This window comes from Amblyraja radiata, chromosome 33 (assembly GCF_010909765.2).
Source record: "Amblyraja radiata isolate CabotCenter1 chromosome 33, sAmbRad1.1.pri, whole genome shotgun sequence".
Lineage (NCBI taxonomy): Eukaryota > Metazoa > Chordata > Chondrichthyes > Rajiformes > Rajidae > Amblyraja > Amblyraja radiata.
The window spans coordinates 14,248,691-14,320,779 of record NC_045988.1 but is presented as its reverse complement, the minus strand read 5'-3'; the positions used below and the strand labels follow the sequence as shown (position 1 = coordinate 14,320,779).

General features: G+C 39.6%; 1 protein-coding gene across 1 annotated transcript; it reads left to right on the top strand.

Annotated features, from left to right (window-relative positions):
- Window positions 1-48,610: 48,610 nt before the first annotated feature.
- Window positions 48,611-63,689, top strand: LOC116991175. The gene is made up of 11 exons (XM_033049544.1): window positions 48,611-48,634; window positions 49,069-49,207; window positions 53,453-53,626; window positions 54,275-54,401; window positions 55,976-56,184; window positions 57,789-57,951; window positions 59,165-59,241; window positions 60,508-60,668; window positions 61,872-61,989; window positions 63,233-63,405; window positions 63,639-63,689. Exons 1-11 carry the CDS (start codon window positions 48,611-48,613, stop codon window positions 63,687-63,689), a joined length of 1,416 nt encoding a protein of 471 aa, XP_032905435.1.
- The last annotated feature ends 8,400 nt before the right edge of the window (window positions 63,690-72,089 follow it).

Below are 72,089 nucleotides of genomic sequence, written 5' to 3'. Positions count from 1 at the left end.
GCTGAGTTACTCCAGATTTTTATGTGTCGATCTTCATTTTAAAAGTCCATTTGGTTCATCACCATCCTATGATGAAGGAATTCTTCCATCCATAACTCTATGTTAATCCACGGCAATGTGATTGACTGTTAACTATTCTGTACAAGGCACACATCTCCGGTCATTAGTTCATCAGGGATGAGCAATAAATCCCACCCTAACTGTAGAAGCCACCAATGGATTAAGTAGCTCTGACTTGTTACTGTTCATCTTGTATTTCAGGTTCAAAGTTGGCTTCCCAATTTCCTTGTCCAATTGGAACATTTAACAACCGAAGTGCGATTGGTGTGGTCACAGATTGTCTTCCCTGTCCAGCTGGAAAGTATTGTGATCAAGGAGGCCTGACCGGACCAACAGGAGACTGCTGGCAAGGGTGTGAGATGGAAATGTTCATGTTTTCATAATTTGTGTATCAGTAGTTAGTATTTATGGGCTTGGAGAATGCCAAGTTGTTTCACAGGGGGGTTCAAATCAGCAAATAAAATGTTTCTGCTACTCAGAAGCATTCAAAACTTTGCTTTAGACTTTGGACTTCAGAAACACAGCACGGAAACAGATCCTTTAGCCCACCAAGTCTACGCTGACCTGCAATCACCCCATGTACTAGCACTTTCCTGCACACTAGGGACAATTTACAATTTTACCTTAGCTAATTAATCTACAAACCAGTACGTCTCTGGAGTGTGGGAGGAAACTAGGACAGGTGACATTTAAGGTTGGGACCCTTCTTCGGACCATGTCTCAGGTCTAAAGAAGGGTCCCAAATCAAAACATTTCCTGTCCATTCCTTCCACTGATGCAGCCTGACCCACAAAATTCCTCCTTATCTGAGAAAATGTTAAATACACTCAAAAATGGGAAAAATTAAAGCTAATACAAATCTTAACATGTAATGACAACCTATTCTTAACTTCTTGCTCACTACTGTGAAGTCTCTATTAAAATAATCAGGATCAGGTTTCCTGAACTGGGTAGATCTTGATGCAGGTTCAATGAGCAGACTCCCTATTGTAAGAGCTGGGGAATCTGAGCCAATTGGTGATATTCCAATGAGTGACGGACTCACCAAATGGAATCTGTGGACCTCTTTGGGGAATCTGCATTTGATTACCCACTGAGTTACTCCAGCATTTAGTGTCTATCCATGCACTAATTGCCTGTATCTGCTTGGGTAAATGCCAAATATTTGTAGCGGAGTTGGCTGCATTTCCCATCAAGAAACAAATCACAATTTCTTCTATTTCCATTGCAATTGCACTTATATTGTATTATGGTCGGCACGTTATGTAGCCTTAACTGGTACAATCTCACATTCCTTAGTGAGGGTGAAATTAATGAAGGGTGGTGAATGACGCCAATGTTGGCAGTAGCTTCAGATGTAAGCTAATTTCTTTGCTTGGGTTTCATATGTTGCAGTCACTGTTTAGAATCAATTCAACCTGTTTTTGAAAGAAGAAGTAAATGATGCTGTAAACTTGTGAGAATCGATTTTGTTTCCGAATTCTAGATATTATTGCATTCAAAGATCTTCATCTCCAGGTCCAACTGATGGAATTACAGGTCAAAGATGCCCCAAAGGTTCATATTGTCCTAAAGGTACTAAGAATGTGCTACCCTGCCCAATTGGACACTTCGGACCAATGCAAGGTAGCTAATCCCTTACTGTATTTCTTTTTTTTCCTTTTTTTTTGTAAGCTCAATGTTGGTTATTCTGGATGTAAAAATCTTTTCCCCATTTTTAGGTAGTGGGTCAGAAAGTAATTGCCTCCCTTGCCCACCGGGACTATTCTGTAACTCCTCTGGGCTAGAGTCTGCAACTGGAAAATGCAGTGCTGGTTACTACTGCACAGGAAAATCAAATACAGCAATGCCCATTGATCACATGACAGGTAAACAACAGCACTTACACCCATGGTTACAATTAATCCAGTCAACCTCTCTTTTACATTTCAAGATATTAGTGGAACTAACATGGTGGATGGAGGTAACCATTTGTACTAGTTGTGGAGGGTTGAATCTAAAATCTGGAGAGCAGTTAGGAAATATTTCTCCATGCAGAAGGAAATAAACCTGAAGCTCTTATGCATCTAAGGGAGATTAGTTTAACTTGCAATAATGTTCAACATAGACTTTGTGGGCTATGGTGCCAGTTCCCGTGCTGTACTGTTCAATGTTCCATAAAAATCAATTGATTTGTGGTTAATTCTCAATGGTAGTCTCGTTATTGTTAACCGCAGATATTAAGGAACATCAAGAGTAGTGCGGCTCATGGAGATTTGTCATGAATAGACCAAGTTTCCACTGGCCACTTCTGCCCCACAGGCAGTACTTGGAGCTACCCTGTGCAGCTGGGTGGCACCCACACTATTGTGACTGTGAACAATATCACAGGAGACACTGAGCCTGGTAGATATAAAAGTTTTATTCATCACGACAAGCAGATATTCACTTTGGGACTTTCTCAGTAGACTCTTTCTGAACTCAAATACATCATGTTTTTATATTAATCAGCAGGTGATTCAATACAATTCGAACAGATACAACAAAATCATTTACTTTAATATTTTAGCTCAAACGGTTCCATTATGCTTGCATTTACAATGGTAGTACACTGTACAAGTGTACAGTTGAATGTTCAGCCACCTTTACTGGAACAAATGAATATACAGGGATGGCCTAAAGGTTTCCAGAGAACCCAGACATCCAAATTTACTGTTGTGAGGGCTAATTCTCTGGGTACTCAATAGTATCCCAATTGTTGATAGAGCAAATATGCCTATCACCATGTTTTCATCTACCAAGTGATAACATAAGTGTGGTCTGGAAGCCTCTTTGATTTATATTGCAACAATGCAAAGTAACTTAAAACCGAAGTTGGCTGCTGCCTGATTTGATGGAGGCCAATTAACAGAAATTAAAATGGAATCAGTGTAGGGATTGTGTAAATGGTTGCTTAATTGTCATTGCAGACTCACTGGGCTGAAGAGCTTCCACCTTCATTCAATAAAATACACTTTCAAGCATTTGTAAAGCTAGACAAGTTGCCTTGTTTTGTAAGTAAACACAATCCATTGAAGTTAATGGAGGATCAAACGATTGATGTTTAAAAACAGATAGGTAACTAAATCATAAGCATGTGGAACTCTCAACAGTGTGGTCCTGCAGCAAATGTGTTTAATTATTTTGATTTAGATTTCAACATTTCTGCATGTCATCATTAATGAGTGTCCGGAGAGAGTGACAGAGTGACAAACATTGTAAATGAACGTTAGTATGAAATAATGGGAAGTCTGAAATAAAAAAATAATACTTTGCGCTGCCGAATAACCTTTCTTGAGTGCTCCTGAGTATTATAATTACTCACATTTCCAACCATCTATTGAAAACAAAACGTCAATCTGCGTGACTGCGAGAGAATTGTGAAGATTGATAATACATTGTTTTGTAACCAACTTACTCAGGTGGCGTGTGTGAACCTGGGACTTATTGCCCGCCTGGTGCAGCATACCCTGTACCATGTGATCTTGGGAAATTCTGCAGTGGCTTTGCTCTGCCAGCTCCTTCTGGCCCTTGTCGAGATGGATACTTTTGTGATGGAAGTGTTTCCGAGCCTGATCCACCAGAGAACATTTGCCCACCAGGATATTATTGCCCTGCGGGTTCAAAGGCTGCTTCACCATGTCCGCCAGGAACCTATTCTAGTACGGCTGGTAAGACTTATAACGTATTGCTGCTATTCTCTTTGCATAATAGCAAGGCAAAACATTTTACTATTGGGAAAGATTGTATGCCACTGTGCACCTTTATCTGTTTTCCACTCTTTCCTTTGTCGGTTCTTTATTTTGATTCATTTTATGTTCCATTCTTTCTAGTTCAAGAGTGAATTTCAATATTTTCCATTTCCTCATATTCTTTCAATTAGGCCTTAAAAACAAGGCAAGTTTAGAATAAGGTTTACAAATTAATAACTTTTTTATATGTTTACTGCCAAGAGTAATCATGGGAACGTCATCATTCTAACTATTATCACAACATCTTACTACGCACAGATGGTGCTCATCTGCTCTGTCATGATGAGCAACCTCATACAAAAGGGAAAAATGGAATGATATGCATTGCATAAGCCTTATCTAAAGGAGCAAGTGTGAGTTGAGGAATTTTGGATATTGTCTCTTGCATCACAAGATGTCAGTAGCTTTGCTGTATGCTAAATATTCCCAGGTTTTTGTTATTTAGTATCTCCTTGCCTCTACCACATTTATCACATCAAGGAGGCCGTCAACAAGCCTGTCGGAAGACCATCTCCTTTTCTTTCCAATCCCTAACTGTTCTATCGTGGATGTTAGTCTTCACCACCATTGAGTAAATTTTCTGAAATCAAATATCTTGTCGTGGGAGAATGGACTTTATGGGCAAGCCTGCTCATGGTGGAGGCTTACATTCTGAGCACACATTCTAAGTATTAAATGCCACCCTCGCCAATATCACCAACATGAAATTAAAGCAAAGAATCAACAGGATTTACTGGTCCCACACAAGTTCTAACAATATCTATTCTTTTGGATGCAGGTAACCCAGATGTGTCGCACTGTCATTTATGTTCTCCTGGATTTTACTGTCCTGGATTTGCAAATGTTAATGCTACTAAAGAGTGTCAAGCTGGATATTACTGTCCGAGTGGCCAATCAGAACCAGCTTCAGCAGGTACAAAATGCCAAATGTTAAAGGCTGTTTATTTCCCCCCCCCCCCCCCCCCGCCTTTTGCTTGGGCATAAACAAATGGAAAATCCATCCTTCTAGTTGTGGTGAAAACAATCACTCACACCATCCATTCTTTTATTTTGATCTTTGAAAATGGGAGAACGTGAATCAAACTTTCATCCCAATTGTGCAAAGCATTATTCCATCAGTCTGAAGAAGACTCCCGACCCAAAACATCATCTGTCTATTTCCCACCACAAATGAAGTCTGACCCACTGAGTTCCTCCAGCACTTTGCTTTTTGTACAAAGTATAAATTGTTTAATTTGTTGTCACGTGTACCGAGGTACAGTGAAAAGTTTTTTGTTTCATGCTAATCAGTCAGCAGAAAGAGTATACACGACTACAATCTGCACAGAAGGTCATAGATGTTCTTTACCTCACCAGCTGAAGCCTTTTTAAAATGTTTTCCTCCTCTGCATAAGCAGGTAATCAACAACAAGATGAAAATGCTAACGGAGAACATTTAAATATGGCCAAAGTTTACTTAAGTCAGTTTTAAAAATTAGCACACCAAGCAGGTTTAAATTGCCAATCTTAAAAATGGAACATGAGTTTTCTCAGCAAATAATAATCATTTCAAAAAATTGCAGATGCTGGAAATCTAAAATTAAAAATGGAAACGTCTTCTCTGTTTATCTCTGCATAGTCTGACGTGCTGAGTGTGTTCAGCATTTTCTATTTTTACTACTGTCTCCCTTGATGTGCCACTTTGCTTACGCCTCGAATTTCACCAAATGATGAAATGAGAAAAAGAGTACAAATGATCTTGAATGTTCTCTCTCGCTCAGTAAATACTGCTGAAAGTTATATCATTCATAGATACATAGAAAATAGGTGCAGGAGTAGGCCATTCGGCCCTTTGAGCCTGCACCGCCATTCGATATGATCATGGCTGATCATCCAACTCAGTATCCCATCCCTGCCTTCTCTCCATACCCCCCTGATCCCTTTAGCCACAAGGGCCACATCTAACTCCCTCTTAAATATAGCCAATGAGCCAATAGCCATATAGTCAGTTTTTATGTTCCCTGCCAGTTTTCATTGCAATAATATGTTTTTAGAGGCAGAGGCGGACTGGGTCTAAAAATATTGGTTGCCAGGAGACAAAGGGGGCCCACCCACAACTACAATGCTATAATTTAACAGGGGCCCACTTGCCATCACTTGCTATCACTTCATCAGGGGCCCACTTGCCATCGGGCAAGCTGACACCCTAGCCAGTCCGCCACTGTTTAGAGGTACGACATAGAATCAGGCCCTTCGGCCCACTGACTCCACACCAAATAATGATCACCCATACACCAGTTCTATCCTGCTCGCTGAAGGAACAATTTAAGGAAGCCAATTAACCTACATACCTGCACATCTTTGGAATGTGGAAGGAAACTGGAGCACCCGAAGAAAACCCACGTGGTCACAGAGAAAAATGCACAAACTCCATACTGTCAGGATCGAACCCGGGCCTGTTATGGCAGAAATTCTACCGGTGTGCCACTGTGCTGCCTTGTGACACATTGCTATGTGTGAAGTGACTACAATGTGCCTGCAACTATATTTCATTGGTATAAAGCAACTTAAGTCATCCTGTCATAAAGAGAGCGATGTCAATATCTTTCTTTCATCTCCAGCTGACATCCAACTCATCTCATTGTTGTCTTTCTCTTTCGATTTTTTTGATTTCTATCTCCCCTGATTTTCTGTCATCACTAGAGACTGCAGATGCTGTTTTATACCAGAGAAAGTTTTCACAAAATGCTGGAGTAACTCGGCGGATCAGGTAGCATCTCTGGTAAACATGGGGAGGTGACATTTTGAGTCTGGACCCTTCTTCAGACTGAATGTAGGGGAGATGGGAAAGAAAGCTGGAGAAGTGAAGGGGCAGGACAGATCATGGCCGGTAATAAGTACACACGGGCGAGGGTTTTTTGATCTGACAAAAGCCAGAGATGAAGACAGGTTTAAACACAAAAAAGACAGTTGAAAAAAAATATTTGATAAATAATAATATTTGATAAGAGCTGAGATAAAAAGGAAAGTCTTTCCCCTGATTTTACATTTGTTTCCTCTGCTTTTTACATTTTTCTCTAACCTTTACTTCCTTTTTCTTCTGAAAATTCAATCCTTTTGTCCTATTTACCTTCGCAACTTTAGTTGCGTGCATCCAGCACTTTGATCTCAGTCAAGTATGTAGTGGTAATATTAGACATTATTTCCACACGATTGCCCCTGCCCCTCTGCTGATCCTAACTCTAGTATAATAATCTGTGGGGAATATTGACATCTGGCTGGCTGAAAATGCACTGCATTTCAAACCCAAATTATGATTGTCCCATGGTCAAGTCGTAAACCACTCTCCTGCTACCTACTGTGTCTGTATCAGGAAAAGACATTTGGCAATATATTTTAACTGATTACAAGAAATGTTCAACATTTAAATGAAGTTTAAAGTGGAAATCTACTTGGATGTTCTCCACAGGAATACATTTGTTCAGCTGACTAAACAGGAAATAAATATGATTTCACCCAACTTTCATCCAATTCATCATCTATCTTACAGGGTTAATTTGTCTAATTGATCACCACTGTCCCTCTGGCAGTTCAAAACCCAAACCGTGTGCTCCTGGAGAGTATCAGGATCAGATTGGACAGATATATTGCAAGCCATGCCCACTTGGAAAGTAAGTTGCGACAAATTAAAAATATCAGTTTAAATATTGTCTGGGAGAATTTTTTTTAAAATACTGATGGGCTTTCAGAAAGATCAATTCAGTTTAGTTTATTGCCACGTGTACCGAGGTACAGTGAGAAGCTTTGGTGCATGCTAACCAGTCAGCAGAAAGACAATACATGATTACAATCGAGTCGTTCACAGTATATAGATACATGATGTAAATTAGGAGAAAGATTTTGGATCAGAAAATTCCAAGCATTGGAGCAAGGAGTCAACCAAGAAATTATTATCCAAGGACTGAACAGCTGTGAAATTGTTATTGATTGTCATTATGAAGGAAGTATTGGAAGAGGCCATGGGGTGGTTTGAATGTTTTTGTCCCTGTGTTTATTTTGAATATTGATGATTAAGTTACAGCAGTGACAAATATAGACCAAATAATTTAAGTTCAGATGCTTTTGGGAGACTTGTGAGCTGATGAATGGCTTAGACAGTATTGCCGTAGAGCCTTGAGAAGACAAAAGCATCAGTTGACTTAAGTGGGCTAATGTGGATGCAGGTTACTGTATAATATGCTGGGAGGCAGATAGTCTATGGAATCAAAGTAATGAGTTTGAATGTTCAACTTGGAGTCAAAGAAGACCATTGAGTTAATACTGATCAAAAGAATGGAATTAGAACAAAACTGCAGAGTTTCTGTGGAGGGTTTTCTCTACCTGTGGAAGGTAGAGAAAACTACTAATTTCTGACTTAATGAATTATAGGCAGCTTGGAAAGCAAACTGCAGTTGTGTCATTTCAATGACGTTGTGGTATTTTATGCTGTTCAATCTATTCTGTTGCATTGAAATGTATTATATAAGAAATTCTCAGTTAAATAAAATGTAGGTGAAAATACATTTAATGTTATTTTGTTTTAGATATTGCAGTTCATTCCTTCTGCCTGCACAATACACTGAAAATAGGTCAGGCACAATCCAGCCCGTTGAATGTCCAGCTGGCTATTACTGCATTCAGGGCATCCAGTACCCATGTCCACAGGGCACTTTCAGTAACCAGACTGGTCAAGTCAGTGCGGAGCAGTGTGAAGCATGTCCAAGAGGGAAATATTGTGCAGCGAAAGGTAACTCTTTTTTCCTATTTACTCTTCAGTGGCTGGGAATGAAGTAAATAACAAAGATATTGTCACCAAAGTCCATGTCATCATCTGTGAAAATACACCTGATTTATTTTAAATATATATAAGAACTAGATTGATTAGAATTTGTTGCTCCCTTGCAGAGATCTTACATTTTCCAACTTTTGTGTCAAAAGTAATTTGTTGCAGTGCTCGTCTTTTTAATTGTTTTCCAGGACTGCAAAGTTACTCCGGTCTCTGTGGCCCAGGTTGTGTGTGCTTGCTGTGGTCCACCACTCCCTGTCCCTCAGATAATGTCACTGGTTACATCTGTCCACCTGGGCACTACTGTCCCCTGGGATCTGGCTATGGAATAAAATGCCCAGCTGGAACTTTCAGCCCTCGGGGCGGTCTATCATCTGTTACAGACTGTAGTCTGTGTACACCAGGATTCTACTGTGACACGGAAGGTATAGAGCACTATTTCTCCACAAAATTGAAGTGTTACTGACATATGATCATTTTAAAATATTTGTATTGAAGCCATCATATTTGTTTTAATCTACTCTGATGCTTTAATCCTATCCTCAGACCTGAAATCTCTTTCAGTCCAGAAACAAGGAACTGCAGAAGCCAGTTTACAAAAGAGGACATAAATTGCTGGAGTAACTCAATGGGTCAGGCAGCATCTCTGGAGAACATGGATAGGTGACATTTCAAGTCAGAACCCTTCTTTAGACTGATGTCACTTACGAGTCTGAAGAAGGGTCCCAACACCGATCCATGTTCTCCAGACATGCTGTTTGACTAGTAATTCCAACACTTTGTGTCCCTCTGAATGTGGTCATTATTGGTCAAGCTGGATCATGGCATTTACCAAATAGTGTTTTAGACTTGATTTTGGGGCTTCAAACAATTGATCCTTCTATCTTTTCCCCAGGACTTGTGTCTCCATCTGGACCTTGTTTCCCAGGTCATTACTGCATGCTTGGTGCCAGGACAAGATATCCATTCGGGGATGATTCGGGGGATAAGTGTCCAGCAGGTTGTTTCTGTCCTTCTGGAACAGACAAGCCTAAACCTTGCCCCTCAGGAACTTACCAACCTTTGTTGGGTATGGCCTCCAGAAATGAATGTCTTCCTTGTCCAGGAGGAAAGTACTGTGAAGGTCAGGGACTGAGTAATGTTTCTGGTAAGGATTTGTTTTGACACATTAATAGTTTATTAAATATGTCAAATCCCCTATCCTAAATAAGCAGTGGCGATTTAACGTATTTATCAGTAACTTGCATAATTGAATCCTGTTAATTTAATCAAATAACATGGCATTCAAAATGTAACAAATAATTGACCTGGTAACAAAGCATGCTGGACACCAAATAAATCATGTTTAAGAAAGAACTGCAGATGCTGGAAAAATTTAAGGTAGACAAAAATGCTGGAGAAACTCAGTGGGTGAGGCAGCATCTATAGAGCGAAGGAATAGGTGACGTTTCAGGTCGAGACCCTTCTTCAGACTGTTGAAGGGTCTCCACCCGAAACGTCACCTATTCCTTCGCTCCATAAATGCTGCCTCACCCGCTGAGTTTCCTCCAGCATTTTTGTCTAGCAAATAAATAATGATCAGTGGACCCAGTTGTCAGTCGAGTCAAGTTTATTGCCTTATGCACAAATATGGTGAGGTACAAGTATAAAATGTAAACTATATTTAAATTATACAAGACACTGAAAAGAAAAAGACTGTTCAAAAGTGAGAGATTACTGCAAAATCTCACAGCCCAGATCATTATGGTCTTTCATATGTTATGAGGACATGACTTGAGAATTAAGGGACAGAAATTTAGGGGTAACATGAAGGGGAACTTCTTTACTCAGAGAGTGGTAGCTGTGTGGAATGAGCTTCCAGTGAAGGTGGTGGAGGCAGGTTCGAATTTATCATTTAAAAATAAATTGGATTGTTATATGGACGGGAAAGGAATGGAGGGTTATGGTCTGAGTGCAGGTAGATGGGACTAGGGGAGAATACGTGTTCAGCACGGACTAGAAGGGCCGAGATGGCCTGTTTCCATGCTGTAATTGTTATATGGTTATCTCTTTGAGTTCACCCATATATTTTGGAAACCCTAGCAATTCCAAAATTAATCAAACTATGGTAAGATTGGAAAGTGAGGGAGAAAGGTTCAAGAGAAAAATAAAGACATTGTATTTCCACACAAGATGTCTGGCTTTCTCAGGTACTTGGCTTTAAATCCAAACCTTTCTTTTGCCATAAAGCTAAATGTGTTTCCATCACAGTATATAGTTGGATTACAAATGGTGAGCTTGCTAGTTATATAGTTCATATCAATGTACACAAATCCCCAATAATTTGACAGATTAAATCTAGAACCACTTAAAGGGAAAGAAAATCTTTTCTAATATTGTCAGTTTAATTTGTTTGAAGGGAGTGTAGGTAAAGCATTTATACCGTAATTGCAAAAGGGAGTGTATTAAGATTTATAAAAATAATTTGTTTTGCTAAATCTATAAAGTTAAGCACCTTTTCCCTACCGCTGAATTAAAAGGTTTGGGGAAACCTAGTTTTAGGGAAATGGTTCCGTCTTTGCACATCTTGTATTCTCCCTTAATTAGTCATGTAACTGAAGTTGGTCTTGAAAAAACATTTTAAAAAGCAGTCTATTTTAACGTGTTCCATTTAAGGCTGCAATAAATAAATGTGGAACGATTAAAGTGATATAAATGTTTTTATCTATCTCCATCTATTTAACTCTACCCATATGGCATTCATATATCTATATGCTTATCAAATCAGTCAACAGGACTAACCACAATATATCAAGCAAGTAGGTTTCAATGCAGAATATGACATGTTATCTTCCAGGAGGATTTAATAAAAGGAGAAAATGAAAACCATGGGGAAATGTGAAACCAGTTAGTTTGTTTTCAAGTTGATCATTTCTTTGTCATTTCTCATAAAATAATATTGAATCTGTAATTTCATGGGAAAAGTTATTGACAGAAAATTCTTCCTTTTTCTTTCAGGAGACTGTTCTGCTGGATTTTATTGCATCTCTGGTTCCAATCGCGCCTTTCCTCTGGATGGTACCAGGGGTGCTCCCTGCCCCCCAGGGCATTATTGCCCAGCATCTTCCAACCGACCACTGGCATGCAGAAATGGCAAGAAATTATTTCTAGCATATCTTTGTAATGGGTAGAAATTACTATGGGAGTATAGGGAGCTATGTGGTAGATAAGTGGTACAGTACTGCAGGATTAAAGATTTGGTCTAATGTAATAAATCCTGGTAAATTAGATAATACTGCACATTCAACTGAGGAGTCAATGCCGAGTGATAGATACCATGGTGTACATGATGTATTGATAAACATGATCCACTCCAATTATATTCTTCAGATTTTGCAACTGCTAACACCAGATACGTTTTTTTTTTCTAAATAGTTTTTTTATATGCAATATTTCTTATGTGATATTTCCTGAGTGCTGCCCTAGTTCAGGAGTAGCTAACACCCCATCACCTCTTCTTCCCATCCCTCTTACTACAGTCTACTCTAGTCCATTCATTGAGAACTGAATGAAGGCTGCCACTGATGAAGCACAATTTGAATTGCAACCGGAGATCCATGTTTTATTAATTCTCCATCTTGTGTGAATAAGATGCCATAGACAATGGGTCTCAGAAAGTCCCGGACCAGGAAATTACAATAGGACTGATTTACTGACATTTGCATGATAAAACACTATTGCCTCGAATTGACAGAACTTTGCTCAACTTTAATGGTCTATGGTTTCAATGGTTTCTTTATTATCAGGTGTACCAAGGTGCAGTAGAGATTGTTAACCGTTTAAATCTGTTATGTTTGGGATGATTCCAGAGCAACATTTTTTGCAGTAAGTATTTAAAAATTTGGTAAAGCAAGAGATTTGTGTTGCTCATTAACTTTTACCTTCACAATGTTGTGGATGACGTGCCTCAATTTTTTGGACCTCTGAATACCCTCTATATTTATTTTTTCCAGAAGACAATGAAGCAAGGATTAATATAGATTGTTATATTTTGTTCCCCCTAGGAACATACATGCTATACACACAAGCTGATGCGTGTGACATCTGTCCTTCAGGACACTACTGTATCCATGGTAGCAAGATTGAGGAATGCCCTGAAGGACATTATTGTCCTGCTCAAACTAGTCTCAACTGGAAGAAATGTCCAAAAGGTAACTAACGAATGTACAGTTTCATGGTGGCGAGTGGGTATTCATTTTTTTATTGCGACATAAGAAAAGCCCTTAATAGACCACAAATCTCTGATTGATTGCACTTGTTTAAGGATGTTGATGACAAAGCAAATACATGGTTCATCACACTCCGATCTCAATTGCTGTTCCATTACATCATAAACTTGCTTTAAATGTATAATCCATAGCTCAGCATGTGGTTCAGTGCACGATAAAACTCAGTGCCTGTGTGATGAACTATGTCTTTGCTTCGTATTACTTTATTTAAAGCCAATGAATCAAGATTCAATGACTGGAAGACTCATTTTATTTTCTCTGAAGCTCGGTGAGTGCGTTAGCTAAAGCCATTCACAGTCGCCACGGGGTATTATGGCTAACATGGCAAGGCCTTAAGAACATTATCTATACAGCCATAATATTAAGTAATTGCATCTAGGTTTAAACTGCAACTAACCTGAAAAGCCCCTTGCTCCAACGAAAGCCACACCCCTTCACGTAAGCATGCTGATAACAATTAAAGGCAACTAGACAGAATTCATAAATTGCTGATCATAACTAAATGGCTCCTTCACAGGTGCCAGCTTTGGTTCATGGTGGCACGGTTGCTTATAAGAAAGTCTTCGCTATAGATACTTTTTAGTATAGTTTAGAGATAAAGTGTGGAGATAGGCCTTTGGGCCCACTGAGTCCACTTTGACCATCTGTGCGCTCCGTCCACGTGATCCCACTTTCGCATCCTACACATTACGGGCAATTTACAGAAACCAATTAACCTACAAATCTGCATGTCTTTGGAATGTGTGAGGAAACGGGAGCACCCAGAGGATCCCATGTGGTCACACGGAGAACGTGCAAACTCCACACAGACAGCACATGCGGTCAGGATCGAACCCGGGTCTCTGACACGGCAAGGCAACAACTCTACCGCCACGCCACTGTGTTGCCCGATTGGGTATTTTGTTGTGTAACAAATGTATAATTTATCTCTTTGCTGATTGAACGTAGGTTGTTATTGCCCTAGAGGTACTTCACATGCGACACAAAATCCATGCCCACGTGGAACATATAACAACAGAACAATGGCTCGCAGTGTCTTGGACTGCCTTTATTGTCCAGGTTAGTGAAACGATCAGAGTAGCAATGGGTTACTGTAGGCTCACAAGGGAAGTGCAGTAGTTTTGGATTGGTTATCGTAAATAAGTTTGAGAATTTGTTTCTGTATAAACTTCATATGTGCCTGGAAATTTAACCACATGAATTTTTGCCGTGCTCTGCAATTTAAAAAAAAAAAGTAATTTAACCAAAAGTAAATCACATTTATTATCAGTTCAGTGAGATTTATTTGAACACTGCAGTCATTTGAAACCCTTGCAACCGTGATGTAATTTCACATCAGCAATATCTTGTGGAACACTGTTTTTGGGGCCAAAATTGGTTACAGTATTCTAACCAAGCACATGCAATTTTTTAATATTATTTTGTGTCATTCTGTGGTTAAATCCTAAAGCTGCTTTACATGTGACCTCATGGTGAAGGTTATGATCCTTAAAGAGGTGATGCACCAAAAGATTCATTAGCAATGCTCAAATCTTTGGCCCTGCACTAAATAGTAGTATTATTGTTGGTTATTATGTATCTTTAAAACTGTAAATATCAACCAGTGTAATATTGAATATTTGTGAAATATTCCATTATTAACCACATTTTCTTTGATGAATTGGTAGCTGGTCACATCTGTGACAGAAATGGTCTTAGTACTCCTTCCGGCCCATGTCCAGCGGGGTTTTATTGTCCAGGTGCAGCAAGGAACAGCCAACCTCCAATTCAGGCCAACACTTCTGAAAATGTCAAGTCCCATTCCAACTGCCTTGACCATTGTGGGAATGCTACGGAGATGGTTTGTCCTCCAGGTACACGTTAATACATGTCATTTATTACAGTACGTTTGTTTATCGTGGGGAAAAATGTAAATGTCAAGTTAATCAGGCATCTGGGAATAGCTGGAGGAAATATCCGGGTGGATGATAATCATATGCACAGAATAAAATAAACGGTAACATTTCAAAATGTAGTACATGAGTTAACACACCAATGCTAACATTAAATTCTGTCAATTTAAAGTATGGTTTAAGCTGCAGAGCAGAGACAAAGGTGGCCTAACAACGAGAATGCCTGTGATATTGTTGAGAAACAGCACAAAAAATGATCGATACTTGTTAAATGCGATTGATCTGTCTGGATAAGTTCTAAATTGAAGGAACAGAGGGACAGGACTGTGAAACTGTGATATAAAAAAACAATGCAGTGCCTGTAACTAGAAACGTGAAATAAAAGCAAACACTGGAAATGTAACATTAAGGAGAAACAATAGCTGAGTTAACACTACAAATTGATGACAATATTTGAATTCAGTGTAGACTCCTTTGGCTCTAAAACAGCCAGTCATGAGCTGTGAAGTTGTTCCTTACGCCTGCTTGGGTTTGATTGGAACAAAATCAGAGGCCAAAAAACAAATGTCAGTATAACAATGACTGGAAGATTAGCTTCCTCTGCAATGATGTTGACCTGTATTGCAATGAAGCTGACCTGTATTGCATTCTCCAATCTAGACAAGGCCACACTGTGGTTACTAAATGCGTTGCTCTAAATTGAAAGCTTTGCAAGTAGTTTGGCTCCTTGGTTTTGAGAAGGGAAGAGATAAAAGGTCAGGTGTTGCATCTCCTGCGGTTATATGAGAAGGTGCCGTAAGAAGAGGGAATGGGTGTCTTAATTATGTATCTGTTGAACTTGGGAGTTGCGAAGGGAATAGTCTCTTAAGAACTCTGGTGAGCATCAGGAGAGGAAGATGCTGAAGGTGGTAGAAATAACGGACCATGATGAATTCAATGTAAAGATTGGAGGAGTGGAAGGGATTCCCTGCCCTTGTCCTGGATGGGAAGAGACAGGGTGATGGTAAAAGCAGTGCTAGAATAAAAACACACTGCTGTAAATACTCAGCAGGTCTAGCCACATCTATGGGAAGAGAAACAGGGACAACATTCTGTCAGAAATGAGAAGGAGAGAAATAAGTTTGTAAAGATGCTCGGAGGATGTTGGAGGACATCTCTGAAAGGGTAAAACAGGGTGACCATGGGGCAAGCTGTTAAGAAGGTTATCACGTCAAAAAAATGTATGGGAGGAGTTATAGAGTGAGAGCATAGATATATGACAAAATAATGTAGGAATTTCAAAATGCAGATCAGCCTGATGTTGCCTGCTCTAGGTTGTAGCTACCCAAGTGAATATATGAAGTGCTGTTCCTCCAATTTGCGTGTGGCCTCACTCTGGCAATGGAGGAGGCCAGTACAGAAAGGTCAGTGTTGGAATGGGAATGGGAAGGGGAGTTAAAATGGTTAGCAAGGGAGATCCAGTAGGTGACACGATGATATTGTTCCATGAGAAATGAGCCTTGCTCAGAGGAATTGTTGACCTTCTGTTGTAATTATGTGATCTAGTTTCCCATTCCATGCTCCCAGTAAGTTATCATTGTGCAATAAAGATAGACACAAAATGCTGGATTAAATCAACGGGTCAGGCAACATCTCTGGAAAAGAAAGGATCATCTAGTGCATGCACTGTTCCCAATGGTAACTCCTGCATGCAGAGACAAAACGCGGATTCGGCGCCACTGAACACTTACGCTCGGTCCACTGAAGCCTATGTGATCTCCCAGTTGCCAACTGTTTCAACATCCCTCCCCATTCCCAAACTCATTTTCCAGTCCCGGGCCTCTTCCATTGCCAATGTTAGGCCACACACAAATTGGAGGAACAGCGCCTTATATTTTGCTTGGGAAACTTACCACCCAGAGGTATGAACATTAAATTCTCTAATTTTAGGTAACTTCAACCCACACTCCCCTCCCCTCCCCCTCCCGTTGCCTCCTTCCTCACTCCTAGATAGTTCCTCAGCTCTCCACATTGTATCCCACTTAAATTCACACTTTTCCCCCGAGCCAACATTGGGCCCCACCAGGGCACCACCCTGCGAGAGGGCATTTGTGGCTGGCCCTTATTAGTCCATGTCTTTTCTTACCTCAATCTCTTCTCGCCACTGACCCCCCTACTTTCAGTCTGAAGATGAGACCCGACCCGAAACATCACCTACAGAAACATCCAGAGATGCTGCCTGACCCACGGAGTCACTTCAACACTATATCTTTGGTATAAACCAGCATCTGCAGTCCCTTGTGCAATAATCCACCATATCCTTGTTAGTGTTTCTATTTTAATTAATTGAATGGTGGGTGACAAAATGATTTCTTCCGCAGGGTTCTATTGTCCTGAAGGTTCTTCTCATCCAGTTCCATGTGGTTTTGGCCTATACTGTGAGAAGCCTGGTCTGTCAGCTCCATCTGGGCCATGCATTGCTGGCTTTCTGTGTGATGGCAGTGCGACAGTTCCCAACTCCAAACCCTGCCCTGTGGGACATTACTGTCCAGAGGGAACAAGCTATGCTAAACCCTGCCCTCCTGGAACCCTCTTGGGTAAGAATATTAGCTACATTGATTTCTAATTCCGTTTTTGCAGTGTTTGTGCTAAAAGTTGTAATTTTAAATGAAGGTACAAATATCTAACAAGACCATACAACTGACCATCTGGTCCACCAGGCTAGTCCCGTACACCTATATAATTCCCCTGTAACATGTACTTCCATTTTGATAATACACCATCTCTCCATTCCCGCATGAGATTGACAAAATAGAGAACGATAACTCCAAACCCAGTTTGGAAAGTATAAGGACCTTTGGGAAATTCAATGTTTTAATCACTGCTTTAAGAAATATTCTTACCTGATAACATATTTTCGGCTACAGTTATATCAGTATTTTCAAATACTTTAAATGGATCGAAATGTTCTGAAACTTCAAATACCACTGACACAGAAGGCAATGGAGGCCAATTCACTGGATGTATTCAAGAGAGTTAGATTTAGCTCTTAGGACTAATGGAATCAAGGGATATGGTGAAAAATCAGGAACATGGTACTGAATTTGGATGATTAGCCATGATCCATGAATGGCAGGGCTGGCTCGAAGGGCCAGATGGCCCACTCCTGCACCTACTTTCCATGTTTTTAAGTTTATGCTTCTAAATGTTTTAAATAAATGGATGTACTTACTGTCTGATGAAGGGTTTCGGCCCAAAACGTTGCTTATTTCCTTCGCTCCATAGATGCTGCTGCACCCGCTGAGGTACTGACCCATTCTCAGAGAGCCTGGTGCCCCAGATTATTTATTTTTTTGTGTGACCTACAGATCAGAAATCAAGCTCACATGATTTAATCACATTTTTGGCCTGTGGTATTTCATTTTGACACTTCTCATACAATTTAGACATTGGTAATTCTTTTCAAGAATTTGAAAAGTTGTTGATATCCTATTCAGGTGCTTTTCCTCTTCTTGCCACCAGATGGCAGGCAGGTGACATCTCTTGTGCACGAGCATAAGGTAAAGAGACTGAGCAGGTATTTTAGTTTAGTTTAGAGATACAGCACGGAAACAGGCCCTTCGACCCACGGAGTCTGTGCCAACCAACGATCCCTGCACACCAACACTATCCTACACACACTGGGCGACATTTTACTATTTTACCAAAGCCAATTTACCTGCAAACCTCTGTCTTTGGAGTGTGGGAGAAAACCAGAACACCAGGAGAAAACCCACATGGTCACAGGGAGAATGCACAAACTCTGTACAGACTGCACCCATTGTCAGGATCAAACCCAGGTCTCTGGCGCTGTAAGGAAGCAGCTCTACCACTCTATCTTCCAGTTATCTTCTCAAATAATTCCTTATCGTCTGGAGTGCAACATTGGTATGAAGAGGTAGCTGGCTCAGTATTTCGATTGCCAAGAAAATTTAGGACGCAGATAAACAAATAATATTATTGTTGATGTATCTGTCCTGTCAAATGGCAGTCTTTTTGGTAACAAGATGGAGCTGAAATAAATGTTGCACAAATTCACTGCAATAAGTCTTCCAGTGGTATTAATATAACATTTGGTATGGTAGATATCAGAAGCATTGAACACGAAACTTGGAAGTAACAATTTACAGGAATAATGGCAACAGAAGTTTGACTAAAATGATAAAGTTAAATTATATACCCTGCACAATTTAAAAAATAATATAAAGGTACAAAGTCTTTATTAACTCAATGTTAAATTATCCTATCTTTTATCTTGCTGAAGTTTCATCCACTGAACTCATATTTTTCTTTGTCATTCTATGCTTACTCGAAGCTGTTCCCAGAGGAGTTGCCTTCCCTGACTGCAGTCCTTGCCCATCTGGTCATTACTGTGCAGGTTACGGGTTGTCAACTCCTTCAGGCGTCTGCAGTGAAGGATATTACTGTCCAGGAGGCCAAACTGTGAATCAACCATTGGAGTACATGTGTCCTCCAGGTCACTTCTGCCCTGAGGTCAGAAGAATATTTATTCATTTCTGCCTTTTTAAATATAATGAAAATACATCGCGAGGTAACTTGGTGAAAGACCATTATGATGTTTAAATTATACGTTACACTTGTTATTCTTGATATTTTTCCCAATATTTCTCTAAATAATCTGTTAACTACAGCCTCCATATCCTTTTTTTCAGGTCAGAGATATTCTATACCTGTAATAAAGGCTTATCTTTCCTTTTTAATTGTGTTTCTTTAACACTTATCATTTGATTGTTTGTACAATAACCAGTAAAAAGTATAAGATAATGTTATTTTTTTTAAATTTCATGTTAATCCATCTTGAACGCTTGTAGCAGAGTTCCCTGAGGAACAATAGGATTCCACTTTCAGCACGTCAGCATTTAACTGAGCATGAGCAAATGTCAGGAACACTGTCACTTTTACCGTATTATGTTACAAACAAACTCCACTGTCATCACTATACCACTCAGCACTGGGCTCTCAGTAACATCTTTGCTGTTGGTCCTGTGAGGAGATCAGTACTGGTACCAGCTTTTCAATTCCATCATGATGTGAAAATTAGCCCAAAATTTCAGCATTTTACCAAACTGCAAAATCTTTGTGGTTGTCATTCCATTTGAAGATGTTTTAAGATAGTGCATTAAAATGGTACATTTGAATCAAATATATTTATACTTTCATTGTTTGGCACTTAGAACATGGAGCATAGAACAACACAGCACAAAAACAGGCTCTTTGACCCACAAAGTCTGTGTCAAACATGATGCCAAGACCAATTCTTATCTGCCTATGTATATCCATTTCCCTCCATTCCCTGCCTATTCAAAAGTTTGCTAAATGCCACTATCGTATTTGCCTCAACCACGGTAACATGTTCCAGACACTCACCACCCACTGTGTAAAAAGAAAACTTGCCCCACACATCTCATTTAACCTTTGCTCCTCTCATCCAAAACTATGCCTTCTTTTATTTGATTTTCCCATCCTGGAAATCTTGAATCCAAATGATCTCAAATCCAAATAAAAGAAACAGATGTGATACCAATTGAGATACCAATTTTTTTAAGGTAGATTTTTGCGAGTTATCCTTTACATTTTTCTGATCATTTCTGACAATGTAATATTGAATAATATTGAAAGGAGAAGGCGAAATTAAATAAAAACTTGCTTCAGATATCTGTGAAGATGATGTAAGGTATAGAGCTGTCCAAGAAGATTGCTGACATTGTCTGAACAAGGTAAAACTGTTACTTGTATGACATTGTTTTCCTGTTGTAACATCACTCTCAATTTCCACAGGGAAGTACCAATCGAACCAGCTGTTCGGCAGGTCACTACCAATCCAAATGGGCAGCAGAAACATGTGAGGTTTGTCCTCCAGGGTTCTACTGCCAAACCCAAGGTAAAAATTGAACAATTAATGATGATAGAGGATGTGGCATAGAATAGTCTTGGGGGAAAAAAACAATTGTCTGGCTTAAACAAACTGTTCTTTCTATGTATTAGTTCACTTCATTTATTTAACTTTATGTGTGTTTTTTTTCATGTGTCTCTCCCTCCAAGGAGAACGTCAACCTATCAGATGCCCAATGGGCTCGTATTGTCCGCCAGGTACTAGATCTGCAAACCAGTTCTTGTGTGCCGAGGGCACATATGGAAATCAGACCGGGTTGCACAAAGCATCGGACTGCTTGCCTTGTGATCCTAGAACGTACTGTCGGGGTTCAGGTATCGTCTACACACTTTCTTTAAATGAAATAAAATACTAATCCACAAATACTAATCTCACCTGTAGGCAGATCCAATCCTGCTCAACTGAGAGATTTGTGGCTGGATGTTAACTTGGTATTGTTCATAAATTCATAAATTATAGGAGCACAATTAGGCCATTCAGCCCATCAAATCCACGCTGCCATTCATTCATGGCTGATCTATCTTTCCCTCTCAACCCAATTCTCCTGCCTTCTCCCCATATCCCCTAACAGCCATACTAAACCAGAATTTGTCAATCATCGCCTTAAAAATATCCATTGACTTGGCTTCCACAGCCTTCTGTGGCAATGAATTTATGCACTGAATTCCAAATATAAGATGCTTTTGGCTTTACTGTTCACCAAACTCAATATTACAAAAGTTTATTTGAATGATGTCTGAGAAAATAGAACTGTATTTGTCAAGTCATGTTATTTTTCCAGGAAACACTGAGCCAACAGGGCTTTGCAGTGCTGGTTATGTATGTGTCCTCGGCGTTGTTGTACCAACTCCCACTGATGGAATTACAGGGGCTCGGTGTTTGCCAGGATTCTACTGCGCCAGTGGTAGTGTCACACCTCAACCTTGTCCAAAGGGAACCTTCAGGTATTTTCAGTAAGATGGAACCCTTGTTGAAACATGAGTGATGCTCAGATGCCAGTTTTTAAAGTGTCCACAAGTTTGTGTGCATTTTGATATTGAGTTAATAATTACAGTAGTAATTGCTCATATTTTCAATCTTAATCATAAAATTGATGGTAAGCGAAACCAGACAGAAGCCTTTGGTACTAATGGGCACTTGATTTAGCTCCAACTTTGGGAGATTATCCAATGGAAGCGGGACTTTTTAGCAGCTGCCAGAATTATCTTTATCTGCATATCAATTTTTGGCCTGACTTTTGTTTGATAGTGGGGGTGAGGTGAATCACATAAGGTTAAAGTTTGGATTAAAGTGTAATTTAGAACAACATTCCATTAGCTTTGATGTTTTTCCTTTTGGTTTTTACACATTATATTCATCTATTTTAATTCTTTCATGCCCACCATATTAATTTTCCATCCAATGTTTTGGGCATTAGTTTTGTAAACTGCCCAATGGTAAATATAAGATAATCATTCTTACAATTCCCCAAAATATTCAAGAAGGGATCCATTCACATTGACTTTCTGGTTTCATAATTCCCCTTTTAGTAAATTCATTCAAAAATATTTAGAGTAATATTGGCACACTGTAAACTTCCTGCCTTCCTTGTGATATGTAGCACTTGATCTTATGGCTTTTTCAGTGACAAACCAGGACTAACTGAAGCCTCCCAATGTTACGCTTGTATTCCTGGGCAATACTGCGATGAAATGGGAATTACTGCTGTATCAGGACCTTGTTGGGCAGGTAATGTGACACGTCAAGTCTTAATGATTTCTTATCATTGGCATTCGATGATTGCCAATGAATTGCTGCTCAATTAGCTGGATACAACCATCTTTGCCGTTATGATTAGTTCTTCAGCAAGGAACCCTCAAACCCACTGACAACCCTTTCTCAGCTCTCACTTTCCGCTTGGACATACCTTCTAATCTCTCATCCACTCTTGACTTTCCTATTTCTAATCGACAATCACTACTCCAAGCTCTCGGTCTTATTCATCTATCTATAAGATTTTAGTAAACAGAATGTCTTTTAAATATTGGTATGCAATGGGATAGAGTATTAGCAGCTTTAATGATGTAAAATAATTCAGAGTCTTGTATGCCTCTAACCTGTCAAGTGAGATGTTTAATCTTTATATAGAAAATGGAACATAGAACAGTACAGCACAGGGTCAGAGCCATCGGCCCATAATATTTGTACTGAACATGAGGTCTAGATGAACTGATCTTTTCTGCCTGCAGATTATCCATATCCCTCTATTCCCTGCACTTCCATGTGCCTCTCTAAAAGCCTCTTAAATGCCACTATCATACCTGCCTCCACACCACCCCAGGCAATGTGTTCCCGGCTCCCACTACACTCTCTGTAAAAATAACATGCCCTGCACATCTCATTACAGTTTCCCCCTCTCACCTTATAGCGATGCCCTTTAATGTTGGACATTTCCACAAAGGGTGTTTGTTTTGGCTTTTGCTGATATTGTCAAGGACTGAAGCAGACTTGGGAATAAACTGATTTTTATGGTGAAGGCAGGTGTAAGCCTAACCAAAGATGAAGGAAGAATGTTCCAACTGTCCGTGGATTTGATCCGCACTCTGGAGACTGGCTCAGTCGTTCTCTCCTTACTACTTGGTTTGAAGTGAAGATGGGTCAGCATTCAAAGGAAAACAAGAATGCTGAGATTGGTATTTATAATTCCTTTGTTTGTTTCACTTTCTAATCACTTTCCTGATTTACTTTTTAGGGTTTTTCTGCCTCGAAGGATCCAAGTCTCGAACTCCTGTTGCCGTGACATTTGGTGACATTTGTCCTTCAGGCCACTACTGCCCCAAAGCTACAATCCTTCCCATCCCCTGCCCACCTGGAGCATTCCGATCATCTACTGGAGGCACTCGTGAGGAAGATTGCACACTTTGTCCTTCAGGTTAGTGTGTAATTAGCACTACATTTTCTCATTGATATTTGAGTGCACCTGGCAGCTTAGATGCTTATATCAATTAATTCTGCAGCAGATCAGTAACTAATAGCCAAGTTTCTGAAATGTAGTGAATCATGTCCCAAGGTGTCCGAAAATGTATGGTCTGATGGAACCCATGCCCAAGTTTCCTGTCATGACATGCGCCTGGTTTTTCATTTCTAAAGGTTTCTATTGTATGGAACCAGGCAAAGACAATGCGGGAGATTTTTGTGATCCAGGATTTTATTGTAAGGAAGGATCAAGGACTGCAACACCCCTTGATGGCATTACAGGTACCATGTTCAATTATCAATTATTCTTTGTTTGGCTTTGCCATGTAGCCTTTGAGAATAGTTACATGGCAGAGCCAAACAAATAAGCAGAGTTTTCAATCTCAATGAACATTTTGGAAAATCTGCCATTATAGAGTTTGATTCCTGTCAATATGTACAATTTGTTCAACAGAATTGTATTTCTGATTCTACCTCTGGAATAAATACCAAAACATTAACATATTGTCTATGTTTTGTCTATATATTGACTATATTTGCAAAGAAAGGGATGATAATAAATGCATTTCCAGTTGAAAGTGCGTTTGAGACAATTGAGTCGGCTAACTTGCAAGGAAATTTGGATTCTATCTTTGCAAGACTCTTAATTTATTAACATAATTTCATTTTAACTTCTTTGAATTCAGGTGATATTTGTCCTGTGGGCCATTATTGTCCACTGGGTTCAGCTGCACCAAAACCATGTGAAGATGGGAAATTCATGAACCGCACAGGAGCAGAAGAATGTTTTGTCTGCCCCAAAGGATATCAGTGCATAAACAAGTAAGATGCAAGGTGCATTGTACAGGAATGTAGTCTATGTGGTACTCTTGTAGAACGGGTGGCACAGCAGTAGAATTGCTGCCTTACAGTGCCAGAAACCCAGGTTCGATCCTGACTATGGGTGCTGTCTGTAAGGAGTTTGTATGTTCTCCCTGTGACTGCATGGGCTTTCTCTAGGTGTTCTGGTTTCCTCCACACTCCAAAGATGTGCAGGTTTGGAGGTTAGTTGGCTTCCATAAACTGTAAATTGTCCCTAGTGTGTAGGATAGTGCTCGTGCACGGGGTGTGATTGCAGGTCAGCATGGACAGTGGGCCGAAGGGTCTGTTTCCATGCTGTATCTCTAAAGTCTAAAGTTTGATACACACTCTTTAATCTTCGGGGAACTCTATATCACAGTCATATTACGACCAGTGCCATATAACAACCTCTTTCCTTTATTTATGCAAAGGGAGTGACGGCAGCACTTCACTTGTCTGGGTGGTAATGTCAAATCGGGAGCATTCAAACGTCACCCATGAATGCCATATGATGAAATCAAAACATTAATGAAAGAAAAAAAGTAGAACACAAATGAAAATATGTAAAAGGTACAGAAAAGAGTCACAAGGATGTTACTGGGATTGAAGGGCTTGAATTATAAGGAGAGACAATAAACTGTAGCTTTGTTTCCTGGAGCATGAGAGGCCAAGGGGAGACCTTATTCAAGGGATTTAAAATCGTGAGGAATATGGATAATGTAATTTCAACAGTCCTTTTGCCTAGTCTAAAACTAGAAGGCATGAAGTAGGCAATTTTGTATTTTTCTTTTAGGTAGATTATAAAATAACCTAACTTTCATTTCATGCTGTTGCTGAAGACCCAATTTCATCAACATTTCTTTTAAGATTTCAATTACATATTTCTAATCATCCTTGTGTTCATTTCTTTCTCTGCAGAGAGCAAGCTCAATCTTGTCCTCAAGGTTCATACTGTCCAAAGGGCACCAGTACATCTCCAACACCTTGCCCAGCTGGAACATTAGGAGCCTCGTGGGGACTGGGAGAGAGATCTGACTGTACTCCGTGCCTTGGTGAGAGAATATGGTCCTTAATTGGGTCATTTTAGCTATTGTTTTTGTTAATCTATCTTCTCCTATTAAGACATTTTCAAAATATGATTGGGTCATTTGTGCATGAGTTCATGAGGTTACCAGACGTCTTGTAGGACTTCATGAAGTTACGCATGGAGGCCACCAATCACAAACATGCAGCTCTCTTTGATCCAGCATGGTCTCTGCCTGCTCCACACAACAGAAGCCTTAAGTTAGACCATGTGACATCAAACTTCTGCCGATGACACTGTGGGAACTTGTGTTCGCACCAACTTTTAAAGGATACTCTAATGCTGGTGAACATTTTAGAGGCTGTCAAAGGCAACTTTAGCTACAGGTTCAATGGAGCATTTTACTGAAGTTAGTGAACAAATTATAAATGTTAATACCCATGTATTAGTGCATACAACACATGTTTTAACACTTTTACGATAACCATTGGCATAGATGTTCTACAAACTGCATGGGGCTTTAATACTGAAGCAGGCCTTCACAAGATGTGAAGTTTGATTCTGTACCATTTATAGGAGACCAGAATCCAATTAATTGAAAATCAAAAAACTATTGTTGATGGTTCGAGCCAGCACCGCCATCCAATATGATCATGGCTGATCATCTAAAATCAGTACCCCATTCCTGCCTTTTCCCCATATCCCCTGATTCCTTTAGCCCAAAGAGCTAAATCTAACTCTCTCTTGAAAACATCCAGTGAATTGGCCCCCACTGCCTTCTGTGGTAGAGAATTCCACAGATTCACAACTCTCAGTCTTAAATGGCCTAGCCCTCATACTTAAACTGTGACCCCTGGTTCTGGACTCCCCCAACATTGGGAACATTTTTCCTGCATCTAGCCTGTCCAATTCTTTAAGAATTTTATATGTTTCTATAAGATACCCTCTCATCCTTCTAAATTCCAGTGAATACAAGCCCAGTTGACCCATTCTTTCATCATATGTCAGTCCCGCCATCCCAGGAATTAACCTGGTGAACCTACGCTGCACTCCCTCTATAGCAATAAAGTCCTTCCTCAAATTAGGAGACTAAAATTGCACACAATACACTATGTGCACTCTCACCAGGGCCCTGTACAACTGCAACAGGACCTCCTTGCTCCTAAATTCAAATCCTCTTGCAATGAAGGCCAACATGCCATTAGCTTTCTTCACTGCCTGCTGTACTGCATGCTTACTTTCAGTGACTGATGTACAAGCACACCCAGGTCTTGTTGCACCTCATTTTTTCCTAATCTGACACCATTCAGATAATAATCTGTCTTCCTGTTCTTGCTACCAAAGTGGCAAACCTCACATTTATCCACATTATACCGCATCTGCCATGCATCTGCCCACTCACCCAACCTGTCCAAGTTGTCCTGCAGCCTCATAGCATCCTCCTCACCGCTCTCACTGCCACCCAGCTTTGTGTCATCCGCCAACTTGAAGATGTCACAATTAATTCCCTTGTCTAAATTATTAATATATATTGTAAATAACTGGGGTCCCAGCACCGAGCCTTGCAGTACCCCACAAGTCACATCAGGCAGCTTCAGTCGAGAAAGAAGCAGTTAATGTTTCAGTTCCAGGACTCTTCGGCTGATGAGAGATCTTGTACCAGAAACTTAATTCTGTTTCTCTGTCCACAGATGTTGACATCCCAGAGGAAGGTTCTGAGCATTTTCTGTTTAGGTTTTAGGTTCTGTTACTGTCAGGTTCACTAACATGTTTAACTGGCCCCTGCACCCAATGCAACAAACATTCAATATAGGTCTCCAACCTCCTTATGCTGCAACATCCCTATTCAATTTCACTCCAATTTTTTAATACCCAAACGTGATCACAAACCCTCACCCACCCTTTCTCAAGATGTTGGTCTCCCTCAGCAATCGCTATATCATCCTGGTACTAACATCTACTGAACAATATTTCATAATCTGTCACCTGCCTGCATTTATCTATTGGCTGCACAATGGTGCCCAACATCCCAGGTTTTGTGACAATAACACATTGGTATAACAAGGTTGCACACGAAGCATTGGCAAAAACAATGCCCATCATTGACAATGTCCCAGGCGTGGTGGACCTTAAAGACATATATCTATTAAAGCATAATCCTGTGTGTATTTATCCACAATGACAATTCATTGTTAAATCCAGTATTCAACGATTAGGTCTTCAATGATAATTGTTTAAAATGTAATACAGTACCTACATTACAATTGAATGTTTGACTCTTTCTACAATTCTGCTTTCTGTGCTTTGCAAAGTTAAAAAAATATACTGAAATCAGTTCAGATCTTAAAGTATTTTCAGTAACCAAAACTCTAAAACACAATAGAAAGAATGTCCGGTAAATAATTAATTTGTTTCTGTAAAAGGGCCTGTCCCACTTTGCGATTTTTCTCGGCGACTGCCGGCGTCATATCAGTGTCGCCAAAAGATTTTGAACATTTCAAAATCCAGCGACGATAAAAAAAATGTCGCAACACCTGAAAAAACACGTCATACGTCATCATGCCACGTCACTGCCGCGTCATACATCATCACGTCGCGTATTTTTCAGTGACCTGATACGTCAGTCAACGATTCCGGCAGTCGCAGAAAAAATCGCCAAGTGGGACAGGTCCTTAACACTTAACCTAAACTTTTCGTAATGTCTTGTCCTTGTTGGAGTGAAAATCACACACTGTTGAACACCAGGCACGTACGCTAGGTGGGAACAAACCCAATGCCCCACTTCACCACCAAATAATCATTGAGCATGTGAAGGATGTAGGAGAAAATAAGTGAGTTTAATGTGTCCTTGTAAAAGTTCCTTCACATGGCCCAGTGAAGACTATGGATCCTTTTGATTTTGGGTGAGCACCATGTAGGAAATGCACCATGGAAGTGGAATAATGTTTTTTTAAGAGTACAATCACAAGATGCTGTACTTTAGTGGTTATATTTCCAGAGTAGCTAACCACAATTCTAAACCAGAGATCTGGATGCAGAGGTCAGGGAACTTAATTTCAGTTAATTAAACAAATCTGGTACAAAAAGCCAATATCAACAGAATTGTCATACAAAGTCAATAAGTTCACGTCTTCTAGAGAAGGTAGCCTGCTGTCAATACATGATTTGGAATACATGGCAAATATAATAACAGCATTTAAAAGGAAAGGTTTAATGGCATAAAGAGCAAACTCAAGCAAATCAGACAAGCTTAGATAGAGTATCGTCATCACCATGGAGGAGTTGGGCTGAAGGGTCTGTTTCCATGCTGAATGACACTATGACTCTATATGTTACTCTGAATCCATACCAAGTGGTTGACTCCCATCTACCCTTTAAAATGTCTTTGCAGGCACTTAGTTAAAGAACAATTCAGATCATATGATAGTAGAATTAGGCCATTACGCCCATCAAGTCTACTCCGCCTTTCAATCATGACTGATCTATCTCTTCCTCCTCATTCTTCTGCCTTTCCCCATAACCTCTGACACCTGTACTAATCAAGAATCTATCTATCTCTGCCTTAACTATATCCACTGACTTTGCCTCCACAGCCTACTGTGGCAAAGAATTCCACAAATTCACCATCGTCTAGCTAAAGAAATTCCTCGTCATCTCTTTCATGAAAGAGCGTTCTTTAATTCTGAGGCAATTCTCTAGTCCTAGACTCTCCTACTAGTGGAAACGTCCTCCCCACACCCACTCTATCCAAACCTTTCACTATTCTGTACATTTCAGTGAGATCCACCATCATTCTTCTAGACACCAACGAATATAGGCCCAGTACAATCAAACGTTCATCATATGTTAACCTACTCAGATTGTGAAGAAAATACCATGCCAGCTGAAAACAACTTAATCTCAGTATGGTCGGTAAAAGATTCAAAGTAGTCGCCTGCAGTTGTGAGTTGTGTACAAACTTCAAGGAAAAAAAATGGCACATTAAGAAGTAAGAGTTGTTTTTGCTGTTTCTAATGTGGTATGCAAGAACATCTCAGAATAAAATTCTCAATCTATCGTTCTTAGGTGGTTTCTATTGCAGTAGCTTAGGCCTGACACACGTTGAAGGTCCCTGCGATCATGGATTTTATTGTGAATCTGGAGTCAATTCTCCACGCCCTTCCATGCACTTCAATCACACAGGGAATGGTGGAGAATGTAGTGCAGGTGCCTACTGCCCCAGCAACTCTACGCTACCTGTACCATGCCCACCTGGAACATACAACTCGGAAACAGGTATGGACCCTTCTGGACAAATTTTTTCATTTTCGTTTATGTTCATCCTGAAACTTGATCACATAAATCACACATAACATCTTACTCCATCTACCATTTTAACATCAAGCCAGTGGTACAAAAACAGTTAATTGACTGTATAAAGTAAACATGATCAATGCATTATGCACTAATTGAGGAGAAGGCTTGTATCCTGTGATGGTAAAAACTGTATCTTGTTGAACCTATACTGCACCTATACAAATGAATGTGTGTATTTCTTCAATTACTTTTATGTGAGGAAATATGGTGCAAAAATGGGTAGCTGCTCTATTCTGATTCCATCGGGCTGGAGCTACTCAACGTAACTAGATTATGTTTTGCTAATAGGAGGAGCTTCACTGGAATCCTGCATAGCGTGCGACTCTGGCTATTACTGTGCAAGGGACGGTTTGAGCCATCCCTCTGGGCCATGTTATCCCGGGTTCTACTGTCCTGGCAATCACAGTTCAGTTACTCCAGATGCTTTCTTCTGCCCACAGGTATGCATTGATACTTGAAAGTAAAGAGTGCTGTTCCTTCACAACCGGCCACCACCACCACAACCATTTTATTCTGTGGGTTAACTATCCAAACAGAACAGAGAAAGGATAACTAGACAGTCCCTGATGAAAGTAGAATTCTTGAGTATCGTCAAACAAACTTTGCCTACAGTTCGCTTTCAATGCAAACTTCTAAATGGAGATATTGAAAGCTATTATTTGAACAATTATTGACCATATGAGTCATAACTAAAACTGAATATGTGAGCAAGTTTCCCTCACCTGTAATGGCGGGGTAGTGCAAAGTAAAATATAATGCGGTGATTGTTTGCAGTACACAGTTCGTGTCATTTATTTTTAAAATCCAAAAATTACAAAACGTATTGAAGTTTTCTTCATAACTATTAGTAGCCATGTGTAACTTTTTTTCAAATATTCTAGCTTTTTAAAATTATTGAAGTGAGCTAAAGTGCATGATTTTTAGGTTGGGCACTCATGACTGACATTATGGTTGTTAGCTTTTCCAATGACAGGTAGATAGGAAAAAAAGTTGACATAAAAGAGGCTAGAAAGGCATGTGGAAATATTAAGTGAATGGGCAAATGTAATATGTGAAAATGTGTATTTTTACTTTTGGTAAGAAAATAAAAAAGAAAGTTATCTAAATGAAAAAGTGCACAGCTCTGAGATGCAGACGAATATGAGTGTGCATGTGCATTGTTTGGAAAAGTCTCATTAGCTGGTTCATCAAGTAATTAAAAAGCTCTCAGTGTTATCATTCATCGTTTGGGGAATTGAATACCAATATAATGTTGTGATTCAGTGATAGAGTGCTTTGGAGAGACTACATCTGGAGTAATGCTGTAGTTTTGCTCGCTGTATTTAAGGAAGGGCAAGAACACATTGACCAATACCCGGAATGGTTGAGTTGCTCATGAGAAAGGACTGGATAGGCTAAGCTTGAACCTCAGAAGAGTTCAGAAGAGTGAGAATTGAATTGCCTGAAACTTAATCCTGAGCAGTCTTGACAGATTGGTTGTAGAAAGGATGTGTCCTCTGTGTAAGAATATAAAGCACATTCAAATCATGCATTGGTGTGTAGATTACCAGGCAGAAACATCTGGTTCTATAAGACAGGATTTGATCACCGCTTCTTGAATTCTCTAAATACATTTAGTATTTGGTGCATGATGAAGTATGATTTTTGTCTTCTATTTTCCAGGGACACTTTTGTCCCAAAGGTTCAGGAACTCCCATCCCATGCCCTGTGGGAAAATATCAGCCAAATTCACATTCCGATGTGTGCATTCCATGTCGGGCAGGCTTTTACTGCAACGATGTTGCAACAGTAGAGCTCAAACTCTGCCCACCTCACTCATACTGCCCGGGAGGTGAGTAATTCCATAAGCAGTCACATTTTTTTTCTGTTGAGTTTGCTTTTCCGTTCAAAATTTTGCTTTGGTTCATTTCACATTGTCAAAATCATAATGATAAAGCTTTCGAGAGTTGGCAGTATCTCCAAGTAATGTTGCCTAATTTAAGAGCAATTTGAGGATTATATCCTATTTGAAGTACCGTCATTTCTTAGTTGAGGGCAAACCAGTGAATAGGCCTGGCTACGTCAGGGTAATTGGACAGGCAGTTCAACAGTTTATAATTAAGGTTCACATTTCTATATTTACTTGAAAAAGGCAGTCATTCTAGCCTGTTAAATCCATGACGGATCACAGAAAACCCATTCTCTCAATAATTTGCCTATGACCTATCCTCCCCATATTTTATTCAACTTCCCTCAGATGCTACCACTCAGTCAGGTACTTAGGGTAATCTACTCAACCAACATATCTGAAATATGAGAGAAATCTGGAGAATTCAGGACAAGGACCACATGCAAACTCCACACAGACAGCTGCAGAGACCTGGACTGAATCCAGGCTTCTGAAGGTATGAGGTACGTCGCCCAACTTTCTATACTCAATTGAACAATGTTTAGACTCAGTGTTATGAAGCAGGATATTGTGCCTGATCCATGCATCCTGCAGGATGTCCATAGATGTAACCTGCTCTCAGTGCCAAGTCCAAAAATGTAGCAGGAGGTCATATGTACTGGCATCTGACTCTTGGCATTTTGTTTACTTGCACCATATAATGCATGAGCTCAGCTGCCGCTAACACTGCAGCAGGCCAGTGGCTTCCCATACAACCACCTATTAGCCAGTGTCATAATCCAACCTACTGAAGAAAAGCTGCAGCACATGTGTCGCTTCATGTGATCATCCTAGCGGGTGTGATAGGCGTACATGTTTAAAGATGGCAACTGTGCCTCTAATTATTAGTAGATACAAGTCCTATTCTGAAATTAAAGTGTTTTCTTTACAGAACTGTTGGACTGTTGGTCTCGATTACAAGAGTGCTTCATTGTCAAAGATACTGTCTTCTGAATCGGTGTTGTAATATAGCTCACATGCTCCCTTCGTTGAACATAAAAGATCACATGGTATTATTGTAAGAAAAGTAGCCAGTTCTTTTAGTCCTTGCTAATGTACCGTATGTTGCTCAGACACAGTGAAATGAAAAACCTATTAACTGGTCATTGTCTACCTGCTGCAAAGCACCATCTCCTCTGTGTTTGGCGTGAGTGAAGGGGGTGGAATTAGAGCTGCAATTCAAAACCGTCATTGGCTGCAGTTCTCTATGTGATCTGAAGCTTTGACTGGAGCTTTATAAGAAAATATATTAGTTACAAGTCACAGAAATTAATTCTTCTCACTTCCCCACTCAACCAAAAGGTCTTTCAAACTTTCCCATCTTTTTTCATAGATGCAACCTGACCTGCTGAGTGCTTCCAGTAATGTCAGTTTTTATTTTAAATTTCCAGCATTTGATTTTTGTTGTTTTGCAATTATAATTTATTTTACTATTCAAGTTGCTCATAAATTGTTTTGAAAGAATTGTCCCTCGTCATCTACTTCAGGGATGTAATGGCACAAGAAATCCAAACACATGATTGTTTCATTCATTGTTTATTGATTTCTTGATCCATACAACTATATGACCATAAGACCCAGGAGCAGAATTAGCCATTTGGCCCATCAAGTCTACTCTACCATTCGGTCATGGCTGATCTATATTTCCCTCTCAACCCCTTTCTCCTGTCTTCTACCCTGTAATCGTTGATGCCCTTCCTATTCAAGGACCTTTCAATTTCTGCCTTAAAAATACAAAGTCTTGGCCTCCATAGCCATCAGTGCCTTAGACCCAAAGCCTTAAAGCGCTCCTAAAACGGTAATGCAATTGTGACTGGGATCATTCTCATAAAACACCTCTGGACCCTCCAAGCCAGTACAGCTTTCCTCAGATATAGGGCCCAATACTGCTCACAATATCGTAAATGTGACCTGACCAGCACCTGATAAAATCACAGCATTATATCATTGCTTTTATACTCTAGTCCATTCAAAATGATTGCTAACACATATTCCTGTTTGTAACAATCTCATATAGGTACCCAGATTCCTATTCCTTGTCCTCGTGGAACATTCACACCAGAGGAAATGTCGAGCTTGAAGGAGGAAAGGCAATGCCTGTCTTGTCCCACTGGCAAGTACTGCAGGTCGGCTAATTGTTCCTGTTCAGCCACACCTTCATTATGGTTCTGTTCTCATCTGGTGTTGAACATTTTTTTTTTAACAATTGTTTCACTTTTGAGTAGGGTCAAGTGCTTCATACAATACAATACAATGCAATACCTTTTATTATCATTTGAACCTCACATGAGGTTCAAACGAAATTTGGTTTCTGCAGCCATACAAAAAAAAGAACCAAGACACACACCAACACAATTCAATTCACATAAACATCCATCACAGTGAGTCCTCCTCACTGTGATGGAAGGCAAAACTTAAACATATCTCTCCCCTGCACTCCCCTCTCCCCCCCATGTAAGAGTCAAAGACAGAGTCAAAGCCCCCGGCGGGCGATGTTAAATGTCCCGCAGCCATTAAAGCCACGCCGGGTGATGCAAGGCCGCGCACCGGGTCTTGGTGTTGGAGCCCCGGCGGGCTCTTGGTGTTGGAGCCCCGGCGGGCGCTCACAAAGTCCCGCAGCCATTCCAAGCCGCGCGGGGCGATGGTGTAAGGCCCCGCTCCAGGTAATCTTCAACCCCGCAACTCGGGCGGGAGAAGTCGCCGCTGCGGAAGCCCCGAAAAGCGGTCTCCCACCAGGGACCCGCGGGTTCCCGGTATTACTGTCCACAGACCTGCGGTAGGAGCTTCCGAATCTCCGGGTGTCGGGTCACAGCAGCGTCCACCATCATGTAGCGAAGGTTGGTGTAACAATTCTCAGTGAATATTCGACCACGTCCATTTTGAGCTTTAAATGTTCATTCACTAATTTTAGCAAAGGTAATGTAGAAAGTACTCCATGCCATTCCATTGTGCTAAAACGACAGTCACATAAAAAAACAAGAATCATAGTTACTCGGTTCAAAGAATAGTTATAGCATCATGTTAATAGTTTCAGCATGGAAAGTCCCGACTGATGTATCACGAGTTCTCATGGTGTCACCATGTAGCTGAGCAGATGTGATCTTTGCAGAGCTGTGCTACAATACAGGAATACACTCCCAGCTACAGGCAAGTGTTGCTACTGAACGATTTGTGTGATCATCCAAGCGGGTGTGATAGGCGAACGAAGTGTTTCTGCGATACTGGGAGAGCAACCGGAGAGTAATCACAGGTCGGCACAGTGGCGCAGTGGTAGATTTGCTGCCTTACAACATGAGAGACCCATTCTTTAGTGGTTTTCTTATGTTCGGTATTCAGTTATTTATTTGGAGGAAGCATTCATTGGGATAAAATAACCTTGATTCTATTAGACATATTTATCTTATTTATATTGCATATTTCAAATAATTTCTGTTCATTAGATTTCTATATTATTGTCTCAAGCTGTATTGTAGAACTGTCCTTTACAAAATACTACGCTACACCCTCAAATATTTTGAGAATTTCCTCTGTATTTGCTGATAAATTTTCTAAAAACATTTACATGAATTCCATCATGTTAAATAATATTTTGTTGTCCATACTAGAAGAGAATGTAAAACCAAAGTTGAGATTTAATAAAGACCATTCCATCTACTATAGCTCCTCCTCCTTGGGAAACTCAAGTTCACCTATCTCCATTGCATTGATTGGAAGGTCGTGTTGAACAATAATCTTCAAACGATAAAATCTTCTTCCTGATGATAAAATCTAAAGATAAATGAAAGCTGAAAATGCTGCATGTACTAAACAGGAATGATCAAACCTGTGGGCAAAGAAATAGAGTTAATATTTCAGTCTGTAGACCTTTGACAGAGATGTGCGAAGGTTATTATTTGGACATAAATTATTGCACATTATTTATCCTATTATTATATCCACCAATTATTATAACCTTTAGAAATGTTTTTGCTTCAAAAAATGAATATTGTAATCATTTTTCATGTGCACATGTACAAATTCAAAATGTATGTCTCTGCAGTGAAGGAAGGATTCAAGGACTGTGCGCGGCTGGGTACTTCTGTCTTGCTGGCAGTTATAATTTTACCCCTCATGGAGTTCTCCCTAATGCCGCAACTAACAATAATCCATGTATCTGGGGCCAGGTGTGTGCTGGACCGTGTCCTGCAGGTATAATATCAAACAACATTTGATTTTATTTACAAATTTAATCATTGCCTCCATGCGGTGTGTGTTGCGGCTAGATGCTTAAAGCAAATGGGTTTTATTTTGTCCATGCTTCCGGGTATTCTTCCTTCAGATTGCTACCTATTCTGTTACTAGACTGTGCTACATTTCACACGTTCTTCGTGAAAAGTCCTTGGGAAATATTGTTTGGTTAATACCGTGCAAATTGAAAGTTAATGTCGCTTAATGAGGAAGATCTGGGAATCTCAAATGTCCATTGTCTGTTTCAAATTGTATAAATAATGGCCCTTTGGCTCAATTCCAGGCCCATTACTCCATAATGTTTCTCATCCATTTTCAGTGGAGCATGAGAATGGGTTTCCTCTGTGAGCTGGTATTGATTAGATGGCTTCCTTCTAAGTATTATGTAAATTGACAATAAGGTATCATATTCTAATGGGTCTGCTGAAAATATATCAACTGGAGATTGAGAGAGGGCCAGACCTACTGTTGTCTGGATACACAGGCAAAGATGATGACAAACTTCATAGAAGTGAGTTTACTGGTAGGGTATTGTCTCTGTTGGCTTCTAGCTGTCAGATTAGTATACTGGAAATAAAGTTTGACTTAATAAGACAAAGCGAAATCAATTCCAGAGCCATTTAGAATTATTTTATACTCTCATAATGTGTTCTATGATTCTATGAATCAATATCAGACTTTTAAGACATCTGTAACTTGATATTGTCAATGCGAGATATATTATTAAGCAGCTTGGTTCCTGTCCAGACACAACTATTAAATTGTTACAGTCCACCTTTGAAATGTTGTTGTAGTGTGGAGCCAGAGGATGTTTGCTGTCAGGAATGATTAAGGTGACATTCACTGAGAATGAACCATTTAGAAAAGTATCATAGTGCTCAGTAGAAATCAGAGAGTCATAGAAAATTACAGCACAGAAATAGGGCCTAAAACCCACCACATTTACGCCAGTCATCAACAATCTATTTGCGTTGATTCTATATTAATTCTATTTTATATTCTCCTCACATTCTCACCAATTCCCTCAGCAGAGAAATTAATGAAAGAACGTGGAAGCATGATGCCAAAATAAGTGATTGATAATTGATCAAATCAGCTATTTTTTAACAAAATATATCATACAATAACATCAGCAATTCTTATCCATTCATTTTGGCATCATGGGGGAAACACTACACTTAAATGACCAAAGCTATGACTTAAAAATTCCAACAATCCATGTTGTTTATCAATGTGAATTGTGCATTCTATTTTTAAAATAACTGAAAAGTTCAGTTCTCTCTTGGTCATCCAATGTAGCTTTAATGATATGTACTTTATGATATTTTTTAATATGCAATGCATTTTTATGTAATGTTGCCCCTTGTCTGGACCTTGAGTCCGAAATAAAGTTTAATAAATAATAAATTTAATGGAAGAACCGCAAAATCCATAGATAGCTTTGGAATATTTTCCTGATATTTTTACCGATGTTCTCATAAAGTTACAACCAGGAAATGGGAGAAACACTGAGTAGCTTTGAAGAAAAATTCTTGTTAAATTAATTAGTTGTGAGTTGTTTCCATTCCAAAGTGAATGTAATCTCCCTGGAATCCTTCAGGTTTCTATTGTCCTGAGGGGACGAAGGTAACCAAACCCTGCCCTTCGAATACAATTAGATTACTGACTGGTGCCAGACAGCAAGAGGACTGCCAGCCATGCCCACCTGGATACTGGTGCAAAGAAGGTACCAAATACGTAACACAAAAAACTGTAGATGCTGGAACTTTGAGCAAAACACAAAGTGTTGGAGGAACTCAGTGGGCCATGCAGTATCTTTGGAGGAAATGGACAGATATTTTGGGTTGGGACGATTCTTTAGACTGAAAAAGGATCCTGACCCAAAACCTCATCTGTCCATTCCCTCCACAGATGATGCCTGGCCATGGAGTTCCTCCAGCACTTTGTGGTTTGCTCAAGGTATCAAACAAGTTAACCATCAAAATAGATTTTTGGGATTTACCTTAACTTACTAGAAAGCAACATGAGGTTTTGCCTTTTTAAAGTGAGTGCGGTAAAAATATTTTGCCTTCTATTCTTCGAGAACTGAGTTTGGAATTAAAATAGCATCTGCAAACATGACAATTTGCTTTACTAACATTAGTTGATGATTTGCCAGTAAATGTTTCAAGTCCGAAGAAGGGTTTCGGCCCAAAACGTTGCCTATTTCCTTCGCTCCATAGATGCTGCCTCACCCGCTGAGTTTCTCCAGCATTTTTGTCTACCTTAGATTTCCAGCATCTGCAGTTCCTTCTTAAACACATTGTTTCAAGTCTCTTCTGTAGAGTGTTACAGTAAATGTATGCTCTGCACTCAGGCGATCCCTTTCTTTATCGCTGTCCTGTTGGATATTTCTGTGATGGAGAGATCCAGGGCTTGCATCATTTTCCTGGTGGGCCCCAGAAGTGCCCAGTCCACTCCTATTCCAATGTCAGTGGAGCAGCCAGTCGGGCAGCTTGCCAGACCTGCCCTCCAGGATACTTCTGCAACAACGCAGGTATTTCTAGCTTAGACCAAAAGCAATACTTTTAAATTAAAATAACTAGAAATCCAGTTACTGAAGGCTGGCATCTTAAAAAAATGATATTTCTGATAAATGATATTCAAATGGACATTTCTTTGGGTATAAATAAAAGTTAATTATTTGCAGTTTGAAATTTAAAAGGAAAGGTACACATATAACACCTTAAGTTTAAAAATGTTGACATAACTTAGAAATGCATTCAATACTTCTCAATGCCTTGTCACCATGACCTTGTTCTTAAACTGTCTGAATACTGGAAACTAGACTCCCCTGTGAATATAGATCTATGAACCACAGAGTCTATAAATGGAAACTGAGAGTGTGAGTTCCTGTGAACATATCATTTACTTTTATCAGAAGCTCTATAGTAATTCAGATCCTGCACCAGAACAGATAATAATCTAGCATTCGAGGGATCTTTGTGGTGTAAGACTGGTAGATTTTCCAGAATATTGAATGGTATTTAGATTAATACCCTAAAACTGTTTTAATTAACTGAATTTAAAGATAGTAAAAAGTATTATAATATTTTTTCAGTGAAGTAAGTATTTTAAAGTGAGTATGGGAGCCAGAGCCACAGTGCGTAGCATGAGTATCAGGATTCCAGTAAGTGGGAAGGATGTGTAATAACCATCACCTGGTGAACTAAATGCCAAACCATCAGGATTTCTGATAGTCAGGTAGTGGATTTATGGACTTTTGCTGTATGTTCCAAAATTATAGTGTACTGCACTAATTAACGTGTCTACTATCAGGAATAACAGCCTATGAAAATTACAAGTGCCCACTGGGGTATTGGTGTCCTGGGAAAGGTAGTCCCATCCCCTGTCCTGGTGGAACAGTGGGAAACAAGACCGGTGCTGCCTTTTACAAAGACTGTCTGTCATGTCCACCTGGTTACTACTGCCCTGATCCAGGACTAACTGGTGAACCAAACATCAACGGAGTACCTTGTCGAGCTGGATACGAGTGCCCTGAAGGTGAGATTAAAGTAAAAATTGAAAATGGAAGTTATGGTGTACTTGGTATCAGCTGATAAAGGGTGGCTCTGGTTTTTAGGATGCTGCCTCACAGAGTATAGACTCATAGACTCATGCAATCAACTGCTCTTTGGATGTGGCAGTTGACTGGTGAAGCATAAAGAACGAGTCCCAAAATGTAAATGCAAGGGTAAACCATAAATGTGACTGTAACCCTCTTGTATATGAATAAAAGATCCCATCTCACAAAGTGTCCGAGCAAAAAATGTAACCCACTGCTAATATCACTGAAACAGATTGATAGTTAGCTCATTGTTGTTGGTGGGACCTTGCTGTGTGAAAAATTAGCTGTCCTTTTCCTGAGATTACAAATGGTTGCACAAAAAATATTGTTTTGAGATGTTTAAACATCATAATGGCACAATATAAGAACAGGTGACTCCCATGTTATTGGGGATGTCCGTTCATAGAAAACGGTCCATATTCCAATGTTCCATCACAGGAAGCCACATCATCGATGTACGCATCATGAAGTGTGAGTTTAAGATATTGAATATTTTTCTCTCACAAATTCTGAATTTTATTCTCATCTCAAATTTTTGGAGAGTGATTGGTGAATTCTGTAAGGACAAATTTCCATTACCCGAAGAGACATAACAGGGGGGTCGTTTGGTGCTAGTTAGTTTCATTTAAATCTTTTTGAGCTGGAGCCAAATATCAGGATGGTTACTGTGGTTTCCCATTGCTAGGTTCAGTAAGTGAGGTTTTGTGCAGACCAGGCTCGTACTGCAGTACCATGACGGGGGTTGCATCGACTTGTCCCGGCGGTTATACCTGTCCACTTGGATCCCACACACCCAATACTCCAGAGCAATTGTAAGTACCAATCACTGGTTATTCTTACAATTACATTAATCAGAATTGCTTGTCAAACTATAACGGTGAATAACGGTACTTGGACCATTATACATCATTATTCACACAGCAGTAGTGCCTAACCCCAAATTTGTGATTTGTCATATGAACAGGATTTGCATTCTAACTCCTTTCATTCCAATCTGTACATTACAAAAGTAACATCTCACTCTTTGCCTCAGCATTACAATGCGTTGGCATGATGTTCTTGCATTTGCACAGTATATTTCACCAAAAACAGATTACTTTGCCCATTTCTACCTTAGAGCACTTTTTCACTATATACTTATTCATTATTGCCGATTAATATTTACAGTACTAAAAAATATTTTTTCTAAACATGCCTGGTTTGTTTATTTTTTAATTCTTTTTTTTTTCTTCCTCTCTTAATCCAGTTTATCTTTCCTTCTCTATATAATTCGCAGTTCCTGAAATATCTTGTGTCAATGCTTCTGCACCAGATCCCATTTATTTCACAATATCTATACTGTTATCTTCACAAACCCACAATCTGATTAGTTCTGGAAGCCCATGACAGCTTCAGTGACTTTTGTATACGGACACAGTGGTGCAGCGGTAGAGTTGCTATCTTACAAGCGCTTGCAGCACCGGAGACCCAGGTTCGATCCTGACCATGGCCGCTGTCTGTACGGAATTTGTATATTCTCCCCGTGACCCGCATGGGTTTTCTCCCACGCTCCAAAGACGTACACGTATGTAGGTAAATTGGCTTGGTATATGCGTAAATTGTCCCTGGTGTGTGTAGGATGGTATTAATGTGCAGGGATTACTGGTTGGTATGGATTTGGTGGGCCAAAGGATCTATTTCTGCATTATATCTCAAAACTTAACTAAACTAAAGAAAATACACCAATGTCTTTAATATGTCACCTTTTTAAAAAGAATACTTCCCATCTTTCTTCTGCTATGCTCTTGCCCAATCGCTCTGCTTGAATGTCTGCTTGAAGCCATTTTATATTTCATTATTGGTCACAACATAAGTCAAGAAATTAGAGATGCATCTAATACAATATTCATGAGAGAGTTTAATGTACACAATGATTCGACTAGTCAAATTAGTAGTAACAAAGTGAAGGGTGAATTATTGGACCGTATTCAAGATGGTTTTACGTCAATAAGTTGAGATGTCAAATATGGAAAAGGCTATTTTAGATCTGCATTGTGTATACACGTTATTAATAATCATGTTCTAAGGTTGCTTTTAGGAAAAAATAACCATAATATGATAGGATTTTGCATTGAAAGTGATATTGTTTATTCTAGGGCCTTGTATCTAAAACAAATAAAAAATAAATGTATGAGGTGTGAGTTGGCAGTTGTTGATTTGGGGAACTGTCAAAAAGGCATATACATATTATATACACATGCTTTGGTGTGGACACCAACTGCAGATCCTGGTTTACTGAAAGAGACACAGTTGCCTCCGCAGATGCTGCCGAATATGCTGAGTACCTCAATCATATTGGAGTTTTTTTTTCCTCAAGATCTGAGCAACTGCAGTTTCTTGTGAATCTCTATGAACTGATGATGTACATCCCAGAGTTTCTTTCAGGCTTGTCAATGCTGTGTTAATCAGCAGCAATTTTTGACAAACCGTGAGTGATTTCGTGTTTCAGGATTTTAAAAAAAACACAGAAGTTGTTCTGGCACAGTGGGGTGTTTTTTGTCAGAATACAAGTGATTTCTGATTTCTGCAATTATATTCATTCTACATGTTTAGAGACGGATGAGAAAAGTGCATTGTGACTTGTAATATCTAAACACATGACTCAGAATGAACTCTTTAAAGGGCAAACTGTCAGTATAGGCAAAGCTTTGGCAGCACATTTGTCATTCCTTCTTAGAAGTTAGTTATGCTGGAGGTGTGAGAATATTGAGCTGCTACAGAGGATACCAAACCTACTTGACCCCCTCCATTTTGGCTTCCATTCGCTAAAAAACATTGTTAATGAGGTTAAAAAGAAGCCCTTCAACAATTTGAGATGCTTGTGGTCTGTGATAATATCCCACAGGTTGCCACTCACTCACAGTAATGAATAATTAATTCTGTCACAGCAAGCATAATGATGTGATAGAAACTGGCATTTACACAAAAAAAGCGGCACTTCTAACCTTGCTGAACTTTAGATTACTTTAATGAGAGTCTCGAATGCAGCAGGATTTTCAAAGAGGCCGTTTCTATGACAATAAGAACAATTTAAAACCTCTGTCAACTTTGTCATGGTTCAACCACTTTCTTGTTGTAGGTGCGTGTTCCCGTATTTCTGTCCTGCTAATAGTTCTTCGATGCTGCCCTGTTATGGAGGGTACATGCCAGTCAACGTGACAGGGTTGAGGGATCATCTGGTGAAAGCCTGTCTGCTCTGTGATGCTGGAACTTATCGAGGTGACTCCGCGGCCGAACTCTACTGCAGACCGTGTCCAGCAGGTTTCCATTGTCCAAAGGGTACGTCAGACCAGGATCACCTTAGTTAATTTATTCAATATGTGTTGGATTCAGTTCGAGAGGATTTTTTTTTTCAACACAAGTAATTTGTTCCTTTCCTTTAACAAAGATTAAACCATTAAACCTGAGGTCCATCAGCCCCAGTCTAGGTTAATGACTATTCATCTGCAATCTGACCATATCTGCCATGTTTCCATAAGTTCATAAGTCATGGTAATTTTCCAGTACCCTGAGCTGCCTGCTGTTAGTAGTCCAGGTCTCAAAAGACTATAGAGGGCAGGGAAAATAAGTGCCCAATAGAACATGAGTTCTGAGCTATCTCTCAGAAGTCCTGGTTTCCAAATATCCGTCAGTTCATTTAACCAAAATCAGAATGAATGCATTGAAGGTAGTGGTGAATTGCGTCACCGATGGCTGCCTTGCCAATTAACCCCCAAAATATGATAAGTAATCCATGTTGGAGAGCACAAGGGTTCAACAGGGGTTGAATGGTTGCACATGTCAAGTGCAAGGATAATCGCTTCTCTACTTCAGTAGAATTGGTGATGACTTGGTGTCAGCCTCGAGCATATGCAAACATTAGCATCTTCTCCATACTGCAGCTGAGGTTGATGTTTGGTTTTTGAAGTGTAGTTGTCATAGTTTGAGTAGCTTTCCATTAGTTCCGCAGATTAGGTCTGCTCCCACTGGAGGTGAGATGCATATTGAGAGAAATAATATGGGCAATAACACCACCATGTTTGATACTGGCCATTAAAAATAGTTCTCTTGTCGACTCATGCGATGGGATGAATTGCTGTGAGCAGGTATTTGAGGAGTGTTTATCCAAGCACTTTGGTGAGTTCAACCATTTGCTCTGGTGGTGAAATAATAATAATAATATGGACTGTTTAAACCCAATAGCTTGTCTCTTTGCTGCACCCTGGGGGTATTTTTATGTACTTTGAGTTACAGCACACAAATAAACTTATGAGTTTCAGATATCTGCGTTCCGAGCACAACATGCCAAGAGCAAAAAAAAATATATATTTACTCTCTGCCAGCAATGAAATGCAAGATTAGAAATTATCCTAATTTCATTTTGTGCTGACAATTTCTACATATTCAAGTGCATAAGTAAGGACTGCTTGAGGTCAGATGTTATCTCATCTGAGCTCCTGCTCTGCTTACATCTGAATCAGCGGATAGAGGAAAAAAACATCCTGAGATAAGGGATTGGGAGGGGGAGTGGAGGAGGGATGACATGTTGGGTGGTGTGTGCAGAATGCAGTTGTGATCAGGTATGATCTGACCCACTGTATCTGTGATTTTGTTCAATTGACACACAATAGATCAACCTCTGTCTGAGGTTCATGAAATTATAATTAAAAATCATTAAGTTATATCAAAAAAAGATGTATTATACATAGTCAACACCATATGCTTGAAGTTCAACTGTCAAGAACAGCTCCATGATATACTTCTCTAATTTTCTTTCATCATTTTTTCACCCCCATGTAATTCCTCACAGGTTCTGCAAGCTACTTGTCGCACCCCTGTCCAGCAGGCTACTATTGTGCTGAAAGCACCACCTTGCCAATGCCTTGTCCCGCAGGGACATATGGGAACACCAGCCATTCTAAGCATCTCCGTGAATGTCACCCATGCCCTAATAACACATTCAATCACCTGCCTGCACAAGCAGCTTGTTTCCCATGTGGAAGTACTTCTTACTCGGGACAAGGTGAGCAATGAGTGGGGCCAATGAAATGAAAGAGGTCCAATAATATGAAGGCAAGTGTAACACTGCTCTAAAAATTAGATGGAAAGAACAGTCTTAACTTGCACTCCAACCTGTATCAGCGACTGCTGTTGACTAAGAAGGAAGCAATGAAGTAATTAATAAAAATTAAAGTAAATTTTTACAAATTAAAAAGTTACTCAGTATATTTAGATCTGGCTGAAGTGGACATGATGTCCTTGGTGACGTTGCCACCTGTAAGGAATCCAGGTTTATTTCATTGTTCTTTTCTTTATAAGACCAACACAATGCTTTGGAGAAATAGTGCTGAAACTTGTGACAATAAGTGTGGTGATAATAAAGACAAACGTACAGATGCTGTGAAAGCCTTTTGGAACGTTGGCAATATTCATGTCACTCTTTAACAATCCTTGCATCATTCAGGCTCCACAACATGCACGTGCCATGGTTTGAATCGGGCTTTTCAGGAATCAGATGGGTCATGTATTTGTAAGACTGGCTATGTTTACTACAATGAGGCAGATCAGAAAAACTCAGATAGCAACAGTGACATGGACTGTCACCCTGAGGTAAGAGGAAGTTCTTAGGGACGATACCAACAAGTCCTGATAATTTTATTGTTGAAGATATACGATTTAAATTTTGAGTCAGCCAGTTATGCTCAGTATTGCAAACGTAGCCATCAGATCAAGAGCTAAAATTTAAAGTCTTACATCATCTACTGATTTAGTTCCCCGCTTTCACTTGGAGGAACAGCACCTCATATTCCGCTTGGACAGCTTACAACCCAGCGGTATACATATTGATTTATCCAATTTCAAGTAACCCTTCCATTCCCTCTTTCTCCATCTCTCCATTGTGAAATGGGTTTAGCTACAAATGACCCGGATCTCCTTTTCTCCAGAGATGCTGCCTGACCCGCTGAATTACTTGAGCATTTTGTGTCTATTTCCAAAAACATTTTCCAGTTCATTGAAGTATCTGATACATGTTTTTAATGCTGTTGTAAGGTTCACTGAAAAGGAAAAAATGGTCTGGAATAACAAGGGCAAAACTAGAGACTCAAGAATCCATAAACCAACTACTTAAACAAAATATGGCATAATTATACTTTTACATAGGTTTGGAGTTACTTATTCTCAGATTTGTTCTTTCTTATACAGTGTATCATTCATTCCTGAGCCTATTGAAATGAGAGACGACAGCAAATCTGTTGATATAAATGCTGATCGAGGCAGATGCTAAAAAGGAATGAATGTTTGAGTGGAGATGATCGACCATTTCCTTGTCTTGGTTCTCTTTCATTTTTTTGTGGTTCTGCACGTTGTTTATCTTTTCTGTTTGTGACCTGCATTATACACTATCTCTCCACAGGTGGATGATCGCTGTGGCACCAATGAGGCACGATTGGCATCATCGAGAAGATGTGTTCTCCCAGAGCACCATAACTGCACTCCAGCTTGTGGCCAACCTGGGGGAAAGCTGGATGTAGAACTGGGAATGTTAGTTACAGCTCTTCAGAAAGAAATTTCTTGCAACTGATACTCATTGGGTTACTTTATAATTATCATTCATTGACCATTCAATTTGTTTGTCAAGACTCCAGTGTTCCAATCACCTGTCACTTTAATTCCGCCTGTCATCCTGACTTCTCTCTGCCTGGCCTCTGACTCTATTCCACTGCAGCTTGAAGTACGTTCACAGTACCACATCTTCTCATTCAGCACACCACAACTTTCCAAAGTCAGTAATTGAAATTAACAATGTCTGATAATCAGCATTAACAATTAAATTATAAATGTCATAACCCCTTTTTCATTTCCAATAATAATTCTGCTTCTCTTATCTACATTTCCTCAGATCTCCTGTCCCTCTATTGCTCTCCGTCACTTTACATTCACATTACATTTGCCCTTCAATCCCTTCTGCCTTACATCAGACCTTCTGTTTCATTCTCCTCCCTATCTTCCTTGCTCTGCATGATAAGATTTTCCCCACAAATGCTGCCTGACCTGAATATATGCAGGGTAGCTGCAGGAGCTTGACTCGTTCATTAATTAGACCCATGTTCATGCTAAATATAAACCCTCTGTCTAATTCCCAAGTGAATCATGTAAAATGAATGGCATTTATTTCAAGATTCTCTATTCTGCCTTCTGCACAAAGCACCTACCACATCACTTTAAAACAGGCGTGACCTCAATGGAGGGTTTCTTGCCTTTCATACTTAATTGCAAAGGTCAAAAGAAATGCTACTAGTTTGGTTTAGTTTAGATTTACAGTGAGGAAACAGGCCCTTCGGCCCACCGAGGCCACATCGACCAGCAATCCTTGAATATTAATATTATCCTACACACACTAGGGACATTTTTTTACACATACACCAAGCCAATTAGCCTGCATACCTGTGCATCTTTGGAATGTGGGAGGAAACCAAAGATCTCGGAGAAAATCCACATGGTCATGGGGAGAACGTACAAACTCCGTACAGACAGCACCCGTAGTCGGGTTCGAACCCGGGTCCCTGCCGCTGCAAGCTCTGTAATGCCCCTGTCCCACTTCGGAAACCTGAACGGAAACCTCTGGAGACTTTGCGCCCCACGCAAGGTTTCCGTGCGGTTCCCAGAGGTTTTTGTCAGTCTCCCAACCTGCTTCCACTACCTGCAACCTCCGGCAACCACCTGCGACCTCCGGGAACCGCACGGAAACCTTGGGTGGGACGCAAAGTCTCCAGAGGTTTTCGTTCAGGTTTCCTAAGTGGGACAGGGGCATTAGGCAGCAACTCTACCGCTGTGCCGCCCTGCATGGTTATTTCAAATAAACTACTTGTGATTGACTAAAGCTATCGGTTTATTCAGATCTGTATTGCATGATAAACATGCAACTCATGGGGTGGGAGGAGGAGAATCATTTTCTGCCTGATTGCTAGCGTCAGAATGGATTAGCTGCACTAAAGAGCATTGACCAATTATCAAAGGCTCTGGCGAGGATCCCCTTGAGTTGAATGTACTTATTTATTTAGAAAGAACCACAGCTCTCTGAACCTGATCTGTTCAATGAGAATCCTGGTTTTTACATCTTAACTACAAAGACATCCCCAAGTACCTTTGGCTAACAAAACTCATTCATTCCCATGTTTCGAATAAACTGACAAGCCATTTGTTCCCTTTGGTGAAATGGTAAGTGTTATGAGAGTAATGATCATAGAATAATTTTAAGCATCTGAAGACAGTATAATAGTTCTGGATGGATTCTTGCAATGGTGACTAAAAGAGACATCAGTGACTCCAATTATTCAGTGAATGAAACAGCTATTTAGATTGCAAAACACAAAGTGCTGGAGGCGGTCAGGCATCATTTATGGATGGATTAGACAGGTGATGTTTCAGGTCAGGAACCTTAAATTGGCTGATCTTTGCCACGGAAATTATTGAACTGCAATTGGTTCTGGTTGTGTTGAACTGCGGAATGGGGGAAATCAGTTTGAGGTAGACAAACCATCCAATCACTCTTTCTGGAAATTAAGCATGTGGTCAAGGCTGGAGCTTTGAGCATGAACTTTGGATAAAGCACAGGAGAGTATTTAGCTGTCATAAGATCTCATCCATTAAGTTCTTGCATACTTTTCGAAGAAAGGAGATGGTAGAGAAAAGAAAACTGAACACAGATTACTATCAATTTATGTACTTTTTGTTGTCAAAGCTTAAGTCATGGATTTATATTCCATCTGGAATTTTAATGCACAAGCTTTCTCTTACATTCCAGATGTCATTGTAATAATTACATCTCTGCTGAGGAGCTCTGTGACAGAGTTTGTGTGGCTAGAACGCTGAATATTTCTGCAGGTACCCGAACGAATGGAAAACTTGTTTTAACCGTTCAAAATGGAATGGCCAAGGACCAGAAAGAGTGGGTGAGACAATAAAAATATAATCTTACTGCTCCCTCTAGCATCAATTCTTCCATGCCCTTGCACTTTGCCGTTAGTAAGACTTCATCTTTACAAAGCATGTATAAACAAACTGGTGCCTTCTGAGTTATTGCTCTATTTTTATAGAATTGTACACGGGTACCAGACAGGATCCCAGAAGGTAATAGCAATTATCTAGTAATATTTGACAGGAGATTAGATCTTTCTTTCCAGGGTGCATTTTGCGATTATTGCACCCGACTAGAAATAGATTTCTAATGAGCAGTCAAGTGAATGAACATGATAATTCAATCAACTGCAGATTTCCTGGTTAACGAAAGTTAAAATAAAAAGAGAAATTAAACTAAAAATGGTACGCATTTAATCTAGTAACTTTTTGCCTTGGCAAGCGTTCTTGATGTGTTTTACGTTCTCAGGTTGTGGCGAAAGTGCTTGGGCCAGATGAACACAGTAAACTTGAAGACAGTGTGAGAGTCCAGTTCATCCACTTTGAGCCTGCTGGAATTTTTGGTTGGATTTTGTCAGGAAAGAATGCAGTTGAGGAGTTCCTCGCAGGTCAGTAACTGAAGCATAAGCAGACTGGAATGTGACTGATAATGGTCGAATGCAACAATCAGAGATGCAGAGAACATACAAAAAAATTTACTGTGGCTTCAGCAAGAATTTCATAACAATTATTCCAAACCAACTATTACAGTTTGTCTATAGTGTAACAGGAAAATCTTTTAAATGTCACTGACTGATAAAATGAAACATCTTTGCACAATTTAAGTAATTTACTTGTTTTATAGATCTTTTTAAGCATAATTTTTATAGATCTGTTTAAGCATCTTTTCAAACACCAGAGTGCGCTGCTACAGTTACATAAAAATATGGGTATATATATTCATAAAATTTACTCCCTATGATCATGATAACTCTGCCAATATTATATATTGAAACCGTTTGTGCAAACAGTTCTATCACCAGATGTCTGTGTATTAGGTGTCTGCAGTTACAGGCCATGAACACTAGGTGAAGGTAATTGTCCATTGGATTTTGCAAGTTATCTCTCCAACATTGAGCAATCCCAATTGATCTATTAATACATGTTAATTATCTTCATAATCACTTGGGCTTTGAGTAAAGAAAATGTGTTTTTAAAATAAATGAAAGACACTACTAGTACAGAGGATAAGCTAGGTTTTCAAGTGAGATGTCTAAAGGACAAAATGTTTTGCCATCAGTACAACCCATCTGATCAGTCCATAGTGAAATAAAAGGGTTACTAGCATGATTGGTCACGTTATTTAGAGATGCTGATCAAAAGAATCAGACCAAGGAAAATAGCCAAGGAGGAGAAAGCTGATATAGAACATAGAACAGTGCAGCCCAGAAACTGACCCTTTATCTCACAATGTCTACACTGAACATAATGCCGTTGAACTACTCTCTTCTGCCTGCACATGATCCATCCCTCTGCATTCCATGTATATCCACTTGCAGATCCAAAAGCCACCTAAATGCCTTTGTCGTATCTACTATAATGATCATTATTCATAAGCTTGCTCTCAGTTCAATGCAACTCATGGGAGATTACATTGTAATAGAAACATAGAAACATAGAAAATAGGTGCAGGAGTAGGCCATTCGGCCCTTTGAGCCTGCACCGCCATTCGATATGATCATGGCTGATCATCCAACTCAGTATCCCATCCCTGCCTTCTCTCCATACCCCCTGATCCCTTTAGCCACAAGGGCCACATCTAACTCCCTCTTAAATATAGCCAAAGAACTGGCCTCAACTACCTTCTGTGGCAGAGAATTCCACAGATTCACCACTCTCTGTGTAAAAAATGATTTTCTCATCTCAGTCCTAAAAGACTTCCTTCTTATACTTAAACTTTGACCCCTAGTTCTGGACTTCCCCAACATCGGGAATAAGCTTCCTGCATCTAGCCTGTCCAACCGCTTAAGAATTTTGTACGTTTCTATAAGATCCCCCCCTCAATCTTATAAATTCTAGCGTGTACAAGCAGAGTCTATCCAGTCTTTCTTCATATGAAAGTCCTATGAAGTCCTATATGTACTCCCTCTATGGCAAGAATGTCTTTCCTCAGATTAGGAGACCAAAACTGTACGCAATACTCCAGGTGTGGTCTCACCAAGACCCTGTACAACTGCAGTAGAACCTCCCTGCTCTTATACTCAAATCCTTTTGCTATGAATGCTAACATACCATTTGCTTTCTTCACTGCCTGCTGCACCTGCATTCCTACTTTTAATGACTGGTGTACCATGACACCCAGGTCTCGTTGCATCTCCCCTTTTCCTAATCGGCCACCATTCAGATAATAGTCTACTTTCCTGTTTTTGCCACCAAAGTGGATAACCTCACATTTATCCACATTATACTGCATTTGCCCACTCACCCAACCAATCCAAGTCACCTTGCAGCCTCCTAGCATCCTCCTCACAGCTAACACTGCCCCCCAGCTTCATGTCATCTGCAAACATGGAGATGTTGCATTCAATTCCCTCATCCAGATCATTAATATATATTGTAAATAGCTGGGGTCCTAGCACTGAGCCTTGCGGTATCCCACTAGTCACTGCCTGCCATTCTGAAAAGGACCCGTTTACTCCTACTCTTTGCTTCCTGTCTGCCAGCCAGTTCTCTATCCACATCAATACTGAACCCCCAATACCGTGTGCTTTAAGTTTGTATACTAATCTCTTATGTGGGACCTTGTCGAAAGCCTTCTGAAAGTCCAGATATAACACATCCACTGGTTCTCCCTTATCCACTCTACTAGTTACATCCTCGAAAAATTCTATAAGATTCGTCAGACATGGTTTACCTTTCATAAATCCATGCTGACTTTGTCCAATGAATTCACCACTTTCCAAATGTGCTGCTATCCCATCTTTAATAACTGACTCCAGAATTTTCCCCACCACCGATGTTTGACTAACTGGTCTGTAATTCCCCGTTTTCTCTCTCCCTCCCTTTTTAAAAAGTGGGTTACATTAACTACCCTCCAGTACTCAGGAACTACTCCAGAATCTAAAGAGTTTTGAAAAATAATCACTAATGCATCCACTATTTCTGCGGCTACTTCCTTAAGTAGTCTGGGATGCAACTTATCTGGCCCTGGGGATTTATCGGTCTTTAATCCATTCAATTTACCTAACATCACTTCCCAGCTAACCTGGATTTCACTCAGTTCCTCCATCTCATTTAACCCCCGGTCCCTTGCTATTTCCGGCAGATTATTTATGTCTTCCTTAGTGTAGACAGAACCAAAGTAGTTATTCAATCTGGTCTGCCATGTCCTTGTTCCCCATGATCAATCCACCTGTTTCTGACTGCAAGGGACTTACATTTGTTTTAACTAATCTTTTCCTCTTCACATATCTATAAAAACTTTTGCAGTCAGTTTTTATGTTCCCTGCCTGTTTCCTTTCATAATCTATTTTCCCTTTCCTAATTAACCCTTTTGTCCTCCTCTGCTGGACTCTGAATTTCTCCCAGTCCTCTGGTAGGCTGCTTTTTCTGGCTAATTTGTACGCTTCGTCTTTTATTTTGATACTATTCCTGATTTCCCTTGTTATCCACGGATGCACTACCTTCCCTGATTTATTCTTTTGCCAAACTGGGATGAACAATTTTTGTAGTTCATCCATGCAGTTTTTAAATGCCTTCCATTGCATATCCACCGTCAACCCTTTGAGAATAATTTGCCAGTCTATCTTGGCCAATTCACGTCTCATACCCTCAAAGTCACCTTTCTTTAAGTTCAGGACCCTTGTTTCTGAATTAACAATGTCACTCTCCATCCTAATGAAGAACTCAACCATATTATGGTCACTCTTGCCCAAGGGGCCATGCACAACAAGACTGCTAACTAACCCTTCCTCATTACTCAATACCCAGTCTAGAATAGCCTGCTCTCTCGTTGGTAATGTATCATTCCAACCAAGAATGAATTATGACCTTAAAGCTTTTAATTGTCCAGTTTGATGAATTAAACATTGGAGAACCTTATTAAATTTAATCAGACAACATTAGGTGAAGCTAGTCTGGTGCATTAACTGTATGATAGTCCTTTGCTTTATTGCAATCTCCCTGTCCGATGGGTTTGCATTTTATTTAATTTAAATGAATGGTCCAGTTATGGCTAAAATTAGGATTATTTTGGTTTATTCGGCAATGCAAAAGAGATTTGATTTAATGTTAACAGCCTGCCTATTAATGGGTGACAGCTTGCTGTGAAATGTGAGAAGTTCTGCGCAATTTCAGAAGTCTCAAGTTTACTACAAAGTTCCACTGATCATTTTTTGGCCCTGCTCATCTACTGAATGTGAATTCTTACAATGGACCATAAATTTGTTGTACTTGTATGATCTTTAATCATCTTTGAATGTTCCAGCACGTGAGTAACTTGGAGAAGCATTCTTGGTAACTGGACAACTGGGCGTGTGCCTTTTCTGGTTGTTGGTTTTTGTAGCTGATTTAAGCAAGAGCCTGTTCTACAGTTCTGCACACAAGGCTCTACTGATGTACAGTGTTTTGCCTTTTAGCTGACCTTGCCGCTCTGTAAGATCAGTCTTTTGGGTATGAATTAACAAGTGTGCATTTGATGTGTACCTCAGTACCTCATTAGTAAGTGTTGCAGGCAGCCTGAACATTGTTTATTTGTTATGCATTCAAAGCCTAGTTTAAAATCTAATTTGATCAACAAATAATCCTTTATGTGTATTTCATCAGTGCGATTACAATCCATTCTTAAACATTGTCTTTCATCTTTACCTGTGCAGAGACGGAGCAGCCTGAAATAGTTGGACATCTACAGCATCGACCAAAAACACGAGGACACGTGCAAAGGACCACTCTCACCGAGTTGCATAGAGGAGTTCACAAAATTCCAAACCCCATTGTCTGCCTAACACCAAATGACTTGATCCTCTTCAAGCTCAACATCCACCAAAGCAGTGAGTATCCATGTAGAAACAAGGAACTGCAGGTGTTCATTAATACACAAAAGGACACAAAGTGCTGGAGTAACTCAGCAGATCAGGCAGCATCTCTGGAGTACATGGGTTTTCCAGAGATGCAGCAAGCCAGGTTCAATCCTGACCTCGAGCACTGTCAATGTGCAGTTTGCATGTTCCCCAAATGACTGGATGGGTTTCCACCCACACCTCGAAGATGTGCGGGTAGATTAATTGGCTATGGGAGTTTGCCCGTTTAAATAGGAGAGTGGCAGATAAATTGGTGAGGGAGAGAGTGTTGACGGGCATAGGGAGAGAACAGGGTCACAGAAAATAGATGGGGAATTGATAAGAATGTTCTGAAAGTGGCATAGACTCAATGGACCATCTATATTGTAAGAAGATTTTAGAGAAATATAAAATATGCAACAATATTGCATGAATAGGTCTCCTAGCAACACACACATTATGTATTTCTGGTTGAAGTGCAGGTTGGTGAACCAGAGCAGAATATGTTTAAACTACAAATAGAAACTTACTTTGGCCTTTCATTAATATGATATTGAGGTCCTATTTACATTCAGTTAACTACTTTGGACTGGCCATATCTTTCATAATAAGCAGTCTTTCTTGAATCCTCTTTGTCAGATCGAAGTTTGGGTCACTACCCTGTTTACCAAAAAGACCACCTGTTCAACACAAATTCAGAGTGGGATTTTGGATCCTTCAGGAAGTTGGATTATTTTATCAGAGAAACTAATGTCAACATCACCAGGTGACCATATTCCATATCTGTAACCTTGTGTGTTTGTCCTTTATTGATAATTGTACAATAAAGTGTTTTATTTACTGCCTGTCAGAAAGTAGTTTCCATTCTTAAGCTCTAAACTCTGGCGAAGTAGCACAATTATAGACCTGATGCCACAGCAGGGAGTATCCTGGTTATGATAATTACCTTCTAAAACTAACAGACATTCAAATGCATTCTCTGGCATGGGTGCACATTTGTGTTTTCACTCACATCCACTCTTCACTATCACTCGAACCATCCACTCTCTCTCCCCTTGTTTCTCTTATTCCTACTCCAATCTCTCCTGCATGGTCTTCCCTTTTTTTTAGTTTAGTTGTAGAGATACGGCACGGAAACAGGCCCTTTGGTCCACCGAGTCCACACTGACCAGTGATCCCAACATATTAACGCTAACCGGCACATACTAAGGACAATTTACACTTATACGAAGTATACAAACCCAAGCCAATTAACCTACAAACCTTTGCGTCTTTGTGTGGGATGAAAACGAAGATCTTGGAGAAAACCCATGCAGTTACAGAGAGAATGTACAAAATCCGTACAGACAGCACCCGTAGTCAGGATCGAACCCACGTCCCTGGCGCTGCAACTCTACTGCTGCACCACCATGCCCCTTCTTTAATATAATTTCATTCAAAGAATTCTTGGTGTCCAGCATCCATGAAGACATCATGCTAAATTAACTGAGAATCATTTGTTGTTAACAGCAAACCAGAGTTCTAATCATATTTCATAGAACACTGACTAAAGATGAAATGTACACAAGATTAAGGTAGAGGCCAAGATATTATAGATTTAAGTTATTTTTATTTTTAAATCCATTGTTCTGAAATATTTATTGGAATTATAAGTCACTTCAGTAATTTTTTACAGTGCCAGAGAATTTGCTCAGCAGTAAATTTGACATCATACACCATCACTAACTCACTTGGACTTTGTGTAATAAAATGTAGCACTTCATAGATATTTTACCACCGTTATATCAAGCCCCAGTATGATTGCACTTGAAATATGGTATGCAGGTCGGGGCTCCCTACCTAAGGAAGGGTACACTTGCAACAATGGGACTGTCCTGTGGCTTCATCAGATTGATTGCTGAGATGGGTTTTACGATAAAGGTGAATTGAGCCAATGAGATGTCGTTAAAATTTTTTATGGGGCTTAACAGAATAGACACAAGAATGTTTTACTTGGCTGGTTGCTGGATGTCTAGTCATAGTCTCCATGTAGGTGTTTGGCCATCCAAAAATATTTTTTTCACAGGGGGGGAGGGGGGGTAGTGGAATGTTGGAATTCTCTATCTATGAGGACTCTGGAGTCTCTGTTGTAATGTATATGAAATGTAAAAAAATTGATGATTTTTTAGATGTTGATGGAATCTAAGAATTTGTGGTTGGTTCATGTAATTAGAGCTGTTAATGTGTCAGTCATACCCTGCCTGACAGGGAGTGCAGGCAGAAGTGGCTGAAAGGCTGACCCCTGCGTCTGAAACATTATCATAAATATAGCTGGAATAACACTATTTTCCTTTATACTAGATTTGCACATGCTTTCATGGAACCTGGGAAGTTCGTCTTTCATGATAATGCAGAAGCTGAGCGCACACTGATTGTATGTGTCAGCAGGTTTAGTGCGGAATGTGACGCTGCTCTATCTGTCCAGCCATCCTCTCCCTTCCAACTGTTGAGACATGGAATTCTAAAACGACAAAATCTCAACCTGACTCCAGACTGGGTCTTCATTACAGGTAAACATTGTTCTAGCTTTAGAGTAGAGGCAAGGAGCTGTCGGTGCTGGTTTACAAAGAAGGATAAAAGGTGCTGCAGTAACTTAGCGGGTGAGGCAATATTTCCAGAGAACATGGATAGGCAACGTTTCAGCTCCTTTCAACTTCTTCAGAATTCTAATCCTAATTCGAGGAGAGTCTGAAGAAGAGCCCTGACTGGAAATGCCACCTATCCATGTTCTTCAGCGATGCTGCCTGACCTGTTGAGTTACTCCAGCATTTTATGTCCTATTGCTCTAATTTTGTAATGTAAAAAATAATTCCTCTTCGAAGTAATCCATAAAATATGAGGTAACTGATAGAGTTTCAAAACGTAGTCTGAAACCCCAGTCAGTTCCCTGGGTCAAGATTTAACATAGACATCCTGCTTTAAGCAGTCTGAGTCCAGAGATGCTGCTTGTCCCGCTGAGTTACTCCAGCTTTTGGTGTCTATCTTCGGTTTAAATCATCACCTGCAATCCCTTCCTACACAAGAATCTATCGATTTCTGACTTAAAAATTCCCATTGATGGCCTCCAAGGCCTTCTGTGGCAAAGTATTCCACAGATTCACCACCCATTCAACTCAACTCGGGATTTTTATTAACTTAAGAAATTGTGGCCATTCTGAAAAGACTTGACAATCCCCAGAACACAATGAGCCAACATGTTGATACATTTACTCGGATCATTCCACCACAATTATAATCCTACTTACAGCAACAAAAATCACATCTATAAGTGGTGAGAGAGGATGAGTTCCAGTGATCGAGATAACAGTCCAGCAATGGAGTTAAATTATAAGCAAGAAACTTTAAAGCCTTCTCACCTATGATAGAATTGAGATTTAATTGATATTTACTTCTTTCAATACGCATCTCTCACACACGTACAATCAGTCCCTTGATTGCCCATCTACATAACAAACCATGCTAGTAAATGACTGGATTCAGTCCAGCACAATTAATCTTGGAGTGAACCTGAGAAATTTACAAACTGTAGCAATTATGTAGATCACCACGGGGAGTGCGTGACCTTAAAGGCTACTACCTTGCAGTAGTTTCTATTGGAAAGCAAGAATTTCAATTTTTACACATGAATCCTATGTTTTATGAAAACTAGAGAACACTACCCTACACACACTTGGGACAAATTTTGCACATGCACCAAGCCAATTAACCTAAATATCTGTACGTCTTTGGAGTGTGGGAAAAACCAAAGATCTCGGAGAAAACCCACGCGGGTCACGGGGAGAATGTACAAACTCCGTACAAGCAGCACCTGTAGTCGGGATCGAAGCCGGGACTCCGGCGCTGTAAGGCAGCAACTCTACCACTGTGCCACTGTTAATATTAAACTATTTTTCACAAATGACCTTTATGTCTTAAAAAGACGATGTTGCACATGGAATATTCATTTAGCATGCAATATTTTTACATGATATAATAATCATATACATATTATTGAGTTTGATCAATGCTTTATGATAACTTGCATTTTTCGTTTCAGTCCTTAAATCTTTATATAGTTGATTTATATAATTGAGAAACAGGAATGTTAATATATGTTTCCTGGTGTTTACTTCAGGAACTCTTAGTGTCCTGGCTGTGATGACTGCAATGTTCACAGTGGCAGCCCTGATGTTGAAGCCTGACCAGTCTTCATTAAATCCCATGCAGAAGTGGAAACCAAAATGGCGCAGTTTGGGGGAACCTTACATCCCACCTGGATATGTCATAATGAAAGATAGGTAAGCAAGAGGTAGCTGAATCAGTAAAGCTTCTACTAATCAAAAACTAGCACCACACAGTTCCGATAATGAGGTTAAATCCACAAAGATCATCCCTTGTTTTACGATGTGGTCCTATGATTTTCTTTGACACTTAAGGAAATATATTTATCTAGGAAGCTCTTTGTGGCAGCTAAAATATTCAGTCCTTTGAGTAGCAAAGTAATGTCATAACATTTCCTGGTTTGTGAATGCCTTTGGTAAATGTTGGCACAGTTGTACAGTATGTTGGTTCCCTAATGCAGCATAACCTTGGCTATTGTAGTGTGCTTCCTCCATCTGAGAAATTCTCTTTGTTTCACTACCAAAGATGGCTATTGATGGAACTATTGACAGGGCCTTTCCATCAGACCAAATGCCTGTTTCCTAGAGTTATAGTCGCACAGCATGGAATCAGGCCCTTTGGCCCACCTTGCCCGTTGCAACCAAGATGTCCCATTAATTGAGAAAGGGTGCTGAACAGATTCACAAGGATGTTACAGTACTGGAGGACTTGAGTTATAAGTAAAAATTGGTTAGGCAGTGAGTTTTTATTTCCCTGGAGCAGAGCAGTTAGCCTTAAAGGGGTATACAAAATCATGATGGGCATGGATATAGTGGATGATCACAGTTTATTTCCCAGGATAGGGAAGTCTAAAGTTAGAAGCCATAGATTTAAGGGAAGAGGGGAAAAAATTAAAAGGGACCTGGGGGCAAATACATCACACAGAGGATATTGGGTATATGAAACCAGTTGCTAGAGAAAGCTGTAGAGATGGGAAGAAATACAATGTTTGAAAGACATTCTTACAGGTACATGGATGATAAAGGCTCAGAAGGATATAGGCCGCATGTAGGCAAACGGGAGCAGCTCAGGAAGACAACTTGGCTGGCATGGACAAGTTCAACCAAAGGGCCTGTTTCTATGCTGTATAACTCCATGATTCTAACTCTTCCACAATCCACCTCTCATCTGAACACTAGGTGCTATCTATAGTGGCCAATTAACCTAGCTGCCCACACATTTTTTGAGGTGTGGGAGGAAACAGAAACACTCAGGGGCAATAGACGTTGACAAGGAGAATTCCATACAGGCCAGGATCAAACTCGGGCCACTGGAGCTGTGGGACTGTAGATTTCCTTGTGGTTTGTGCGTTAAATCAGTTCGGTGACAACACGTAATATTTTCTCTTAGCTTGGATTTCTATGAAGCTCTTGGACCCCGAGGTGCTGGAGAAGGATCAGAAACAGAAGAGTCAACCCACATAATAGGTAAAAACAAAGTAGCTACTCTCCAGCCTTCTTATATTAATAGGATGCCTTACGACTATTATCGGCATATTTTCTATCAATTTCACCTATTTATATAGCAGCTCATTTATTTAACAGTACTTCTGTTTGTAAGAATATTTTTACGAAAATAAAAATTCGTAGGATTTAGCGTCACCAGTGGGTTCAGATCTTCAGAAGCAAGGAACTGCAGATGCTGGTTTACAAAAGAAAACACAAAGTGCTGGAGTAACGTAGATGAAAAGATCAGAGGGCTGACGTTCACCAAGCTCTCAGAGAAGGTTCTGCAGAACTGGGAGATTACGCTCTTCATACTGAATGCCATGAGTTTGTCACTGCTCGGTATTGGAGATGATCCCATCACAAAACTCCAACTGATTCCAGATAAAGTCTCTCTGCATCCATGCAGTTCCATATTGATCCACCTCCAAAATGGCCTGAGTTCTCCCACTGTCGACAGTGCCATATTTAACCAAGTTTCAGAATTTAATCCTGGATCATAAATCACATTTGTCATCTCCAATCTGCGAAGGGAGTAAACACAGTGATAACTTAAGATTTTATTCGCTGTGTAAGGGATATCAGGAAAACCTCAGTTGTATTCAAGTGAATTGATCATTGAAGTGTCAAACTGTTGTCCTGCTTTTTTTTCTTTTTTTCTTTTTTTTATTAATTCTTTATTTCGAACAGAATAAAAGAATAAAAAGCAAGTATAACAGCATACAAAAAACAAAACAAGAATATTTATAAAGTGTCATAAACAATATCTATAAATATATGAAATTGTATGTGTCCGAAAAGGAGCAGGAAGAAGCCAAAGCTTATTAATTCCCACCTCTTATTCAACTGTTTATAATTATCTTATACAAATTTAGCAGCTATATGATCATTCACAAGATTTACCCTATTGCTTTCATGTACACTTTTCACATTTAAAAAAAAAAGTCAAATATTAGATCACGTTTCTAAATTCTTGACCAAACTCACCCCTATATTTACCTATGTCCCAGAGTTACAGCATTCTGCCGGACTGAAGGTTTGGAGCAACTGGAGGACATTAAGGGCAGTACTGAATTGTACATTTTGTATGCCATTATTATTTTTGTTTTATTGGTAGTGAATTAACTTGGGAAGGGAACAAATATCAGAATTCAGCACCTGTAAAGATTGAAAACATTACTGCATTATATAGTCAACTGTTAATTAATGTACAAGAACAGGTATTTTGCAGGTTTTATGTTTTAACAGCTAAAAGAGCACAGGAGATTGAACTGGAGGATTTTAGTGTCCGCACCTTGTTTGATAAACTGGAGGACCAGAACCTACACCTTGCTTCTCAGCTGAATAAACAGAAGAGTGACCTGCAGGCATTTTATCGACATATCAGCCTTCAGATGCAGGAGCTAAAGGTTCAAAATGCTTCTTTTTTTTAAGTATAGAATTTTAAAAATAAGGTCAAAAATCTTGCATGATAACCTCCACAGTAATAATACATATTGTTATTAAAAGTCTGAAATAATTCAGTTATTACATTATATTACAGTTCAAAAATCATAGCTGATGCTGAAACGTTGAGTGTTGATAGGTAAGATCATGATATAAGAGATGGATTAGGCATACAGCTGCTCAAACCTGACCCACCCTTCTACAAGATGGTCGCTGATTAATCACAATTCTGCATATTTGTTAATTTCCCCAGATCACAAATGTTATCAGTCTCAGTCTTGTTTGATGTGCTCATTGATTTGAACATCAGAGAATTTCATGACGTGACAGCCCCTAAATGAAGAAATTCCTCCTGATCTTAACGTCAAATCTTATCATTATCTAGAGCTTGTTCCCCTAGTTCAAGATTCTCCATCCAAGGGTAACATCTCATCATCCACCTTTATGAGCCCAAAATGACTTGAGAGAATGGAGACCTCTTCTATTCAATCCCACTCAACTCTGATGTGAAATCATCCCTGTAGTTTTTATCATTCATCTCCTATTCAGTTTTCAGGTCATTCACAACTCACTTCTACTTCACACTCAGATCCACAAGCAGAACAAACTCTAATGGATCAATTATTTAACCCTGTCTTAGTCCAGTTGCTTCCTATTCCTTCTCTCATTGTTCAATCTCTTTTCACTTCCATCCATGACACTTCTGATGTCCTCACTGACTTTGATAATTTCCTGACCGCGGATGTCTCAAGTTCAATTTGGGCAACTTATCTCTCCACATCTCTGTCCCACACCAAAATGTCCTGAGGCTCTTTGCCCCTCCCTTGACAATCCCTAACCATAACTATCCTTCTTTACCCATTCACTGCCACCAAATTACAGGGTAGAAAGACAACTACTTGGTTCTAGTCTAGTTATACTTCTCAACTTCATTCAGGTTTTGTTTGATTTATAATTCATGTTCCTTTTACTTCATATCCCTTGATATATTTTTCCAGAAAAATACTTGTCAATTTCCTAGAATTTTCACTCGGAAATTCAAGAGACATGGGTTTTCCATTACCCTTTGTGTGAAGATAGGCTTTCTGATGTCATTCAAGAATAGTTGCAAATTCTATTGAATTTTAGATTCTAAATCTTCCAAAAATGTTTCTTTTTTACTTTAGGATATGTTAGAATGTTTAAATCCTTACGAATTCCCAAGTATAGAAGGAAAATGGGTAACAGTAGACAAGTTGGAAACCACAACCACCACTAATAATGAACCTCTGGACACAATGAAAGGTAACAAATATATCCATTGTACCAATAGCAGCCAGCTCAAAAGCCCAGTATTGCGAAAAGGAAAAAAAAATTGCTATCTCACGTTCCTTACGTTCTGCAAAGCAGGCGCCTAGCCTACATTTGGTCTCATTGATATAGAGGAGTCCACATAGAGAGCACTGAATATAGTTGATGAAGTTAAAGGAGGGGCATGTGAATACTTGTCTGACTTGTGAAGGGCTGTTAGGCTCCTTGGATGGTGGTCAGAGAGTGTAGGGAAAGGTACTTCAGCACATACAGTTTCAAGTGAAAATGCTAGGGTACAGGCCAAGGGGTTAGTAGCTAGGGATGAAAGAATCAAGGACTCATGGAGAGGGTGGTCCTTGCAGAGAGCAGAAAAATGAGGAGAGGAAGATGCGACTGGTGGTGGTGTCACATTACAGCTGGCAGAAATGACATTGGTTGACGTTGTGGATGCAGTGATTGATGTGGTGAAAGGTGAGGTCCAAGGGAATTCTGTCTCGCATTGTTCGGGGTGGTGTGGGGGGGAGGGGGGGGGTGGGGGGAGTTAGTTGAGATAAGATAACTGGTAAATGAAGGAAATAGGATCAAGAGCCCATCACTGTTTTTCGCTAGGTTGTTGCCTGGTTTGAACCATTTCACTTAGAAGAAGAGATATGATAGGTTAAGCTTGTTTTTTTGGAGCAGAGGAGGCAGAGTGGTGACCAGACAGATCATGAGGGGGGTCGTTAGGGGACGGCAAGATTTTTTTTTTTACCTTGTTGGAAGCCTTTACTAAAAGGTAGGAGGTTTGGAGGACCCACGTTTTATCTAGCTGTTCATGAAGCGTAATTGCTTCATATAAATAATAACCACTGGAATTTATAACTTGAATTTCAGCAATATGAGTTATGATCAATCTAATATCACTATTACATGCATTAATCAAAAGGTAGAATAGTAATTAAGCTCAAAATGTAAATTACAGCCAATCTACAAATTCAATCAGAAGTGTAATTTACAAGCGAAAATAGATGATACAATTAACAGTCTAATGTAAATACTTGAGCAAATTAGCACCATATAACACCGAGAAAACAAGACAACGTGCAGTTGGGAAAGGCGTGGGTTCTTCTGGAAGGCTTTCTGACTTGCTGAGTTACTCTAACACATTGTGCCCTTCACAGTACCAGCCTTGTCATACAACATTGTCACTGTGCCAAATATTTATTAACATCTATAACTCTCCATGTTTGCTTTTCAGGAGGAGGAGACAGGCAGCGACTTGAGGAACTATTTTGTCATCTACACACCTTGGTTTGTAAAATCAACTCTGGACACATTACTATTTCTGGAGAAATAATTGAAAAGGCACACAAACGATTTGGATATCCAGGTGGTTTGGCTACGTCCACTCAAGATAAGATAGATCCAAAGGTAATAAATGTTCAAAGGACCAAAGTGTCATAAAACAGAAATACAATGCAACAAATGGGGGGGGAGTGTCCATTATTGCTGATTATCTGCTATAACCGAGAAATGGATTCGCTCCAGCCACATAACGTCACTCCATGAGTTGTTTACAAATACAAAGTGCTTTTTAACTGTTTATAATGTTTTTCTGGTAGTGCAAGTTAAAAAATACTAACGGCTGTTTGTTACATTAATAGAGTATCATTGTGCAAGTATCGATAGAAGTAATTGCTTGTCCATTTCAGTGACCCCCGCAGTGTAACACAGTCGTATTTTTAAAGAAAAAGTGGTGTCTGATTAGTGTGCGGGCAGACTATCTGCTGTCATGAAAATCTGTTATTAAGAGGTCCGTAATAAAAAGGGTAGACCGTGCATTTATGCAGCAATTCATTAGGTGTGAAGCAATTTGTAATTTAAAAAGAATTCACTAGTTGATATATGGCTGCCAGCCTTCCTTTCATCTTAACCATAAAGCGAATTAACTTCTGCATTTTGTTATTTTCTCTACAGCTCGTGAACCATGTTGGACGGTGTGTCTTTGACAGTGCATTAAAATTAAGCACTGTTCAGAAACAAGGAACAGAATTATCCTTGACAAACGGTGAGTCCGAAACCCTAAAACATTTTTCAACATCAATGGCTGGGTGTTGTAGTAAAAATAGCCGCAAAGCTATCAACATATTATTAAACAGTACACCAGGTGGCAACATCTGGCATAAAAGCAGAGATCAGGGAGCTGCTGACTGAATGGCCTTGATTCTCCAAAAGTTTATTTAGCTCTCCAAACCATTCATCCTGGTTGTTCTGATTACATCAGAATGATTTATATTGCCAAGCCCAAGTGTGTACCAGCCTCGTGCCCACACACAAGAGCACATGCAGGTAGTCACTGAACACCAGTTACATCTTTGCCTCTTTAGAAATAGGAAACATAAAACATAAATTTGGACACTTGAATTTGCTTTGCCATTTGATATCATCATGGCTGATCTATCAGCTCAAACCCCACAATAGTTTACATTTTTTTTGTCCAGAAATTTGTCTGTCTCATTCTTTAATATCTTTAGCAATTTGGCCGCCACAACCTTCTGAAGTTCACAGATTTTCCCTGTTTCACAAGTGTCCTACTTAACTGAAGCATTCAAAATGTAGAAACAAGGATCTGCAATTGCTGGTTTACCAATGAAAGACAAAAAATGCTGGAGTAACACAGTTGGTCAGGCAGCATCCCTAGAGAACATGGACAGGTGACTTTTCGGGTCAGGACCCTAACCGTCACCTTTTGGGGCACAGGGTCCCGACCTAAAACGTCACCTGTCCATGTTCTCCAGGGTTGCTGCTGCCTGACCTGCTGAGTTACTCCAACACTTTGGGTCTTTCCTTTACCTTCCTACTGTTGTACTCAGTTGCCTTGGCAATAACTGTCAGTGTTCTGTTAGCTTTTCTCATTACTTGCTGTGGTATTTTGCAGTTCATGCCATTGGATGTCTAGATCCCTCCGCATCTCAAAGTTCTGAAACTAAAACACACCCACAGACTTCCTGGCAGACCTGGTTAATAGAATAGGTCAAGAGTTAAACCGAGAGACATAAGAAACTGTAGATTCTGGACTCTTGAGCAAAAATAAACTGCTGGAGGATCTCATTGGGTGAAGCATCATCCGTGGAAAGAAATGAACAGGTGCCATCTAGGGTCGGGACTTTTCTCCTTCTTTTGCTCAAGAATTAATCCTTGTTGTGGCCATTCCTGGTTGTGGTGAGTCATTCAAGAAGCTAGACATATTCACAATGACACCATGGCTGCACAGTTTGAATTTCATCTCGAGTGCTGTGGGAACTCTGGCCTGTGCACAATCCATGTTAAGATCATACTTCCAGAGAAGATGCAATAGGAGGGTGAGAGCAACCCTGATGAAAGCTTAAAACTACACAAGGTGCTGGAGTAACTCAGCGGGTCAAGCAATATCTCTGGACATCATGATGATGTTTCAGACCAGGACCCTTCTTCAGACAGAATTACTCCAGCACTTTGTGCCCTTTTGTGTAAACCAGTATCTGCAGTTCCTTGTTTATTCATTCTGAGGAAAGCATGACTGTGTGACTTAGACTCAAAGTGCTGGAGTAACTCAACGCATCAAGCACATCTCTGGAGAAAAGGAATAGGTGATGTTTTCGGGTTGAGACCTGTCCCCAGACTCTACCCGAAGCATCACCTGTTCCCTTTCTACAGAGATGCTGCCTGACCCACTCAGTTACTCCAGCATCTTGTGTCTATCTTTGGAATAAACTTGCATGTGCAGTTCCTTCCAACACTGACTGTGTAGGACTGAATTTGCCTGTGCACCAGACAAGGTAGCAATTCCAAATCACTTTCTTCATTAACATTAGCCAAGCAATAGGGACGTAATGGCAACGACACCTTCTGGTCATTTTAGCTGGTTTGGCAAATTTCTGTCCTGAAGATTTGAACTGACAACCTTGTGTGCTGTTGATTTCATATCATAGCATCTGCGTGTGTATTGCCAACTAACTATAGAGTGTGATGCTGTGGATGTGCTCTGAGAAATGTGTAAGAGAAACATCAGAAATGATGCATGTCATTATATCTATGTGTTTTGTTTATGCAGAAGTGGTGTCAATGCCAGCTTCAACCTCTGCTTACAATGAGAAGCTAACTGAGATCCTACTATCCTCTCCTCTTCTGAAAAGACTTGAAGAAATTAAACAAACATTAATAAATCCTCAGCATGACATCAATGCAGGTAGGGTGCGGATATTAGGCAAACTCGTCACTCCAATACAAATTGAGAAATTACTATTGAATTAATGCCTCATGTATGTATTAAATAAAATCTCAATTAAAATGAGATTAGTTTAATTGTACAATTATTGGTCAGAGACAACTAATTTTGTCTCATACTGGCCATATGTATTCACCTTTATTGTGATATTTGTTTGTGATTGGTATAATTTTTAAACTTTCGGTTGCCTGTTCTCTCCAAGTACATTTCTTAACAAAGCTACCTGCTTTTGTGTGGTATAGAGCCAATCTCTAAATAAATGGGATGAGGAACCTTTCTTGCCTGAAACTGGCTTCCACAATTTCCCCCTCTGACTGAAAGCTCTCCAACTCGTAACTTTAAGTTACTTGGACAGAGGAAGTTGACAGATAGAATCCAACAGTCATTTCTCATAGAATTAACCACAACTACTGGATTGATAGCATAGTTTCAAAACCTCTGACATATTCATTGCGTGAATCCATTCTTACCCCCTGATTGCCTCGTGGTACTTAACATTATGTTTCTATTTATAGGACGCTGTGATAATCTACCATATCTCGTTCCATTGAATGATGAGCGACTCATTCCAACTGATCTGGGCAACCTGAGCCCACGCCACTTTGTGATCTACCAATATGGGTGTTCTATCGTCCACCTACTCTACAGTAGCTGTAACCACAATCCTTTAACCCTTCTCATGGCCGACAGTGTTCCCAATGAACAAGCTACCTGCTGCCAAAATAGGTCATACAACAAGGGATTTTACTATGATGCTAACAAAAGGATACTGTACATCAAGTCAACTTGGCTCAACAATGCAGGAAGGTTTATTGTTTTTATTCTGCACATAATGGCACATTTTAAAACTGGTAAGTTAGCTACTTTGTTTGTCAGAATTCTCCAGCACCTTGTGTTTCAATGGCACTTCATTGTCACGTGTACGTAACTACAATGAAATTCCTTTTTGCATACAGTTCAGTGATAAATCCTGCTATTCATTAGCACAAACATACTAAGTACAAGAGTGTAACATAGTAGATCAAATGATATGTTACGTGCTCCACTTTAGGAATTATTTGATAGACCAAATCATTCTATTAGTTTTAAACTGGCAGTTGTATCTTTTTGTGTAATTTTACAAGTACCTTAAAATCTACCTCTCCTTCCAGGGATCCAAATACACGATGATCACCCTGTCTTCACTGAGGAGTTTGATCATGCAGTTTCCACTCTGGCAACCACCCTGTTCTTCATGGTCTGTGACACCACTTTTCCTGTGGCAGATGAGGACCAAAACACTGGAATATTGGTAATAGTCTCAATGTTTAGCCTGTGATAGGACTCCTTTAATCAAACATATGAAACAATAACTTATTAATATTCTGTACCCTCGTGGAAGCGATTAAATATTTTAATTTCCTTGAATAAAATTTCCATAATGGGCACAATTAGCAAACCTGAGAATAAATTGCTTTATTTTTCTGAAATAAATACATGGTGCACATTTCCACCATGGTGACATTGGTTTGTGTAATCTCAAAAGCAAAGTCCAGAACAAATTGGCAACATATTTGCATTATTAATCCCCTTACATTAAAACATGTTCATCTACGTATATATTCAGGAGCTAAAACTTAGTGTAGTTTTATTAATCTGAAGTATTCATCAAAAAAATAGTATTTCTATCAAGAATGAGTAATCTGATTCTAAATCACTGAAATAACTTAAAACCAATACTGAACTATTTATTCCACGCAAGTCTGAAGACACAGATTGTCACCTATCCACTTTCTCCAGGGATGCTGTCTGTCCCGCTAAATTACTCCAGCACTTTGTGTCTTTTGAACTACTTATTAGTTTGTTTGGCAGATACTAGTCAGTATCGTAGTTAAATTCAATTTTCTTCAATTATTAAGATCTTTTAAGATTTGCTAAGTGCCATCTTCCCCCAGCTCCAGTAAAGAACACCCTCATCCATCAATGTGTAGGAAGGATCTGCAGGTGTTGGTTTACACCAAAGATGCACACAAAATGAAGAAGGGTCTCGACCCATAACGTCACCCATTCCTTCTCTCCAGAGATGCTGCCTGTCCAGCTGAGTTACTCCAGCATTTTGTGTCTATCTTCTATAATAGATCAATTTGTTTGGCCAATGTTACAGCAGTTCATGTTGCTTGCTTTCCACACTTCACATTTTGGTGACAGCACTGATGTAGTTTTTTTTTATTGGCCTCCACTTCGATTGAGCAGCTAAGAACCAGAAATGAAACATGAAGTAAATGATACTTTAAGAGTGTTCAAGTTGCTGCTCTTTAACTTCGTTGATTGAATTATTTTTACAGACCAATATATATATATCCTGTTTCTCATCTCAATTTGCAGTACTCTCAATTTTCAAGTCTTCAATTAAAACCATGGATTGTGATGATATATATATTATGTTCCTCTGCAATAAAAAATAACTTTTGTTCTTGAAATACATCTACCACTTTCTCATGAATCATATTGTCAGATAAATTCCAGATTCTTTAATATATTTCTATATACACCTTTTAAGACCTGTGTAATACTGCATCTTCATCCATTCTTTGAACTACTATTTGATTTAAAGCACATGGCTCTTTTAAATGCCCAAATGAATGAGTGTTTGTGTCTGTTTGTCCAATGTAACCAAGTACAAATAACCATAGTTGCTCTTTTCCACGGTCTTTGTATTTTATGCACATATTCCAATATTTATTTAGAATCCGATAAAATGTTCCAAATGATTATCTTTGAGGAGATTCAGTGATTCCACCCTACATTTTGTAACATGGGTTTGCTACATGTCAATTGTTATGCCATTTCTGTCATCTAAATATTCTGTTTGTCAGCATCACATACAAATAGTTTATATTGCTGTAATTGCTTGCATATTAAAGCCTGATGTTAATTATGCTTAGGTGCTCCGCAAGTTTAAAACAATTTCTGCATTATACTACATTCTCTCGTTGTTCGTTGTCATCCACCCTGATTGGGGTGGGAGATTGCAACCTTGACGTGGTCCGCCCTGTTTCGGCGAATGCTATCAACCTGGCGTGCACAATCATATAAGATCAAATAGAACAAGTTGGTATAGCAGTAATAGCTCAGCAGGGTCTCGCCTAGGTAAACACACAGTAGATATTGTTGTTTCAATGGAAAACCTCTGATGAATGGTTGTTGACTAAAATCACTGAATCTGTTTTTCTTTCTCCTGAGAAGTTATAATCTGCTGAATATTTTGAGGATTTTCAGATTTTGTTTAAAATACATTTCTCCCAGGCAAGCACAGCAATGTGCACAAAAAGGGCCAATTTCCACAGCAACTCTCCAAGGCAGATTACTTAGGAAATGGCATCCTTTGCTATGAGATTAAGGTGAAAATCATATCTGATACTCACGAAAGTTGCACTAGAAAGTGCATAGTCAATTTTCCAGAGTGATGCTAAATAGTCCATAAATGTCAATACTATGTTACATCCCCGGGAGAAACTCATTTTTAATCATGTAATGTTGAAAAAAATCAGCACTTTGCAATTGAATTTCTAGGTCATTGTATGGCTGTGGATTATGAACAACTGTTCTGAATTGCTGAGGTGTGGACTGTGGGAATCATTTGGGTGTGGACTGTGGACATTATTTGGGTGTGAATAGAGGGCACTATTTGGGTGTAAACTGTGCAGACAGTTTGTGAACTGTGGTGCTGTTTCCACTTTTCAGGATTCTGAAATCCGGAAAAAAATTAACCAACTTCCTTTCGCTCATTCAATCTTTGATGATCTTATTCGTATCAAAGTTGCACCTGAATCAAAGTTTATGGAAGAAATTCTAAATGAAAGGTACGTGTCTTCTGACAATTTTGTTTTTAAGTTTCCAGGCAGATTCAAATGCAAATATCTCATTGTTTTAAAGGCCACTCTCCCAGTAAAAACTTAGCAATATGACTATAATATTCAAGAATTATTCAGAAAAAACAAAAGCTGGAGTGGATCATACTGATCTTCAAACATGTTCAATCTTCCCATAAGATCTTGGCTGGTCTTGTCCATTTTCCCGAGGGTGATTTGGTTAATATAAGAGGAGGGTTCAATAGCTCTGGTCCTGTTCTCGCGGGACTTTAGAAAGATGTGAGGGGATCTCATTGAAACCTGCTGAAAAATGAAAGGCCTAGAAAGAGTGTACGTGGACATGATGTTTCCAGTAGTGTGGAGAGTCTAGAACCGAGACGTACCTTTAGAATGGAGATGAGGAGGAATTTCTTGAGGAAGACGGTCGTGAATCTGTGGAATTCATTGCCACAGGCCGTCATTGGGTATTTTTAAAGTGGAGATTGATAGGTTCTTGATTAACGAGGGCATCTAAGGTTGCAGGGAGAAGGCAAGATAATGGGGCTGAGAAGAATAAATAGATTAGCCATGGATGAATGATGAAGCAAACTCGATGGGCCAAATGGGCTAATTTGGTGTGTTTTATGGTCTTATCCAATTACCTGCCTACTTGCCCCCTGGTATAGACAGGAAGATTTAGAGTCCACAACCCCCTGAGGTAGATTTACTCCAAAGATTTACAACACCCCATTAAAAGAAATGTCTCCATCTTTCAGGATTAAATCACCAAACCCGAGACCTGCCAGTTAACTTGTCCTGAATCTAATTTTAGACCTCAGGCAGGTGAAACTCTTGCCACATTTCCATTTCCTGCCTAATTTTCATCCTTCATTCCTGTATAATTTATAACCATGGAACCTGAAAGTGTGGTATGTTTCACAATCTTGCATTCTGTAAGGCACTAAGTTGCAGTGGTAAGTCTGGGAATGGCAATCATCGGGTGCATTTGAACAAATGCAGTACATCTCACTTCCACCAGTTGGAACAGGATTGTGAGCATCTGCTGAGCCATAAATTATGTTATTTCCATCTAAAGACAAATAAAAAGGAAGCTATGTTGTTTGGTATTATTTATATCCACTGAATGTACGCTTTGAAGGCACAATGTATCAATATCTTTATCAGGTTTAAAAATATTAAAATTGCATGGGGGAATTTTATCAGCAGATTTACTTGCAGAAGACCAACTTTCCAAGCTCATGACTGAGTGTATATTTAATGGAAAAATGACCTAATCTTTTCTAAATATAAATTAAATAAATTAATTAGATTTTGCTGAAATTATTTGAAGTTTATTAAAGACATGGAATTATTTCAAATAGAATTCTTCATTAGGGACTTTAGAGTCTCCCATTTAGGGTACATGTTTTACCTTAAACATAAACATAAAACTTTACCTATTGACCTGAAAACTAGATATTTATCTTAACTGTTAACTCTAAGCATTGATCAAACCTATCCACTTCTCTTCCTTTTATGACACGCCTCAAAGCCTCTTGTTGCCAAGTTAAACGTCTTTCCAAATAACCCTCCTGTTATGCACCTCTCGATGTTTTACATGGCGAGAGACACTTAGTAGTTGTCATTATTTTTGCTTTACCCAATATGTAATTTTAGTTCCCAACATAACAACTGTGGTCAAAACTATTGTGATCGAACGAACTTATGATTACAAATTAAATCTTCATGGTTTGTTTGTCTTTTTCACTTTTGTCACTGCTTTCTAATTTCCAGACTTAAGAAATACACAATATTTAAACCGCATAACGTGTTTCAAGAAGTCCTGAGGTCCACAGAAATCTATAGTGGACTCTCTGTCCAGAAAACGAGGATGGCTGATGTGACTTCGGAAGCAGGTAACTCATGAGAACCATATTTTCGATTTCTATGAAGCAGAAACCAGATTCTTAATTAGCCCAGAAAGGGTGTTCTTTTACTGGAATGCCACTACAATTGTA

What these genes read in the sequence shown, in the direction of transcription:
- LOC116991175 (XM_033049544.1), top strand. Translation starts at nt 48,611, where the DNA reads ATGGCCAAGGACCAGAAAGAGTGG. An exon ending in AGTTGAGGAGTTCCTCGCAG is followed by an intron (nt 49,208 to 53,452) that starts GTCAGTAACTGA and finishes TTACCTGTGCAG; the next exon opens with AGACGGAGCAGCCTGAAATA. An exon ending in AAGATAAGATAGATCCAAAG is followed by an intron (nt 63,406 to 63,638) that starts GTAATAAATGTT and finishes TTACATTAATAG; the next exon opens with AGTATCATTGTGCAAGTATC.